The 67,602-nt window shown below is 37.0% G+C and overlaps 2 protein-coding genes across 2 annotated transcripts; one reads left to right on the top strand and one right to left on the bottom strand.

Moving 5' to 3' along the window:
* Window positions 1–672: 672 nt before the first annotated feature.
* On the bottom strand, window positions 673–24,569 carry LOC105444289. Its single transcript, XM_030995247.1, has 7 exons — window positions 24,247–24,569; window positions 23,681–23,807; window positions 17,565–17,623; window positions 17,034–17,130; window positions 13,196–13,266; window positions 12,451–12,564; window positions 673–784 (listed from the first exon to the last, which is right to left on the bottom strand). The coding sequence occupies exons 1-5, from the start codon at window positions 24,339–24,341 to the stop codon at window positions 13,201–13,203; spliced, it is 444 nt and encodes a 147-aa protein (XP_030851107.1). The 5' UTR covers window positions 24,342–24,569; the 3' UTR covers window positions 673–784; window positions 12,451–12,564; window positions 13,196–13,200.
* Window positions 24,570–39,864: 15,295 nt separating this feature from the next.
* Window positions 39,865–49,049, top strand: LOC589920 (ribonuclease Oy). The gene is made up of 8 exons (XM_030994733.1): window positions 39,865–40,200; window positions 40,781–40,844; window positions 42,716–42,771; window positions 43,865–43,934; window positions 44,534–44,601; window positions 45,503–45,616; window positions 47,090–47,207; window positions 47,978–49,049. Exons 1-8 carry the CDS (start codon window positions 40,106–40,108, stop codon window positions 48,206–48,208), a joined length of 816 nt encoding a protein of 271 aa, XP_030850593.1. The 5' UTR covers window positions 39,865–40,105; the 3' UTR covers window positions 48,209–49,049.
* The last annotated feature ends 18,553 nt before the right edge of the window (window positions 49,050–67,602 follow it).

A 67,602-nucleotide genomic window follows, 5' to 3' on the forward strand; every position in this document is an offset into this window, starting at 1 on the left:
TATTTCGTCATACGGGGGACTACTTGATATGTTTGGATAGAGGAAGAGAAATTAAGAGAGATATTCTTTCATGAAAGGAGTCATGAGGTGGACCGATGAACCAGGTTATGAATGCGAAGAGAGATCGAGGATGGACTTTCCGAACAGGTTGACTGCTCGTCACCAAGACTTAAGTGATAAACTACCTCTCTCTCACTCTCTTTTCCATCCTCTTTCAAACCCAACAGTCCTTTTCAGAACTACCCACCTGGTGTTGAAATCGCAAACTTTTGAATTTATTTTTTACTTCTGGAATTACGAGGGAACATTGTATGTGTAAAACTTGCATGGAGCGAAACACACAATTATCGCTCCAGACCGAAATCGAATAATTCATCTCTGGAGTGTATTTTTTGTTAAACGCCTGCCGAAGCTTTACCGATTTTTTGCAGTAAGATAACTTCGGTAAGATACCAATTTTTGCTCACAAGATTCTCTTCGCTTCCGTGCTGACGAGGCACGCGTTCGCACCACTCACCAAAAAAGGTTACGAGCAACCTTCGACGCCTTTTTATGTGTTTTTACAGTAGTGTAAATGGTAGACCGAAAAAAAAAAATCGACGTTTTTTCAAAATGTGTTTGTGGTGTTAATGGGCCAAATGTGTTCTTGCTATACATCATACTTACTACACAGTAGACATTAGGGTCGACGCGAAGTCCCTTCTTTAGGGCTGAAGTGATCCAGGACAATGGATAGTAGTGGGCGGTAGTGGGCTTTACGGGTTTTACGCCATTTGCCAAGATTCTGTCAAACACGTGGAAATGCGGTAATGATAAATAATAACTATTTTTGTGACATATGTACTAGACTGAGTAACACATACAGACAGTTTCAATTTATTCCTCATACAAACTCAAATCTAAAACGATGTTTTCCGTCATTTATTTTATAATGTTTCAAATCATTCTGGCTAGATAAATACGTATCGTTATTTCTTAGACTTATAATGTTTTTTTGATTTTTGAGCCAATGACAATTGTAAAGCTCGAACCCCCCCCCCCCCCCGAAAAAAATAAAGAATAAATAAATAAATGAATAAATGAATAGGCCTAAATAAATAAAAAATAAATAAATAAATAAATAAATAAATAAATAAAAATTGAAGAAAACAAAAATGAAAACAAAAATTGCCAGATTTATTCCCTTAAGGGCTTAAAGGTACTATGTCCCATTTGCAGGCCAAACACAAATGAAAAGCTTAAATTCCAGAGGCATTTGAAACACAATACTAATTTAGAACTTCCATCAAAAGAAAAAGGGCTTGAAAATGGCTTTTAGTGGGAAAATAACGAGCATTATTTGTCGAATTGACTTAAGTGATTGCAATCACCTAAGTAATAGTCTGATTTTCAGACACTTTTACCGAATGATCGTACGATTTGTGCTGCACAAAGGTTTAATCACTTTAACTTTGGCCATTACAAGTAGTGGGTTATTGATGTAGACAAATACTTGTGTATATGTTACAGCTCATTTTATGTACGTTATTACCAAAGAAAAAAAAGTCGTCAGTAATGCCTAGGTCACATTTGCTCTACGGCTAGGAAACGGCGGCCATACGCACCCGAAATCGAGAGATACTTGCGGCAGCCGCCTCAGGGTCACCCTATATCCTTATATATAGGGCGTATCCCTATCTTTACAGGCCGTCCGTCATCACTTTAAAGGAAATCGCAGATTTTCCGACTCCACAAATTCAAAAGACGCCGTGCGGTTACCCTAACATATGTGACCGCTACCCTATTTGACCGTGGGGATGCTGCTATAATTGCTATATCGGTCGTAGATATTTTAGACCGCACGGCCGCCGCGGCAAATGTGACCTAGGCATAAGTCACTCGATAGTGTCTGACTGTGCAGTATAGAAGGTAAACGGGTTTCCTTGCATAATTTGAATACCAGGACACTGCTAATGTTTAAATTTCACAGATAGGACATACATCCCATTAGACAGAACACTAAAAAGTAACCTCTTTTTGGAGTGTATTTTAAGTGATTTGAAAGTATAGTGCCTTTTGAACTAGATTTAAACGTTATCGACACGTGCCTTCATTTAAACAAAAAAGGTACTCCTGTTCACGTTTTCATCTAACCTAAAAACCACCAATTTATCACGCGACTGGAGTAACGTGATTCCACTTACCTCTGTAAATCAAGTGTTTATGACCAAATAACCACTTGACCAAGCAACGAGTTTTTTGTCCGTTGACCGATGGTGGTGATAAATACGTAATTATTTGGTCTTGTAAGCACCTTTATCGATTGGTTTCACAAGTTATCCAAGGTTGATGGTAATAATCACGTTACTTATACTGGCTAATCGTCTTATTGTTCTGTCCGTGAATCTCTGGTTATATTAAATTAGTAATTCTGAGGTGTCTTACACACCTCTTTAAATGGTTTCAAAGTAACCATAAATTTCTTGGTTATGATCACGTGGCTCAAGCTGATTACTAACCTAAGCTGTGAATACCTGATATTTAGGTGTGAAAATAAGTAATTATTAGGTGTCTTAAAACACCTTTTTAAATGGTAGTCAAAGTTGCCACCAGTTCCGCGGTGATGATCTTGTGACTCAATCGGATTACTAATCTAAGCTAAGCATACGTGACTTTTACGTGTAAAAAATTAGTCATTATTAGGTGTCTTAAAACACCTATTTAAATGGTAGTCAAAGTTGCCATTAGTTCCGCGGTGATGATCTCTTGACTCAAACGGATTATTAATCTAAGCTGGGCATACGTGACTTTTAGGTGTGAAAAATTGTAATTATTAGGTGTCTTAAAACACCTTTTTAAATGGTTTCAAAGTTACCATAACTTTCTTGGTGATGATCACGTAGTTAAAACTGATTACTAATCTAAGCTGTGAATCCGTGATATTTAGGTGTGAAAAATTAGTAATTATTAGGTGTCTTCAAACACCTATTTAAATGGCAGTCAAAGTTGTCAGCAGTTCCGCGGTGATGATCTCGTGACTCAAACGGATTATTAATCTAAGCTGGGCATACGTGACTTTTAGGGGTGAAAAATTAGTCATTATTAGGTGTCTTAAAACACCTATTTAAATGGTAGTCAAAGTTGCCAACAGTTCCGCGGTGATGATCTCGTGACTCAAACGGATTATTAACATAAGCTGGGTATTCCGTGTTTTCCAGGTGTGAACATGAGTTATTCTTGGGTGTCTTGATAGTTTCACAGTTACCATTTAAGTTCCGTGGTGATAATCCCGTGACTGTTGGCATATTTCTATGTTCACCAGTTGATAACTGACTGTTGGCATATTTCCATTTGCACCAGCTGACACCAATTAATTTGCATATTGAATATGGGGTGCGTGCAGATCTATGTTTTTTAAACAATTTATCTGAATTTACAGCGTATTTCTTAATTACTGATGATTTAGTTATATGCAATTAATTTCGAAAATGCTACAAATATAAATTACCAGTTATTAGGACATTTCGCTACTTCGTATAAATTACATTTAGTTAAACATGATTAAGGGAAACATTAACTATGAACTAAAATAATTTCTATAAAATACAAGTATATGAACAAATTTCGATTAATTGAATTATGTAAGTCTACTTATTACCAATGCCTTTACATTGGAAATACAGACGTACCAGTATTGAAGTGTTGTTGCTGTAAAACTGGTTGGAAGTTTTACCAAATGGTTCTAATGGCTCAGCTAGACCAGTTGAATTCTAACTGGCCTGGATCAACTGGATCATTTAGCCCATTTCAATTTCCAGGGTTACCAGTTGGCATTAACTGGTTCATCAACTGGACCAGTTGCAACTAGCTTTCTCTTCTTGGATGTTTGCACCCACCCCCCCCCCCCACCCCCTCCAATTCCAAACTGCTTCCGGCGCGCCTGAACGTAATTATGGAAGATCCAAGACACGATGTTCAGAAGGGGTCTATTCGCTATTCATAAGGACCGCTATTCATAAGGTCCGCTATTCGTAAGGACCGCTATTCATAACGTGTAAATTCCCGTACTTCCGGGTCCGCTATTCATAATGGCAAAAGAGGGTCACTATTCATAATGAAATAAGGTTCGTTAATCATAAGGACCGCTATTCATAACGTGAGATGAGGGTCGCTATTCATAATTCATATTAAGGGTCATTAATCATAAGGACCGCTATTCATAATATGAAATCAGGGTCGCTATTCATAATACGACGAGAAGGTCGCTATTCATAATACGAAATAAGGTTCATTACTTATAAGGGTCGCTATTCATAACACGGGAAGAGGGTCGCTATTCATAATAGGAAATGAGGGTCGCTATTCATAATAGGAGAAGAGGGTCGCTATTCATAATAGGAGAAGAGGGTCGCTATTCATAATAGGAGAAGAGGGTCGCTATTCATAATAGGTAATGAGGGTCGCTATTCATAATAGGAGAAGAGGGTCGCTATTCATAATAGGAAATGAGGGTCGCTATTCATAATAGGAGAAGAGGGTCGCTATTCATAATAGGAGAAGAGGGTCGCTATTCATAATAGGAGAAGAGGGTCGCTATTCATAACAGGAAATGAGGGTCGCTATTCATAATAGGAGAAGAGGGTTGCTATTCATAATAGGAGAAGAGGGTCGCTATTCATAAAAGGAGGAGAGGGTCGCTATTCATAATACGAAATGAGGTTCGCTATTCATAATAGGAGAAGAGGGTCGCTATTCATAATAGGAGAAGAGGGTCGCTATTCATAATAGGAAATGAGGGTCGCTATTCATAATAGGAGAAGAGGGTTGCTTTTCATAATAGGAGAAGAGGGTCGCTATTCATAAAAGGAGAAGAGGGTCGCTATTCATAATAGGAGAAGAGGGTCGCTATTAATAATACGAAATGAGGTTCGCTATTCATAATAGGAGAAGAGGGTTGCTATTCATAATAGAAGAAGAGGGTCGCTATTCATAATAGGAGAAGAGGGTCGCTATTCATAATAGGAGAAGAGGGTCGCTTTTCATAATAGGAAATGAGGGTCGCTATTCATAATAGGAGAAGAGGGTTGCTTTTCATAATAGGAGAAGAGGGTCGCTATTCATAATAGGAAATGAGGGTCGCTATTCATAATAGGAGTAAGGGGTCGCTATTCATAATACGAAATGAGGTTCGCTATTCATAATAGGAGAAGAGGGTCGCTATTCATAATAGGAGAAGAGGGTCGCTATTCATAATAGGAAATGAGGGTCGCTATTCATAATAGGAGAAGAGGGTTGCTATTCATAATAGGAGAAGAGGGTCGCTATTCATAAAAGGAGAAGAGGGTCGCTATTCATAATACGAAATGAGGTTCGCTATTCATAATAGGAGAAGAGGGTCGCTATTCATAATAGGAGAAGAGGGTCGCTATTCATAATAGGAAATGAGGGTCGCTATTCATAATAGGAGAAGAGGGTTGCTTTTCATAATAGGAGAAGAGGGTCGCTATTCATAAAAGGAGAAGAGGGTCGCTATTCATAATAGGAAATGAGGGTCGCTATTCATAATAGGAGAAGAGGGTTGCTATTCATAATAGGAGAAGAGGGTCGCTATTCATAATAGGAGAAGAGGGTTGCTTTTCATAATAGGAGAAGAGGGTCGCTATTCATAATAGGAGAAGATGGTCGCTATTCATAATAGGAAATGAGGGTCGCTATTCATAATAGGAGAAGAGGGTTGCTATTCATAATAGGAGAAGAGGGTCGCTATTCATAAAAGGAGAAGAGGGTCGCTATTCATAATACGAAATGAGGTTCGCTATTCATAATAGGAGAAGAGGGTCGCTATTCATAATAGGAGAAGAGGGTCGCTATTCATAATAGGAAATGAGGGTCGCTATTCATAATAGGAGAAGAGGGTTGCTTTTCATAATAGGAGAAGAGGGTCGCTATTCATAAAAGGAGAAGAGGGTCGCTATTCATAATAGGAGAAGAGGGTCGCTATTCATAATACGAAATGAGGTTCGCTATTCATAATAGGAAATGAGGGTCGCTAATCATAATAGAAGAAGAGGGTCGCTATTCATAATAGGAGAAGAGGGTCGCTATTCATAATAGGAGAAGAGGGTCGCTATTCATAATAGGAGAAGAGGGTCGCTATACATAATAGGAGAAGAGGGTCGCTCTTCATAATAGGAGAAGAGGGTCGCTATTCATAATATGAAATGAGGGTCGCTATTTAAAATAGGAGTAAGGGGTCGCTATTCATATCATATATTCATTTCTCTTCAAATCCTCTTCTTTCTCTAATAATTTAATGAAACATCAAAGCTTCCACGTTTTGCGCGGGAGGGGGGAAACTGAATTCAGACAAGGATTAAGAGTCGAGAATGGAACAACGAATCATCTTCTTTCTCTAATAATTGCATTAAACAATGAAAGGTCAAAGCTTACGCGCTTTGCGCAAGAGGGGGAATAGAATTCAGACAATTATTAAGAGTCGAGAACGGTACAACAAATCGTAATTTTTCTCTAATAATTAACGAAAGGTAAAAGCGAGGGGGAAAACTGAATTCAGACAAGGATTAAGAGTCGAGAATGGTACAATAAATCGTCTTCTTTTTCTAATAATTAATGAAAGTTCAAAGCTTTCGCGCGTAATGGGTAGGGGAGGGGAGGGGGGGGGGGACAGCAAGCTGCCCGAATATGAATTTTTGATATCTTTTCTCGTTTATCTAGGTGATAAATAACACTTTCACAAAAAACATATAATGCTCAAATTTTTGCTCGCTCGTTTCGCTCACAAGCAGAATTGTGAACTAGAAAATAATCGGGCAAGAGACTTTAGCCCCCCCCCCCCCCCCCCCCCCCCAGATGAAAATGTCAAAAAAATGTATATCTTAAAAACGGGAAATGTTGATATCGGACAAGAGACGTGAAGTGAGCTTGCACCCCTTTCCAAAATTGTTCCTGCTTCTAGGTACCCGTATCGTGCTTCTAATATGACCTTGTCAGTATTGGTATGTTGAGTTGAAAAAACGGTCTGCGCATTTTTCAAATTTCAGTCCCCCCCCCCCCCCATTGGAAAATTCTGGATCCGCGCCGGGGCGTACTGATGGGGGGGGGGGGGGGCTCGGGGGATCGGTAGATACTGGGCTTAGGTCCAATTGTCAGGTCCAATTCCGCTCAGTAATTTGTAGGTCCATAAGTCGTAATAAAAATTACTTTCTACAAAAACATTATTGTCGTATAAACAATTACTAGTTTCTTAAATAGCAAGCTAAAATGGATAATGGGCCTGCTTGGCGTACTTAATATCTCAGTGGCGTAGCCTGGATAAGATCAGTCGGGGGCAGGGTGATGGGGCAAGATTTCCAACAAGGAGGAAAATTTACGATAGGATTACATTTGTGTTATGTTTTACTTTTTTTTCGTCACCACATGAGCGGGGGTTGGCTCTATATAATTATCAAAGATAACAGATAAAATATAGTTACTTTAAAAAGAGACAACTATTCAGGGCTATATATCGCCCCCCCCCCCCTACAGGACCAGGAACGTAGCCGAGGGGGCGGGGGCGTATTATGAATAGCGAACCTCATTTCGTATCATGAATAGCGACCGTCTACTCCTATTATGAATAGCGACCCTCATTTCTTATTATGAATAGCGACCCTCATTTCGTATTATGAATGGCAACCCTCATTTCATATTATGAATAGCGACCCTTATTTCTTATTATGAATAGCGACCCCCTACTCCTATTATGAATAGCGACACTCTTCTTCTATTATGAATAGCGACCCTCTTCTCCTTTTATGAATAGCGACCCTATTCTCCTATTATGAATAGCGACCCTCTTCTTCTATTATGAATAGCGACCCTCTTCTCCTATTATGAATAGCGACCCTCATTTCTTATTATGAATAGCGACCCTCTACTCCTATTATGAATAGCGACCCTTATTTCTTATTATGAATAGCGACCCCCTACTCCTATTATGAATAGCGACCCTCTTCTCCTATTATGAATAGCGACCCTCTTCTTCTATTATGAATAGGGACCCTCATTTCTTTTTATGAATAGCGACCCTCTACTCCTATTATGAATAGCGACCCTCTTCTTCTTTTATGAATAGCGACCCTCTTCTTCCATTATGAATAGCGACCCTCATTTCTTATTATGAATAGCGACCCTCTACTCCTATTATGAATAGCGACCCTCTTCTTCTATTATGAATAGCGACCCTCATTTCTTTTTATGAATAGCGACCCTCTACTCCTATTATGAATAGCGACCCTCTTCTTCTATTATGAATAGCGACCCTCTTCTTCCATTATGAATAGCGACCCTCATTTCTTATTATGAATAGCGACCCTCTACTCTTATTATGAATAGCGACCCTCTTCTTCTATTATGAATAGCGACCCTCTTCTTCCATTATGAATAGCGACCCTCATTTCTTATTATGAATAGCAACCCTCTACTCCTATTATGAATAGCGACCCTCTTCTTCTATTATGAATAGCGACCCCCTTCTTCTATTATGAATAGCGACCCTCATTTCTTATTATGAATAGCGACCCTCTTCTCCTATCATGAATAGCGACCCTCTTCTTCTATTATGAATAGCGACCCTCTTCTCCTTTTATGAATAGCGACCCTCATTTCTTATTATGAATAATGACCCTTATGAATAATAACCCTTATGAATAACGACCCTCATTTTGCATTATGAATAGCGACCCTCATTTTGTATTATGAATAGCGACCCTCATTTCGTATTATGAATAGCGACCCTCTTTCTGTGTTATGAATACCGACCCTTTTGTAATATTATGAATAGGGACCCTTATGAATAACGACCCCGTTTTCCTATTATGAATAGCGACCCTCTTCTAATATTATGAATACCGACCCTCTTCTTTGATTATGAATAGCGGTCCTTATGAATAATGACCCTTATGAATAATGACCCTCTACTCCTATTATGAATAGCGACCCTCTTCTTCTATTATGAATAGCGACCCTCTTCTTCCATTATGAATAGCGACCCTCATTTCTTATTATGAATAGCGACCCTCTACTCCTATTATGAATAGCGACCCTCTTCTTCTATTATGAATAGCGACCCTCATTTCTTTTTATGAATAGCGACCCTCTACTCCTATTATGAATAGCGACCCTCTTCTTCTATTATGAATAGCGACCCTCTTCTTCCATTATGAATAGCGACCCTCATTTCTTATTATGAATAGCGACCCTCTACTCTTATTATGAATAGCGACCCTCTTCTTCTATTATGAATAGCGACCCTCTTCTTCCATTATGAATAGCGACCCTCATTTCTTATTATGAATAGCAACCCTCTACTCCTATTATGAATAGCGACCCTCTTCTTCTATTATGAATAGCGACCCCCTTCTTCTATTATGAATAGCGACCCTCATTTCTTATTATGAATAGCGACCCTCTTCTCCTATCATGAATAGCGACCCTCTTCTTCTATTATGAATAGCGACCCTCTTCTCCTTTTATGAATAGCGACCCTCATTTCTTATTATGAATAATGACCCTTATGAATAATAACCCTTATGAATAACGACCCTCATTTTGCATTATGAATAGCGACCCTCATTTTGTATTATGAATAGCGACCCTCATTTCGTATTATGAATAGCGACCCTCTTTCTGTGTTATGAATACCGACCCTTTTGTAATATTATGAATAGGGACCCTTATGAATAACGACCCCGTTTTCCTATTATGAATAGCGACCCTCTTCTAATATTATGAATACCGACCCTCTTCTTTGATTATGAATAGCGGTCCTTATGAATAATGACCCTTATGAATAATGACCCTTTTCTCCAATTATGAAAAGCGGACCTTATGAATAGCGGTCCTTATGAATAATGGACCTTATGAATAGCGGACCTTATGAATAGCGGTCCTTATGAATAGCGACATTGATGAGAACGTCATTATTTTGGTTCATTTATTGTGTAACATTTGCGTAATTATTGGGTTGAACGCGGGTCAGAGTAACATATTTCCTCTTCGAAGTAAATTTCACGTGAATGAAGAACATGATTCATCTCAAGTCAGCCTCGTAATATTCACGTGAATTTCACGCAGATATTTTGAATAAAACTATCACTAACGCTTCACGTGTTTCTGTGACGCGATAATTTCGTTTATGAAGATGTAATTTCATAACCAAACAAACATGGGAGTATTAGGTTTACAAACCATGGTCTCCAAGGTAGAGATAATCACGTTATTATAATGGTGATATTGCAGTGACAATTGCGTAATTTAGAGTACGTGTGTTTTAAGTTACCTAGTGCAATAAACGTATTAACACATTTACGTAAATGTCAGGTGTTTGAAGAACGTAACTCTCCTCAAGTCGATACCTTGATATTGACGTGATTTTCACATGATTTTGTTTATTGGGATGCCATATTCGTAATTCCTGCAAAGTTCTACAGAATTCGAATTTAATGTTGGCTGCAAAAAGGACATAGACAAATCCACTCTAAAAATAATTTGTTTTTAATAGATGCAGAGAAACAGAGCAACGAAAAAAAAGAGTAAAAACGGTAACTAATAAGGAAGTTATGAAAAACTATGGAACTTAGAAAATCACTTCACAAATTGCCAATTTGGTTATCAGTCTGTGACGTCATTGCCTCATTATTTATCAATTGCTTAAAATATTTTTTATCCCATTAGTTTCTTTTTTTACCCCCCAAAAACTTGATTTCCCCATGCCTTTGCCCATGTTATATTATTTGTATCATATTGCGTGAAAGACATTACACAAAATCTTTTATGAACTTTAAAGAAAAGGTTGAGTTCTGGGAATGAGGTGACCAATTATTTATGAGCGTTATCATTGTTATTATGCAAGTGGGGAAGAACATCAGATAACACAAATGTTACCTTGAAAGCATAGCTATTCATATGCATACAGTGTGTGCGGGCAAGCACTGAATCCAATGACCGGGGTAATAGTATGTAAAGCGCTTAGAGACATTTGTATTAGGCGCTATATAAAAATTAAATATTATTATTATTATTATGATATGCCTTAATATTCTATATATGACATGTAACAGAATAAAAGTCAGAACGGATTTGTATGCCACAATATTCGTGTAGTCTCATATACATAATTTATGTGTACAGTGCTTGTAACTTTACCAAGACTGGGCCAAATTTCTTATCATTTTGATGATTCCAGAACCTTGCAGTACACACCAATACGTATATGCTAGATGATCAACCTTTTCTGATCGATTCCACACCGTTTCTTTCACAATGCAATCGCATGACCAGAATTCAACTTTATCTTCAAAGAAATGATAATATTTTCTGAATATTGTATATTAACAATCATAGTGATTTTGTATATAAATAGTTTATCGAAATTCACATTTTTATGATTTAACTGACAAAATAATTACTCTATAGTAGTGCATCCACACAAAAACAAATTACTATCAATATACCTTGGATGCTGGTGTGAGGGAATGAGATTTTTAGGGGGGAAATTAGAAATTAATATTATCAACATAATTATAAAGAAAAAAAACAGTGGATAGTCAGGCAATGACGTCACAGACTCATGAGTGGGTTGCTAATTAGTCTTGTGAATTTCAAAGTTTTTCATGTCATTAAAAATGTAAGACGTTGTTATTAGTTATCCGATTTTGCTTCAACTTTGGTCTGTCTGATTTTTTGCATCTACTGAATGTAAATTTGTTTTAAAGTGGACTTGCCCTTTAACATCAATTTATTAAGTGACACTATAGGTTGCTGTGAACATCACGATTACTATTTTGTGTGTGTGTGTGTGTGTGTGTGTGTGTGTGTTAGGGGGAGGGGGGTATACCGCGTCATATCTGAACGTGCCTTTTTTTTTGGCGGTTTACCGCGTTAAAATAAAGCTTGAGGAAGGATGCCAGTAAAAGCTCATTATGACGGGGTAAACCCCAGCGGTTTTTCTGTGTAATGGCCTAAGCGTATTAAATACGAACGCTTCGCATTTTCTGTATCTTTTCCCTAACTCACAGATAATAAGTGAGTTCGCGTAGGATGTTCTTACTGTGTGTACTTACCTATTCCATCTTTACATGGCTTTTAATGAATACGTTATAAACAAAAAGAAGATGCAGAAAAAGAAGAAGTGGAAGAAGAAGGAGCCAAAGAAGAAGAAGAAGGAGAAGAACAAAAAAGGAAAAAAAAGAAGAAGAAGAGGAGGAGGAAGAAGAAGATGATGAAGCAAAAGAAAAGGAAGAAGAAGGAGAAGAAGAAGAAGATAAGAAGTACGAGGAGAAGAACAAAAAGAAGAAAAAGAAGGAAAAGATTAAGAAAAAGAAGAAAAAAGAGTGAAAAAAGAAGAAAATATGATGAGGGAGATAAAGAAAGTAAACGACGAAGAAGAAGAATGTGGTAAAAGCCATATACTTTTTGATATCGTATTTGTCATAGAGATCCATGGTACCCCGGAAGTAGTTGAGTTGAGAGTTAAACTTTTTCAAATCACTGGCACATGTGCCGTGCTTTTCATATTCATGTTCCCTGGATCGAAAGCAATCAAATAAACAAACAACCAATCAATCAATCAAACTAAACAACAGAATGATCAAACACGTATATATATTTCGGATTTTTTATGGTATTCATGTGACAAATAAGCATGATATTTTTTAATGTTACATTTGAATTTTGGGTGGTGATGTGTTGCAAAGTCACAACGAAATTAACCACAAGATATACAGCGGCATTCTGTGCAGGCCCTGCAGAGTAAATCATGGTGAGGAGTATGAAGAAAATAAACGATGTCATATAAACCCCGCTAACAGAACTTCAGCCAGACCTATGAGTGGGACTTGAAATTCGTAATGCGTTACAGAGTGTCTGAAATAAGAGGCTATGCCGACTACACGGTCTAGTGCACATCGTACGCTCTGTACTTTAGCTGTTCATGACACAACCAGAGACTGGCTGGGCTAGGCTCTGAATCGTCAAGTAAGAGTCTGTGCATACAGTCTAGTAAAAGCTTACCTGGTAAAATTGTGATGGCCGAAATTTATTTGTGTTTACCAGAGGTTTTAAAACTTTTGCTCCCCCCCCCCCCTCCCTCCACCAAGAATCCTAGATCTTCCAATGTCTAGCACCATGTAATTCAAAGACAGGACTAGATACATACCAGAACTAGTCATTGGTTCCACCAGTTTCGATGTTCGGCCATTTCTCGTTCAACTTTGCTCGTATAGTAGACTAGGGTAAAAATGGGGATAAAACAGATATGATTAAGTGTGTGGGCTTATTAGATTAGTTATTAGATTGCGGAGTGAAAGAATCTACAGAAGTCAATAGAAAAGGTTCTTTATGCAGTACATACTATTGCGTTTTTTAGGGCTTTGGAATCATTACAAAACAAACAGAGTAACCAACAAACAACAAAAACCCATACGTAGATGGTTTTTGTAACATGCATCCAACAAGCTTTGCAGTTATTTTTGATGAAAAATCTGACCAGCAACAAAAATCAAAAACAACAACAACAACAACAACACAATATCATCAACTCGAAATCGGAGAGGGGAACACAATTTTGGACTTGAATACCAAAGGTATTTCACTTGCGTTTTAAAAGGGCGCACGGGCAGGATACGCCCCCACCCCACTCTAAATTCGCCCCTGATGGTAATTGAGAACATAATTATATATTATACTAATAGTCTCGGGTCAAGACATGGTTTGACCAGAAAAAATTGCATCAAACGGTTTTCATCGGTTTCTATTAGTATTCGACCTCAGGACGTCCAGAAAGCTGTTATTTTCAAGATGGCGTCTAAGATGGCCGCCGATACCTAAAAAAAAGACCATATATCACTTATTATCCATCCGAGAGACATAATTGGGTTGCCAATGCTATGGTTAACGGGGTCAGAGAATCCATTAGGATACGTTAGAACGTCAAGCAGTGGTTCAGGATACCACGAAATCCAATAAGGCGCCCAAAGGGCCACAAAACCATCAACAGTTCTCAGTGGAGGGCGCACAAAAGAAAAGGGTAAAGTCAACTATTAACAGGTCCTTTTATCGACACTGGAGGAGGGGGGTGGGAGTGACAAAGAAAAAGTAACAACTTAATAATGATATCTAGACACACATTCATGATACCTACCCACCATACAACTAAACATGTTCAAAACCTTGTGTTGTTCATATGTTATCTTAAAGCGAATTCACCATGCAGATCTCCACGTATCTTCATTTTGATGAGGAATGTACTTGAGTAAGGATAAATCATCTTTCGCTTCACTATCAAGTGACTCGTTATATGGATTGTGGCATACATCAAGTTGGCAAGGTCCACACACACTGTTATATGGCAGTCCGTTACCTCTGCAGGTACAGCGAGGTGCGCTACAAGCAGTTCAGCAATTGCAATGAATCAACTTCAGAAGATTACTAGGTGCATACTCAATATTGAACATCAGTGGAACCAGGTGATTGTCCTCTACTTTTCCAGCTCCAGTCTGTGACGTCCGTGTCTTCTTCGCTCTCAATCCATGCCATGATGTTCTGCAGGAGAGGAATTGGGTGAAGGCTGGCGTAAGAAGGAGTCGCATTGGCAACTTTCTTGACGAACAAGTTGTATCGTATTGATGCAAGTGAGTCATTACAGCGGCAACCAAACATGACAGACATTGCTTTTATACCGAGTTCCTCGACCAGTTTCGTTGGCTGGCTTGGAAGAAGGAAAGTACAAGTGCAGGATTCTTAAGTGGGGTTGCCTTTCACAAGCTTCTGGAAGACTACTTTTTTCCGATTACAAATATCCTGGAAGTCTAATCGCAACCAGTGTAGACATGTCGAAAACGTAACTGTGAGCATAGATCTTTACCCAGGTCCACTTTCAACTGCTCAATGTTATACACCTTCGGAGCCTTGGCTGTATTGTCAGACCGGAATTATAGTTCCCTGCTTTCTACATCCGCGTAATGCAAGACCAATGTGTCAGTGTGTTCTACAATCAGAATAGTAGACTGACGACGAGAAGAATTCACTGCAGCTTTTGCAATATGTACATCTCAATCCACGAATGCATTGGTGACGGCGCAAATACTCTTCCTCATTTCCCCACTAATGAGATTTATGAGTCCCTGCTTATTGCAGTCTGGTGATAAAAACTCATCCTCTTGCCTGAGAATACTGTGTCTGCATTGAATCTGACAACAGGATGGGCATTCTGCCCACGTCGCTGGTGTGTATTGTTATTAATTGATGGCCCTCCACCATAGCCGTCAAAAACTACAATTGCAGAACCATAGTGGGGGGGGGGGGTGTGCTATTCTGCATAGCTGTCTCCTGTCTTCCATGGTCTCCGATGCACAAAGGAACCACCATCAAGAAAGTACTGCTCTGTGTTCTTTCACAGCTTTACTCAAGTTGCTTGACTTTACTTGCATGATAGGTGATAGCATGAGCCAGTGGCGTACACAGGATTTTTTTAAGGGGGAGGGGGGGGGGGGTAAGAGCACATATAATCTTTTTTTTCGGTCCAGTTTTTTAGGAAAAATTTCGCAGCGACTCAGCCAGCCGTTAAATAAGCGGGGGGGGGGGATGGGTTACCACCCAAAACCACCCCCTGTGTACGTGCCTCATCACCTCTGCTAGTTCAAGTTCCCTTGTGTTTTAAACTACCAGGAACCATTGAAACAGCAAAGCAGCATTTATGGTTTGTTCAGTTAAAATGTTTACTTTCGAAATCTCTCCCAGAGTTTTAATTGTCTTTCCTTTTAAACGAGACTGATTGTGAAAACAGCATACATTGGAAAGCCTCTTAGCTAATTATCGATGCACCCCCAGCATAGCCCACTGAAAGAGATTGACTTGCGCTTAGGTTGCTTCCAGGCGTTCATGGTTTTGCTGGAAGCAATCGGTACCCTGATGAAATTAGGAACTGGACTTCGCAAATCCTTGGAACAGATAGCAGGGAACTATACTTACACTTTTACAATGCAGCCAACTGAGCCAAGGCTCCGAAGGTGTAGAACTGTAATCAGTTGAAGTGGACCTGGGTACGGGATCTATGCTCACAACTACTTTTTCTGCATGCCTACAGCGATTACGATTCGCTTCTTGGATATTCGGAATCGGAAAGAAAGCAGTCTTCCAGAAGATTGTGAAATGCAACCTCTCTTTGGAATCCTGTGCTACCAAGTCCTTTTACCTAGTCAGCCAAAGGAACTAATAGAGGAACTTGGTAATATTAATGTGTGTTTATTGTCTAGATATTATTATTAAGTTGTTACTTTGTCTTTGTCACCCCCCCCCCCCCCATCCCCCGTGTCAACAATGACCTGTCAATAGTTGAATTGACCCTCTTTTTTTGGGGGGGGGGTGAATTTGGATCTGTGACACCTTAAGGGTGAGAGAGATACATTATAAGTTCATTTCTTGTTCATAAGTGCGCCCTCTATTGGGATTTTTTAGTGGTTTTGTGGCCCTTTGGACGCCATATTGGATTTCGTGACGTTCTAAATTATCCTAATGGATTCTCTGACCCCGTAAACCCTAGCATTGTCACCCCAATTATGATGGATAATAAGTGAGTTATGGCCATTGTTACGTTATGGCGGCCATTTTGGACGCCATCTTGGATTTTGGGGTTTCGTAGACCATCCCAAATCATTCTTACTTGTCTCAACTTATTCTCTGACCTCCCCCCCTCCCCCCCTCCCCCCCCCCCAAAAAAAAAAAAAAAAAAACCATGAGATATAGACACCAAAATTATGTCGCTCTGATGGATAATAAGTGATTTATGGGCATTTTTAGTTATCGGCGACCATCTTGGACGCCATCTTGAAAATAACAGCTTTCCGAACATTCGATTTTTGTATACTTTTAGTATGTTATTCCTGAGGTCGAATAGTACTAGAAACCGTTGTAAAACCTTTTGTTGCAATTTTTTGGGGTTGGGGTGCTTTTTACTGTGTATTGACCTCACTATAAGGCGATCTCATCAAACTTACAGAGAGAGCATTCCTGTCGTAGGTTCCATTACAGTTTATTGGAGGAGAGCTCGTGGAAGAGTGTTTTGGAATATTACTCAAGTTGCTCTTGAAAGGCCTGAAATAAAATACAAATAAAAAATAAATACACAAAAAGATGAATAATTGTTTATATACTTTATATTCATGTATGTGGTTATCTATCTATTTAAAATATATAGATATCCACCTTCATAGATACATAAGTATATACAAAATAAGTAAAAAAAAGTAAATCAATGAATAAATAGATTAATGAAAGAATAAAGAAACAAATAATGAATAATATGTTAGAGTAGAGTTTACATTGTTCTTGAAAGGCCTAAAACGTAATACAAAGAAGTTAATAAATACATAATAGATTAATAGCGGAATAAAACATAGATATATAAATAAATGAATAAGTAAGTAAATGAATGAATTGATAAATAAATAAAAGAATACAAGAAATACGGGAGTAGATTTCACTTTAAAAAAACTATTGAAATGATTATATGTCAAGGTCGAACTCACCAGAGACCATGTATTGTCCATATCTGCTTAGCTGTACTTGGGATGGTACATGCGTTCCTCTGAAAACAATCAGGAAGATGAAATATTGGATGGAAATCTTTAGATTTAGATCGAAGTATTGGTAATGATAATGATAGTGATAATGATAATAATAATATTAACAAGAATGATGATAAAAATTATGATAATAATTATGTTAATAATAATAATATTAAAAAGAATGATGACAATAATAATAATAAAAGGTTTAGTAAAAAATGACAATGACACTACTACTACTACTACTACTACTACTACTACTACTACCACCAATACTACTACCACCACCACTACTACTACATACGGAACATCTATTTGTTAACAAACAAAATCGTTAACGTACACGATTTGTTTTCATTTCACCTAGGCATGTTCATGTTTAAAATTAAACTCCAATCAGGTTCCCAGCGCTCTTACAAAATTACATACAACTAGTGCCAATATACACCTACCCTACTAGACGCCGTAACCAATATCATCTTCCTCCATTAAACCCGTCTTCATACACAACAAAATGTATATACTGGACCAATGTACTGGAAAAAACTCGAAGCCTTCCTAAAACAACACACACGTATCTTTTGTCTCAAGGAATACCTTAAGCTCACTCTTTTGAATTCACACTGAGCTCCAGCTATGCAATCCTGAGTCGTCAGCCTGCGCAAACAACTTAAAGGTAATACAAAGTTTTGGGAAATAATGAGAATTGGGTGGATAGTGATTCTTTACAATTTCGATATATTTGGATGCCCCTGTGGATGTATTATAAGCAATAGAAAATATAGCCCCTAAAACACTTCTGCTTTCGAGAAAAATTCAATATAAAATTTACTGGTGCTCCCGGTAAATTTTGATAAGTTTTAAAACGCGCCTACGGCCGTACAATGGTAGCTGCGACCATGAAGATCTCAGAATATGTAGTTATGATATGCTAATCGGTCGATTTTAGTCAATAAATATTGTTTTATAGCTTAATTAATACCTTGACCTTGAGAGGGAGCTATACAACATAAAGAGTTTATTATTTACAATTTTTCATAACTTTCGACTCGATTTCAAACGCAACAACGATCACTGAATATTGTAGGACCGCATATGCTTCCAATATGTTCATTTGAACCAAATTCATGACCCCATACCAAAACATTGTATTACCTTTAACTGTGCACAAACAAACTTTATTATTCCAATGCATCAAGAAGCACGGGTTTGCTTTTCCTGCTCATGCCTTCTGATTTCGTATTTCGTATTTATTGATTCAACCATACAATAACATCAAATGAAAACAATAACAGTATATCAATTTCAAACAATAAATACAATTATGGATAGGAACTCCGAAAAGCAAAATGCTTGTAATCGGTATCCCGAAAGAAGAAAAATGAAAAACAATTAATTATTCAAAATAAACAAACAAGACTATATACATTATCACACAGAGAGACATACACACACACACACACACACACACACCACCACCACCACCACAGATACACTCACATACACATTCCTGAAACTTTAATTTCAAAATATAAAATGGGGGGGGGGGGTCACATATACATTATATATCATATGCATGCATAATATCCATAACATTTCATTAAAAGTAGCCTAATAATATTGACTCGGACAATAATTTAAATTTCTGAGAGGGATAGTTGAGTTCTTGTTTCAGATCGCAAATGCTTTCAAAGTGCAAGGTTATTGCTCTTATTCTTATTTATGACATTTCTAGTGCCCTTTTAGGACCTATAATTGCTATGAAGGTAATTTTAGACCCCCAAATGTGTGAAATTTAGCCAGTACGATCATACCAATTCAGCTCTACTTTTAAAAAAAATACGGTGACCGTTAATTAATTATTTAATTAATAATAACAATACATGGGCCGGCTGGTTGTGCGTTTATAAACAACACGAAAAGCCAACAAAAAGCCAACATCGGCAATGGCTGAAATAAAACGTATAAGGCGCCATTTCGTTTTGTCAATGGCTGATTCAAATTATCTAATATTTGTGATGGTACACAAATATAGGAAATGGTTATATTTATGGATATTTCAGCCGTCTCTGAACCGATTTTGATCAAACAAAAAAGATTTTGTTGTTTAAATTGTATGTTTTTCAAATTTGACACTCAGTTTTCATTATATCACAACAAAATTGTTTTGTGTAGCGCCCTCTGCAACATAACTCAACTATCCCTTTAAGTGATCTGTTTGATTTTATGTCTTGTGGGATTTTATTCCATTCTTTTAATCCCTTACTGATAAGGGATCGAAGACCAACTGTAGTTACTTTGATGGGTGTTGTATTGGTGGTAATCGGAATCGAATATTAAGTGCTTATCTTTAGATTAGGGAATTATGTTATTTAATGACGAGTATATAAATATTAGTGTATTAACCAATTGATAAATAGGTAAAATGTTCAAACATTTGAATAATGACGCAGATGATGAGCGAAAATCTGAATTGTTATTATTCGAACAACTTTCTTTTAAAATAGTTTAATCTTTGACAAATGGGTCTTATATGTATTACCCAGATATAACTGTAGTAAGTAAGGTGATATAATATAAGAGTATTATATAATATGAGCAAAATATTTTTAGGTCATATATACTTAAACCTAGATAATATTCCAACATTCTTTGATATTGTTTTACAAAGTTGATATATATGTGTTTTCCAGTTTTAATATTCATCAAAAATTACACCATGAAATTTCGCAACACTTAGTCTTTTTATTGTTATGTTTGCTTTATGTACATCATCTAGGTTATTAGGAATCCTCCTGTTACTTGTTCTAATATATTGTAAATGTTTTTTGAAATATTTAAGGATAGTTTTTTACATTGAAACAAACTATTTATCTTTTTTTAACTCAATATTTATGGATTCAATAACATGTGTTATAACATGTTGTGAGCTTTGAAATCGGCAGCCTAGCATAGCCGGGTAATGTTGGGGCACCTTGAGGACCTTGCAAGGTCGATACATGCGCTATATAAGATTCCAATATTATTATTATTATTATTATTATTATTATTATTATTATTATTATTATTATTATTATTATTATTATTATTATTATTATTATTATTATTATCTATGAGAAATAACTGCACAGGTATCATCAGCAAACAATGACAACTTTATTATTTTGGATGAGTTTATAATATCATTAATATAAACAAGGAATAGCAGGGGGCCTATCACTGATCCCTGGGGGTCACCTCAGCTATCCAACTGCGTTGATGATTTGACACCATTGATAACCACACATTGTGTTCTATTAGTCAAATAATTTTCAAACCGATTAAATGCATTGCCTCTTACAACATAGAAATAAAGTTTCTGTAAAAGTATGTGGTGATCAATGGTGTCATCTGCTTAAGACAGGTTCATTAGTATGCCCACACAATACTTTTTATGTTCAATATTCTCTAAAATATGTTGAAATAAATTTAAAATTGCAAGATTAGTTGAATGTTGTTTTCTAAAGCCATATTGTTCACTTATCAAAACATTACGTAGTTGTAGAAATGAATAAAGTCTCTTATGAATGAGTTTTTCCATTAACTTCACAAAGATTGATATTACTGCTATATGTCTGTAATTAGTCATTTCATTTTTATTACCTTATTTAGATATAAGAATAATTTTAGATACTTTCAAGTTATCAGGTATGACTCCACAATAAAGAGACTTATTAAAGATATTAATTAATGGTTCTATAAAGAGATTAATTCAGTTTTTTACAACACGGGGTGATATTTCATCAGAGCTGCATAACGTTGATGAATTTAAAGTAGAACATATTTTAAAAACTTTATAGACCGAAATTGGATATAAAAACATTGGATTTAGAAATGAACTGAATACGCAGGTTGTATTCTGAGAGATATCTCTACCAAAAGAAGCAAAGTATGAATTGAATTCATTCGCAATGTCAGGAACTACATCACATTTTTTATCCTTGTTAAACATTATATAAGGGATGCCACTTAACTTTCTGTTCCTGAGTAAATTATTTAGTTGGTTCCATGTTTTCGTAATATCTCCTTTAATGGTATAGAACTTTAATAAGTAACTAATAAATAGTCTTTTGTGGCAACACGTAATACATCAGTTAATTTATTCTTATGTTTGGTCAACTTCATTTTATTTTTGAAGCGAATTTTCAAGTGATTTGTATATATTATATTCTTGTTATTAATAGATCGCAACAAGCCCTTTGATACCTAGGGTTTTTAAAATCTTTGTTTATGTGTTTTCATTTCTACTTCCGGAAAAGATTCAGACAATTTTTGAGACATATTTCATAACATGTATTGACATCATTAATTTTATATAAAACACTCCAGTCCATATCTTTAAATTTCCTCTTGAATGCGTTAACATTACCATCATTAATCAATGTCTTTTTGAGAGTTGTGTTCGGACATATATATTGCACAAATGGGAAAATGATCAAAAATATCATCTAAAAATTAAAGCTTTTTATCACACCATCATCATGAGAGTTAGAACAAACATTATCATTGAGAGTAGCTGATGTAGTAAATATTCTTGTAGGTTTAGTTATTAAAGGGTAAAAGCTATGACTGTACATAAGATTCAGAAAAACATTAGTATTTTCATTTGTTTCAGCATTCAACAGGTTCAAATTAAAGTCACCCTTGATAAAAAAAAAATCGAGGTCATATCCGTAAATTAAAGTCACAATGTTCTTGCATTTTATCATCATAACGTGTTAAATTTACATTTGACGCTTTGTAGACACAACCAACTTTTTATTCTTACATTTCAGTTCAATGAATAGAGAATCACATATATCAAAAAAGTTAGATATATCTTGACATATTTCAAAATCAAAATCATATTAACATAAATAACACCTCCTCCACCAATTCCTTTACATCTATTTACATGCACTAAATTATAACCAGGAATATTAAACATATCTATGATTGTACTGGACTGAAACCAAGTTTCAGAGGTACCAATGACACTGAATTTATGTTGTAATGATCAAAGTAAAAAAGACAAATTATCAAAGTTTCTTATCAAGCTTCTGGCATTAATATGAAGCAAAGAAAACAAATCAGCTGCATTATAATTAAACATATTATTGAACTCGTCAGCAAAAATATAAATACTTTTACTCTTTCCATACTATATTATTGTTCTTATCATTAGACACATTGTCAAAATCTAAATGGGTTTAATATATTTGAATTTATCGTAATCAACATCCTTGTTTAATCTGAAGAAAGATAGTAATTGGAATTCAAATTCATCATCAAATTTGTAATGATTAAAAGGCAACGCATTTATACAGTCATCACATAAATTACTTTGCGTACATTGTCCTAGGCATTCACAACAAATATCACACTTCATCAACATTTACACAACAACTAAATACCATAAATGATAACATACAGGGGAAACTTGAACCAAGTATGCCATAGATATAGAGTTAGAACCACTGGTAAGTGGTATAGGAAGTACATGCATAAACATTAAATGTAAATGTTTTTGGTACATGAACATATCTTTATCAATGGATGTTAATGCTAAAAAAAATCAAAGTTTGATTGACAGCTGTCCATATTATATAGATATAAGTCAGTGTTTATGTCCTTGCGTTGATTAGCTACATGTATACTATACATTATTAGCTTAGTGTGTATAGGTCAGACAGACGCTTGGTTGTTTTTATTTAATCGGCCATCATCCTTTTTTATCATAGCAAAACACGGCCTTCTGTGGTCCTAGACATGCAGTGCTACAATACCTGAAGGAGGGGGGGGGGGTAGGTTGCCACAAGCCCGGCTATATTTTATCAATTTGTTTATGTTAGAATATTTTATGCAAACAAAATAAAAAAAATGAAATTTGTTCTGATTTATCAAGTTTTGCATTAAGTTACATACATACTAATGATTTTATATAAGCCCCTTTTCAATCGTTTTCTCAAAAATTGTGATTGAGATTTTCATTCATTCTAATTTTGATGGTTGAATGACGAATGATAAAATAGAAATATATATAAAAAGTTTAGACTCACCTTCTTACAAAGTGAAGGCCCCCATTCATAAACCAATGTCAGCTTGTCATAATTAGCTGTGTAAGCGGGAGCTCCTTTCTTGAAACATGAAGTGATCCACTGATGGCATCCTCTCCACAAATTCGAACTACCATGGCAACGTCACAACAGCCAATCAAATCAAGGTTTCCAGGAAAGTTACCATTCATGGCAAAGTTACCATCAATGGTAAGTTTTTATGCAACAGTTCCCAGGGAGAGGGAGAGAAAGAGAGAGAGAGAGAGAGAGGGAGGGAGAAAAACGGGGTAAATTTGTCGAACTTCCAATATATTTTTGGATATCTCTTTTGATTTTCCGCTATCTGCACTTACAATTATTACATTAAAAAAAATCTCCTTTCAGTTATTAGCTTACCGTGAATTTTAATAATTCTTCTTCACGCAATCTCAATTATAAATGTCGTCTATTTAATTAATACAGTCAATTCTCATCTCCTACAAACGGTTTACGCAAAATAATTTAGAAACAATTTGATAAACTTGAATTTAAAAAAAGGAAACAAAAATGATACACATAATTATATTTACCAAAGTCCGCACAAACTCTCTCCAATGTAACTGCCTTCGCTGGTGTGCACGTAAGATATCGCAACCAGAAGAAGCAAAATAGACAAGCGCGCCATAATCAGTCAAACAATCTCTTGAAATTGTGCTGTCGATTACTTTTCGATACTGGTCTTGACTCTTTTTTGAAGATGTCGTCTGCGCTAGGTAGTCCCTCTGCAATGGCCCTTGACTCGAGCACCTAATGATGGTGAGGGCTCTTTATTCTGCTATTTATTTAAAAATATTGTCTACGGTGGTTATCATAACAGTATACTTGAGCTTTTTGGTAATGGTCATACGATCAATCTTTTTTTAAATTGTTGTATCGTGATGATTTGGAAACTAAGAGGCCAACATCCGCCTGCAAGATTGTGCCATATTGCAGGGCGAGAAAGACATGATAGATAAGAAATAGAGAGAGAGAGAGAGAGAGGGAGAGAGAGAGGGGAGGGGAGGGGAGAGGGAAGGGGGAGGGGAGAGAGATGGAGAGGGCGAGAAAGATGGAGAGAAATATATAATAAAATTATATAACAAAACAGACAAAGGAAAGACAGAGAGAAGGGATAGAGGCACAAAGACAGAGACAGCAAGCCGAAGAGGATCATAATTCTAAGATTTGAAATTACCGCTGGTATATACAAGAGTTATGAGATTTGATAGTGTGAACTCTGAATTTTAGCATTGGATTAAGGCTAGTGCCACATACAAAATCTGCAACTCTTCATATATGCATAATCATGATAATGGTACATTAAAGGGACTAGGTAACTTTGTCTCAGATTCTGAAATTAAATCCTGGTGCAATGATAGTTATAAACCTGTAGGTGAGTCAGGAATCCAATGAATTTAACAAGCCGATCCCCTGTCTGATTTATTGTCAAGGTATTTATGATTTAAAATCGAAATCAAATTTTGCGTTTTCCTAACGGTTTTCTTCAGTCTATTGGGGAAAATGGGTATGGTATTAAAAGCCGGTCACGTACAGATCTTTTACATTTTTGAGACAATTCAGGATCATTTTGAAGCGCAATTTTTTAGGGCTTCAATATCACACCATATCACAGACATTGACAACACGTAGGGTCGTGCATCTCAAATTTAACATTGTTAAAGGATACCTTTAAGCACCAATTATTGCATTTTCTATTTTACGGACAATCTAAGAATCTTTCTAAGAAAGATGAAAGCATTACATGTGAAAAGTGATACAATGTTCCTGTTCTACCAATGTGTCATACAGTCAGTCATCTGTTTCTGCTGTCTAGCCTGGTTTAACAGCCTTAGTGGGAAAAACAGAGCAAAGTTGAATAGGATAGTAAAACATGCCAGCAGAGTAATTGGGGTCTCTGTGAAAGAGCTGGAAGATGTTGCAGAAAGGGCATTATTGGCTAAGCTGCAAGTGATTGTGAAGGATTCTAATCACCCTCTGCATAATGAAGTGGTTTTCAATAGATCAGGAAGAATTAGGTTACCAAGAATAAGAACTGATAGGTTCGGCAGGTCCTTTCTCCCAAGTGCAATGAAAGTGTTTAACAACAATTTCTGTAGATGAATGACCCTGTACACTCCCGAGTACGATCCCCTACCCTCTCATTCTATCTCTCTCTCTCTCTCTCTCTCTCTCTCTCTATCCTACATATATCTCTCCCTCTCTCTCTCTCTCTCTCTTCATATCCTGGAAGTACAGGGGGTGAAGATGGGTCAGCTTGTATAAGGTCAAGGGGGAGGGGGTCTTCCCTGCTGTTATGGTTGGGTGGTTGGTAGTGTGTAAGTGACATGTGGACTCATCAATTCAGTTCAATTTATTTCAACAATATTTTCAATATCTCACACTTCACTTTTCCTCCTTTTCCTTTCTTCCCTCTCTTTCCTTTTCTCCATTTTTCTTTCTTCTTCTTCTTTCCTTCTTGTCTCTCTTTTAGCCTCTTCTATCTGGCATCAATTTTCTTCTTTCAACTGTACAGTGTATCCACCATCTATATGTACTGTACATGTACTAGCATACAGTTGTATTTGTATTTCTTGGCATGCATAGCAGTGTTTCATAAATGTAACAGTACTAAGCACAGGTGCAATATAAATAATGTCTATTATTACAAAGCAATGTTTTGAATGAAACTGTATATGCATCATCTCACACTGAACTGTTCCTCTCTTTTACTCTCTCTCTCTCTCTTTCCCTTTCCCTTTCTCCATTTCTCTCTCCCTTTCTCTCTCTCTCGTTCTCTCTCTTGTCTTTCCTCTTTGCCATCCAGTATGATGTACGTTTAGTTTATGTCTGCTACTCAAAATCAAAATAAACAGTTTTTATCTGAAATTTTTAACAATTGATGCATAATTTATTTTTAGATCTTTGCTGTGACTTGTTATATTTATATGTTATATGACATTGATTGTTGTCATGTACATTTTCTGCTATTTATTTAAGTTAGTATTGTCTGTTGGGAGCCAGGGGAGTACAAATAATCAAATAATTCCCCTGGCTCTCAACAGAGAGGTTAAATTATATTACATTGTAATGCTATTTATGTTATTTGTAATTACTGTCTATGATATGTTAATGTATTGTTATATTTATACAAATGTGAGCTGTAAAACGATTTTTATGCCTTCATTTTATTTTGTGCATGACAATAAAGAAATTCAATCTCTCTCACCGTACAACCGACGATCCGATAAGCTTTTGCTTTATTACCGGCGTCCATTTCATCACACTCCTAGCAAGTATGACGTCATATCAATACTGCTGTCTAATTGGCTAAAAAGGTAGATTGAGCCTGGAATCCAATGCTCACAAGAGATCCCAATCCCACCGCACACTATACGATCCGACTACGATTCGATTTCGGGAGAATTTGAAATAACATTTGATATTAACATTCAAACATGTAAGATCTTTATGACCAAGGATAGGAGTATTCATATTGAATAAAATAACAAATGTCAAAGGGTTCATGCTTCCATAATTTAACGCACTCAAATTCCAATTTTTGGTATTTTTATCACTATTTAGAACCTAAATCAGGACAATAATGTTGGTTGCGATTTCCATATTGTCTGCGACTGGTCTGCGATTGGTCTGCGATTGGTCTGCGACTTACAGACTAACAAGAGTTGTGACGTCACATCCCCTTTCACGAAGTCGCAGGGTACATGAACAGACATAAAATGTGTTTGGAATCAAGTTCTGAGTGTGAGAGATGCAAAAAAGGTTTTCATCCTGAGCACTTTCGAAATTTATAAAAAGAGAGCGGTTTGATCGTACTTTTCCCAACTTTGATAGCTAACTACCTAGAGGAAACCAGAAAATCATAGAGGTAGACTTGTGAAAACTGGAATGAATTAGACCCCAAAAACGGGAAATTTATGAAGTTTGTCAGATTTGTAATCACTATACAGGGCGTATCATAATAAAGGATATTGAAGTTTAATGACGATTTATATGATCACTACTGATTTTATAATCAAGCATTTTATGTCTGTTGTAAAGGACAGAATGTCCTCTTTTTAATGACACCCCGATCATACTACTACTGTCACAGTTGACTGAATAACAAAGCATTGCTGTCCACCATGTGAAAGGTGCACTGTGACAAGTTAGCATTCACAGATAAATTCTAAAGATTAGTGCTTGTGTCAGCCCCGACATATCGAAATGATGAACAATGAGTGGATTATGTGTCTAAGAAGGAAATGTTATCAAACTTGGCACAGTGCACCTTTCACATGGTGGACAGCAATGCTTTGTTATTCAGTCAACTGTGACAGTAGTAGTATGATCGAGGTGTCATTAAAAAGAGGACATTCTGTCCTTTACAACAGACATAAAAAGCTTGATTATGAAATCAGTAGTGATCATATAAATCGTCATTAAACTTCAATATCCTTTATTATGATACGCCCTGTAGGTATGGGCTGAATCGATAACATCTCTGCGATGTAAAGGCGGACAACTTTCCCATTTGTTCCAACATACAACATGGAGGTAATTGTCCTGGATGTCATGGTTCTGGAGGGAATTGTCCTGAAGGAAATTGTCCTGGAGGTATTTGTCATGAAGGAAGTTGCCGTGGAGTTAATTGTCCTAGGAGTAATAGTCCTGGAGGTAATTTTTATGGAGGTAATTTCCCTATAATTAATTGTACTCGACGTAATTGTTCTTGGGGTAGTCGTATTTGGCGCTTATTCCCCGGGGTAATTGTATTGTCCAGTAGATAGTTGTCCGGATACGGATTCAGTATTATCTGTGTCCAAAAAACAAGCCTACATGTATTACAAGTCTATAAGAAATGGTGATCGGAATAAAATATTTCACTGACACTACCAATCTTTATTCTCCACTGGCTTTACTCATATGATAATTTGTGCTAGCAGTGGCAGCGGCAATACATCATAGAGATGGAAAGAGAGTGAAAGAGAGATGGGAGGGAGGAGAAAGGGAGGGAGAGGTAGATCACGAGGTACAGGGGTCAGTTCTAAATAGGTAGAGGAAACAAAGGATCGATAAATGGTTCTATATATCTATATAGATAAAAAATAACTCTATCTATCGAGAATAAATCATATTGTCACATCTATTTCAGGATGAGAGGTAAACAAGTTTATTCCAACGTTATATTTAACTGTATATAACTGTATATTTGCAATTGTATCAATTCAAATTTCAAAATAATATATATACCTGTATTTTTAAAATTTGCAATCCAACAATACAATTCTGTTAATCACATCTAGTTTGTTGCCGAATTCTTCCTCTTTTTTTAACAGCTATTTTTTTTTTTGTAAATTAAATTTTCAATAATAATTATATATCTTAATATGGATCTTGAAGCAAATACATGTGTATTAACCATGTTTTGCCTAAATATGTAAAGCTTTTTATATTTAAATATCTATAATGAATATATCAATGACATTGTGGTTTGTGCTTTAGGATTTATTGTTTAATTTTGTAGTCGGTTTAAGCTGGTCTCGAAAATTATGCTGCATTTACATTGTACGGTATTATATTTGTATTATAGTTTATTACACTTTATCCGATTATATATCTAGTTCTCCATTTCAGCCTATTTATCTGTCCTACTCTTTATCTGTCCCTTTTATTGTCTAGTCTCTTTGCCAGCTTGTCTTTCTCATTTCTCTATGCCCTCTCTTTCTCTCCCCCTCTCTGTTATTATCTTACCAGTCCTTCTAATCTTCTGTTACATTTGTCTTATTGCCTTCTGCTACGCGATCGTTCTCCTTCAATTATCCTTTAGTCATCCGTTTCAATCTCTTCTCTTGTTTCTCTTCTTTTCTTTGATCATATCCTTGATTATTTATTGTGAATCGCCATTTATATGTATATGTTATGATTTTGAATGTATCTTTGTAAATTCAATTTGTTTCAGCCTCTGGCTGCTATTCGAATGTTTTTTAATCAATAAACCATATCAAATCAAAATCAAATCAATACTACGATTAAAACTATCAACTTACCAAGAAATGATTCTTGCTGGCTGTAATATGTCGTCAAACAATATTGAGTGATTGATTTCGAGAATGAAACGGATTTCATATTTTCTGTGTTTGTCACGAGAAGAACGAATTGTAAAAAATATTTAGTATCACGTGGCAGGTACTGATGAGTTTTCTTTTTACGTCCTGTTGCACATCTACAAAAGGTATTAAAAGTGATATCGTACATGTCTGCAAATAATGAATTTGATTTGAAAAGTGCAGGTACATTAACATCCTGTTTTCAGATTTGCGTTTGATTTCGTCGATAGATTTACCATATATCTTACATTAAAATAGGATCATGAATGATGAAGCTTGTAAAACAATCTTCCAGCTTGAATCGTCATAGACATCCGTTATCTCCCGGCAGTGCTTGTCGCAGTAGCTTTTGGAAAGGAATTTTCTACTAGTGTACACTAGTGTTACTGTTAGTGGCCCATGGGTGATATGCTCTTCCTGGCTATTTGGGAATGTGTCAGTTTGCAACAGAAATGAAGAAACCCGCATTTCGTTGAAAATCATGTGATATCACGAACATTGGAAACGTTGGAATAAGTTTGTCCTTTGCCTTTTAATCAAAGCAATATGGTGTATTCATGATAGATATCTTCCCCGCACTTTATTGATCAATCTAAATAGTCAAAGGATTGATCTATAATGTTATGAGAAGTCACGAACTTTATCTATCAAGCATGAATCATATTGTCACAGCTATTTCAGGGTGAGAGATAACAAAATGTATTCATATTTAACTGTATATTTTCAATACTACGGATACAAATATAAACGTACCAAAAAATGATTCTTGCTGGCTGTATGCCGTGCAAACAATATAGAGTGATTGATTTCATAAATGAAACGGATTTCATGTTTTCTTTCTTTGTTATGAGAAAGGCGAATTGTTAGAATGTATAGTATCACGCGACATTTTAATTATTGATGAATTTTTCTTTTTACGTCCTGTTGCATGTATCACATCTACAAAAGGTATTGAAAATTATATCCTACATGTCTGCAAATATCGATTTGAAACTTCTGGTACATATACATTCATTTTTTAAACATATATCTTACATTAAAATAGGATCATGAATGATGAAACTTGTAAAACAATCTTTCAGCTTGACCCTTCATAGATATCTATGTCTTCAAACATATTCAATAACTGTCATTAGAAATTGCCCTCCTTCCTATTTGTCTTGTCATTTAGAATTAAGTAGACGGTGGCTGCGACCTTGTGTACAATAAACTAATATAGATGGAGACTATGTGGTTTATTGGATAAATAAACGCACAATTAACAACGAGTTCAATATTAGGATTCGAACCCCTGCCACAGCTCGAATGTCCCGGCAAGACATTAATCTATATTTGCCAGCCTCCACCTACGCCCTTAAGTCATAATTGACAGTACTGACAACCTCACAAAAGGGCACTAATATAGCACATTTACAGTTACGAAGACATTGCTTAGCCACTGAATCATGACTGTACGCAGGGGAGGGGGGGGGGGGGGGCTAGGGTAGGGGGCAGCTCCAACAAATCCCAAAAAAGAAAGATGCGATGAATTTTCAAAAATTCATCGCATATTCCTCCGACCCCCAACAGAAACAGTTCCTCTGTAGGGCCATGCATTATGGTTCAAGGCATGGCCACACAGAGGATTTATTTTGCGTCGCTAGTCCAGAATCTGGCCGGTTCTTTATTATTTATTTTTTTTCAATGATATTTTATTTTCTCAATTGCTTTTCACAAACAATAACAAAATAACAATAACAAACAATAATAAAATCAATACATAAAATAATCTGCATGTTAATATTATTATATAGAATATGATTTTACATTCACATCTAAATAATACAAATGAACTTTTACTATTTACATCAAATAAAGCATGAAACATGTATGCATGAAGTAGGCATGACCATAAAAAGACATTAAAAAAAACTCACACACACACGCACACACACACACACACACGCGCACACACACCCACACAAACACCCACTGAAAACATGCCTACATTTTGTAAGGATCTCGACCATTATATCAGCTATGTCCATTTCATTGCTTCTATTCGCCTTCCTTATATTATTTATTCTGCACGAAGCTATTCTAAATTGTCCCACTTTCTAAAATGATATGTGAGTGTAACTCGGTCCCAAGCTAATTTCTTCTCCTCCTTTCTATTTTCTAATAATCTTTTCTTAATCTCCAAATAAGTTGGTGGTTTTTGTCTATTTTTACTATCTATAAATATCATATATTTGATCAAAATTATGATATGATTTAATGACTGTTCCTTCCCTATGTTTAACTCAACTATCTCTGCAGGGATTTCTTACACACTTGATTCAAGCCTCCGAAGATGGCGTTATCGACGAACTCACAATTATGCTCACCAGCCCAGCCTGAGTTTTTCGCCGGGCATCCTAATTTAATGATCACGCCATCTTCGGCAGGTATCAAGTTAGAAGGGCGAGGTAGCGTTGATGTGGTGGTGATCAAAATTAAATAGGCGAGATTCTGGATTAGGGCGTCACTAGAGAGGAGAGAGGAGGCTTTGAGCCCCCCCCCCCCCCATACAAGCGTTCTTTTCTTCAAACGGTCTGAAAATAATTTTAAAATTCAGCTATTTTAAAATTCTTTTCCTTTATTTGATAAAGTTATTCCATCCCTTTCTTCCTACTCTTGTCGGTACATGTTGAAGTCCGAGAATCATTGCTACAATACAAGCATCTGCCTATTTTGTCATAAAATCTGAGATTTGACAGACTTATCCCTCTACCCCTCACAATTAATGATCTGATGACGCCCCTGTCCTCATGTTCAAAATATTAAAATTTCAAAGTAAAATAATAAGAAACAAACCGAATGGAATGTGAACAAAGGTTGTTCTTGACAACCTAAAAGCTTGGCCGAGGCTTGCCTGACATACACTGTCGCTCATAAAGGTGGAATATTGTTTTATTATCCCAATTTATGGAATTATTTTTAAAATAATTTAAATTAATAGATCTAGATAATAGTATACATTCTCAGATTGTATTGAATAATAATTGGCCAATATGTGTTTTTGCGTGACTGCTGAAGCATGTGTATGCTACTATGCTTATCAACTAGGGGACCTATGCCCTTAAGTCATAAATGACAGTAATGAGGATTAATGCCCCACAAAAGGGCACTAATATAGCACATCGACACGGTTTTGATCCTGGGACCTCATAGTTACGAGGCCATTGCTGTGTCACTGAACCATGACTGTACGCAGCGGGGGCTAGGGTAGGGGGCAGTTTCCATAAATAAAATAAAAAACAGAAAATGCAATAAATTTTCAGTAATTTATTGCATTTTACCCCGGTCCCCAAAATAAAAAAAATCTTCTGTGTGCCCATGCCTTGAGCCATAATACATGGCCGTCCAGAGGATTTTTTATGTTGGGGACCGGGGTAAAATGCAGTAAATTATTGCAAATTTATTGCTTTTTCTGTTTTTTATTGTATTTATGGAAACTGCCCCCTACCCTAGACCCCGCTGCGTACAGTCATGGTTCAGTGACAAAACAATGGCCTCGTAACTGTGAGGCCCCAGGATTAAAACCGTGTCGATGTGCTATATTAGTGCCCTTTTGTGGGGCATTAATCCTCATTACTGTCATTTATGACTTGAGGGCGTAGGTCCCCTAGTTAATAAGCATGGTAGCATACACATGCTTTAGCAGTCCCGCAAAACACACATTGGAAAATTATTATTCAATAAAATCTGAGAATGTATACTATTATATAAATCTATTATTTTTAAATAATTTTTAAAATAATTCCATAAATTGGGGTAAAACTAAAATATTCCACCTTTATGAGCGACAGTGTATCAACAATTAATGTACTGCATTCCAATTATTGGAGTTCATTCATTATTAACATGTTAATGAAATAACATGTCTATAGGTCCCTAGGAAAGAAACATACATAAATTTGAGTGTGTTAGTAATCCGGTCTATTGTCTTCTGATCGCAAAGACAACGCACATGTGTATATAATAACATTTTAAATGTTATAAAGTCGTTCAAAATGGGTGAACTGAAAGTTCGATAGTCATTAAAATCAGGAGGAGCACGGAGAGTGCCAAAATAAAATAGTGCTTACTGGTAACATGACAGTGGCGGATCAAGGAGGGCCCGGGGTCGCCCCCCCCCCAAAAAAAAAACAACAACAACAACAACAACAACAACAAATCCTGGATCCGCTTCTGTTACATGATACTATTGCCAATCCAACCGTAATGATGATCTTGCTCGTCGAGGCCATTTTCAATGTTTTCAAAGTAGCGAGTAAACTTGTAAATGATTTTAGAGATAATGCATACAGTTAAAATTAATTCAAATGGTGAAGCGTGGATCCCCACTTTGAGAGGGGTCTGAGAGGAAATAGTCCCTAATAGAAGCCGCCCGGCCCCCACTCAATGTAATAGGGTACGCATATACGTGTTCCCAGCACCCCCCCCCCCCCCCTTCCAGCATAAGTCCGTGTGTGTAAAGTCAATACGCGTAGATCTTTTTCTTTTGTTATACGTGCCTTTTCAGCACCCCCCCCCCCCCTTCAGCATAATTCCGGTGTGTAAAGTCAATACGGGTAGATCTTTTTCTTTCTTACGAGCCAGAGATTTTGGGAACACGCATGCAGTCCCTCCGTTCCCGGAGGAGGGGGGGGGGTGGGGGCGGGAGAAGCCGATCTCACCCGATTAATGAAATGCGAATTAACCGGGGACGAGTTAAGATTCCTTTTAAATCATCAAGTAATAATTCAGCGCCAATACACCTCCAATTATTATGACGGCTCACCGGTTAACGTTATTAACTACTTAGTTAAGACATTAAAACATGCCCCCTCCTCTATTTTAGCAAATTTCCACCGATCAGATGCACTGTTACAAAGAAAATTGATTGAGAAATAAGTGAGCCTTCAGAAGAATGGTTCGTGCATATGAAATGAGCGATGTACACGAGTTGCTCCTTTATACTATGAAGAAGCACTGTCATTTATAACAAGTTGCATTTACAATGAATGATGAGTTATTTCTTCCAATCGATTTCAAAGCCGAACCGTAAAACAGTTTTGATATTAATGACAACCGACTGATAACTTTTTACAGGATGCGCATTTTTTAGTGTAAATACATAAATACATACATCTAAAGTGTGCAGATGCGGCTGCTGTATATGGCGATTCTATTTAAAAGAATATGTTTATTACACAGCGCCATCTCATCATTCTCATCGTCAACTTGCAACTTGTGACTGAATATCTAATTCCCACTTTCTGAAATGGGGATATAACATTGCTTAAGATGTTATTATTGTTGATGTTGTTGTTGGTGATGGTGGGGTGGTGTGGATTTGTTGTTTTAGTATTTCTACTATTATACTTAAAGGTAATACAAAGTGTCGGTGTGTGTTCATGAATTAGGTTCAAATGAACATATTTGAAGAATATGCGATCCTATAATATTCAATGATCGTTGTCGCGGTTGAAATCGAGTCTTAAGTTACTCTTTATGTTGTGTAGCTCCCTCTCATGGTCAAGATATTAATTAAGCTATAAAACAATGTTTCTTGACTAAAATCGACCGATTAGCTATTCCCGTTTGGAAACTATAAATCACAACTACATATTCTGAGATTTTCATGGTCGCAGCTACCATTATTCGGTCGTAGGTGCTATTTGAATTGTTTAGATTAAACTTTTCTCAAAAGCAGAATCGTTTTCTGGGCTAAACTTTCTAGTACTTATAATACATCCACAGGGGCATCCAAATATATCAAAATTGTAAAGAATCACTATCCACCCAATTTTTCAAAATTTCCCAAAACGTTGTATTACGTTTAACTCTTGGTACAAGGTTCAAGTTAGACCAATATAATGAGGATAGGTTATGGTGATGTATTCCTTTTCAATTGTAAACATGATCACAAAAGACTTTCTAGAAATAAACCTTGGTAATTTCAACCTCGTCCATTCCTTTTTTAAATGTACGACCTTGTTTACAATTAGATATTATGTAATCCGAACATGATATTAACATGCAATACAATAGAGTATTCAAATTGTCCTTGAAGTAGATTTCTTGAAAGTCTTAGAGATAGTGTTTGAAATATAATTTGAATATTATGGTAAAGCCCCCATCACACTAAATTAGTTCTCACTACGTTTTGGAAAATGTTGCCAAACGTGCTCACACCGTGTGCAAACAGAGTTGAACGTAGTGGGAACTGTTTACAATCTGTTGAAGAACTTCATGAACGGGCTCGGACTGGCTAGGACGGGAGGGTGCCCTCGAAGTTGAGCCTGCTCACAATTTTCCCCGTCGGGGAAAAAGGGCCAAGAGTGCAGCGTTTAGACTAATAAAAATGCAAAAATCTTCTCGCTCGGTCGCTCACCTCCCTCGCATAATATCGTTCAAAATGTACAAGTAAATATTGTAGAAAATCTGTATTCCGTTGGTATCACGTAAGCATAGTTTACACTGTATGTTTACAAAATTAAGAGTTATAGAGATAGATCAGTGCTACTAAAATGAATATTCCGCTTGCTCTTTTCAGTAAGGAGTCACTACAACATAGTCTATATATTTGCCAGGCTGATATTTGCCATTTCAACTCCCATAGCGATATCAATATACACGTAAAGACAGATGCCTATAGAGTGGGAAATAGAAACTGATATTTACAACCCTTTGGACTGCACACTTATTACTGGCAAACTAAAAGTGAAGTGTGAAAAAAGGTGTATTGCTTGGCTATATCACATAGTTTTGCTAAGGAATGTAATTTTTTAATACAACAAAACTTCAAAAACGTGTAAGGGGGTAGTCACTGCCGTCACTTTCGCCCCTCTCGTTCACTATGCCTCGTCCCTCGCACTGGCGTACTGATGGGGGGGGGGGGGCTTGGGGGCAGTTGCCCGCCCCCTCCCCCCCCCCCCCCAAAAAAAAAAAATCAAACAAATTTCTCACTTTTTTGAAAAAGTATGTTGAAGAGAAATAGAAAGAAAGAAAGAAAGAACAAGAATAATGACCTGCCAGTGTCAGAAATGAGGGATCAAAATATGCCCATCTGACCGTAATTAAATACCTAAAACCCCTGAGCTTGCGGGGGTTCTGCCCCTGGACCCCACAAGGGGCCATAAGGCGGCCCCTGGATGCTCATTTCGCCACTGGTCCTTTGCATTTAAATCATGAATTATGATGGAATGAACGGGCTAACCTTGACTAACTTTGCTATTTGTTGACTCCATTATTTGATACTGAATGAATAGTTATTGTCATTCCGAAATTCAATTAATATATTTAACATTTTTATATGGAATAATAGCAACGAATACAGATATATTAAGGATTTTCATCTTGCACTATATCAGAGTAAATCAGAAAGAAATTGGAAATGTTGGTAATACAGATCTGAATCAATGAATAAATAAATTAAACATTTTAATTAATAAAGGGAGGAAGGAAGGAGTGAGGAAAGAAAGGAAGGAAGGAATGAAGTAACTGCTGAACGAATGAATGAATGGATAGATGGATAGCTTGACTATTTTGCTTTAAGCATAACAAGCGGGTACCCGTACACTTACATGACAGTAGACCGCCGGAAAGACGCCAAGCCCTTTATACAGTGCTACATTGACGTGGGATAATGTATACACGTCATAGATAGAGGGCACAACTCCGTCGTGTTGTAACAGAGTTTGGCCAACCCGGTTCGAGTTGGACACAATATGGCGACTACTGCTTTGTTGGGCAAGCACAAAACAAACGAATATGCGCCATGTTGTGACCCAGTGAACCCACGTTGGCAAAATTATGTGTATATATGGCTCTGGCTGTGTAGGATTCTACACATAGAAAAAATGGAATAAGTCATAATCATCTATTACTTGATATTCAGTAACTAAATTATTCAATTTAAAAGCCTGTCACTTTTAAAAAGCTTTTCATTTATTTTTATATTTATGTTGAAAGAATGTTATAATAATCTTTAAATGATTTTTTCCAGACAGTTCGTCCTAACTTATAATTTAACCCAACAAATAGAAAGTTGGTACTCTAGGTCCAGTTTCATGTATTGTGTAATGTTTTTTGGCGTAAATGTGAGTTCATTGACAGGAAATCCATACAACCTTGTGCCCTTACGGTTCGTCTACTGTCTCATTTTACAAATAAATACCCACCTCAGCCATACGGTCCTTCCTCGTCAGCTCATGTTTGAAAAACTTTCTCTGAGACTGAATGATTGATCTCACGTAACGTAATTTCTTATCAAGGGTACAGTGGGAAACGGAAGAGTCCCCCCCCCCCCCCCCCCCCGACCACAACACAATGAAGTATCTGCATCCATCATCCACGATTTTGTTTATAATTATGACTGTGATACTCTTTTTTTCACTAGTATTTTCAATTAATTCGTTGATCTCTAAACTACCTCTCCTGTCTTAATTCTAAAGTGCAATCTAACTTTGTATAAAGGTAGACAAATAAGAAACACAGAATGGCGGAAGTTTGATAATAAATCGAACCAATAATTAGAAAGTTATGAATGTTTTGAATATTTGATCACTATGTCTATGCAAATCTCATATTGACAGTTTGGTCAGTGGATTGTGACGTAGTCGCGGATAAGTCTCCCGTTTGTCGGGGACAAAAATATCATTTATTTCTGTTTTTTCTCCTAAATGCCTCCTTTCTTGGGACACTACTCAAAAAATATTATGGATATCAGATTATTATAGGTCCTCTAAAGAGATTAGATCCTTCTGGGTCCTACATTTTTGAAAAATTCAAATTTTAGTCGTTTTGTTTTGGAACAAATGGGAAAGTTGTCCGCCTCCACATCACAGAGGCATTACCGATTCAGTTCATGGCTATAGTGCTAACACATTTTACACAATTGTTAACTTTCCAGTTGGGGGCCGATTTCATTCAAATTTTCACAAGTCTATTTCTCAGATTTTCTGCTTTCCTCTATGTAGGTAGTTTGCTATTAAAGTTTGGAAAAGCACGATCAAACCGCTCTCTTTTATAAATTGGAAAGTGGACGGGATGAAAACCTTTTTGGCATCTGTCACTCTCAGTCTCAGTACCTGATATAATTATACCAAACACATTTATATATCTATTCATGTCCCCTGCGAACTGCGTGAAAGGGTATGTGACGTCACAAGTCTTGTCAGTCTGTGAGTCGCAGACCAATCGCAGACCAGTCGAAGACAATAATAGAAATAGCAACCAACATCATTGTCCCGATTTAAGTGCTAAATAATGATACGAATACAAACAACAGAAATGTTAGTGCATTTAATTATTCTAATAAGATTAATCGGCTTTAAATCGTAGACAATCGCAATACTGGTCTGGCATCACTACGATTCTGAGCCGATTTAGCTTTTCCTCCTCCATGGAAGCATGAAACTCCTGACATTTTTTATGTGATTAATCCTATGAATACTCATAAGATCTTAAAGCCCCACTGTCCTACTTGTAGCTACTTGCTCCCTCTATATAGAAAACTTCCCCCAATCGGTGCCTGTTGGTCCCCCATGATCCTCTTTTTATTATGTTAGTTGAAAGCTCAGTTAATGAGATAGCCACCTGTCAGTGACCTCGCTGTGTGGTCTAATCCCTTCTGGCCCAGTAGTATTGACGGTCTTTAAGATGTTCATATCAAATTTTATTTCAAATTCTCTCGAAATCGAATCGTAGTCGGATCATATAGTGTGCGGTGGGATTAGGATCAGTCGTGAGAATTGGATCCCAGACTCAATCTAACTTCCAGCCAATCAGACAGCAGTATTGATATGACGTCATATTTGCTAGGAGTGCGATGAAATGGACGCCTGTAATAGAGCAAAAGCTTTTCGGATCGCCGTTTGTACGGTGGAAGAGATTGTCCGTAACATAGAGAATACAATACTATTATCATGATTATGACAATATGGAGAGTTGCACTCTTAGCTATATGTCTTTTTCGCCCGGAAATATGACATAATCTTGCTGGTGGATGCTGGCCTCTTAATTTTCAAATCATCACAATACGGCATTCTATAAACAAAATAAAGAATAACAAGATTGATCGTTTGACCAGTACCTAAGGCTCAAGTATACTGTTATGATGACCATCATTCTCAAATAAATAGCAGAATAAAGAGCCCTCATCATCATTAGGTGCTCGAGTCAAGGGCCATTGCAGAGGGACTACCTATAGCAGACGACATCTTCAAAAGAGGCGATCAAGACCAGTATCGAAAAGTTATCGACAGCACAATTTCAAGAGATTCTCGGACTGATTATGGCGCGCTTTTCTATTTTGCTTCTTCTGGTTGCGATAGCTTACGTGCACACCAGCGAAGGCAGATCCTTCGAAGAATTTTTACGCCAAGTTTGGTAATATATGTATATAATTTTCTTTACCTTTTTTTCTTCTCCGTATTTGATGGCTTGATATTTGACATTTCATGGTTATCAAATGTCTCTAAATAGTTTTTAAGTAAACGAGGGGTACGAGATTATATTGACGGTATTGATAAAATGGACGACATGAATAACAGGGAATTGCGTGAAAAAGAATTATTATTATAATTAACGGTAAATTTATGAATGTTTAATTTATGAATGTTTAAATTTAACTGATAACAAGTGCAGAACGCAAAAAATCAAATGAAATATCAAGAAAGATAATGGAACTACTACAACTTTACCCCCCCCCCCTCCTCTCTCTCTCTTTCTCTCTTTCTCTCTCTCTATCTCTGTCCTTCCCTCCCTTCTCTCCCTTCCCCCTCCCTCTCTCTCACTTCACCTCTCTCTCTCTCTCTCTCTATCTCTGTCCCTCCCTCCCTCCCTCTCTCACTTCATCTCTCTCTCTATCTCTCTCTCACACACACATATACACACACACACTCTCCCTCTCTCTCTCTCTCTCTCTCTCTCTCTCTCTCTCTCTCTCTCTCTCTCTCCTGATCAACAGGGAAGAAGCTGATTTTGACAAGCTGACATTGGTTTACCAATGGGGGCCTTCCTTTTGTGAGAACGTGAGTCTAAACTGTTTATATATTTTCTATTTCATTACTCGTCATTCAACCATCAAAATGAGAATGAATGATAATCTTTAATTTTTGAGGAAATGAGCGAAAAGGGGCTAACATAAATGAATTTGTATGTATGTAACTCCGTGCAATCCTTCATATAAGAACAAATTTAATTTTCTTCTTCATAAAACATTATAACATAAAAGAATTGATGAAATATAGCCGGGCTTCTAACACCCCCTTCCGCAGTTATTACAGCGCTGTTCGTCTGGAGGTAGGATAAGTTTTTCAATACCTAATACATTTTAGATCATGTTTGCCGCTTGGAATATTTTTCATAACTTTATTAAAAATGCTATTGCTTAAACTACAATGACCAAACCTGTAAATATGTCCTCTGGTGAAAGGGAAACAAGAACAAGTAATTGTGTAGAAACCTGCAGAGTTGTGCTATGATTTTACGGAAACAAGCCTATACATCTTTGGTTAGACCAAGGCCGCAACATATTGGGACCCTACCACCAGAGGGAATTGTTTTTTTCTTCTAAGTTTCGTGTTTAGATTTTCAAATACGTTGAATGATAAAGATTTTTTTTTTAAATAGAGGAGGTGATGTAGACATTACAGTGACGTTCGAAACAATTGGCCAGATACCTAACGGTTTACAAAGAATCTATGTAGAAGTAGAAGTAGAGGAATTGAAGAGTAAGATAAATAGAGGAGGTGATGTAGACATTACAGTGACGTTCGAAACAATTGGCCAGATACCTAACGGTTTACAAAGAATCTATGTAGAAGTAGAAGTAGAGGAATTGAAGAGTAAGCAGACTTTGTCGTATTTTGGATTCGCCGATGTAAATTTGAGTGATAGAAACATGTCTAATAAAGTTAAATTGAGGTTTTACAAATTAGTATAAGGGATTTCCTTGAATGCCTTATCGTCGTAGCCTGGTTATTGCAGGGCCTTAAGGAACAACTGTAGAAATAGAAGAAGTAGTAGTAGTAGTAGTAGTAGTAGTAGTAGTAGTAGTAGTAGTAGTAGTAGTAGTATTAGAAGTAGTAGTAGTAATAGTAGTGGTGGTGGTGGTGGTGTTAGTAGTAGTAGTAGTAGTAGTAGTAGTAGTAGTAGTAGTAGTAGTAGCATTAGTAATAGTAGTAATAGTAGTAGCACTAGTAGTAGTAGTAGTAGTAGTAGTAGTAGTAGTAGTAGTAGTAGTAATAGTAGTAGTAGTAGTAGTAGTAGTAGTAGTAGTAGTAGTAGTAGTAGTAGTAGTAATGGTATACCTATAGTCGTAGTGGTAGCAGTAGTTTCATTATTATCTTTGTTGATAGTAGTAGTAGTAGAAGTTTCAATATTATCTTTTTTGATAGTTGTAGTACTGGTAGAATTAATAGTAGTAATAGTAGTAGTGGTAGTAGTGTCATTGATATTTGTATAACTATTATGATTATCATTATAACCATTCTTGTTATAATTATTATTATCATTATTATTACCATTGTAACTATAACTACTATAATAATAATAGCTAGTTCTTATAAAGCGCTTTTCAGGACCGAAGCGCTTTACAGATATATGTATTATTACCCCGGTCATTGGATTCAGGCTTACCTGCACACAATGTATGCACATTCCCCACTCCCTCGGGAGCATTCCAGCCAGGCGTCATGTTTACAAGCGCACACTTGCTAATCTAAGTACAGTAGCTTTCGCATCCTACCGGGTACCCATTTAACACCTGGGTGGAGAGTGGCAAATGTAGATCAATGTCTTGCCAAAGGACATAAGTGCCGCGGTGGGACTTGAACCGCGGACCTTGTGATCTAAATCTAAAGATTTCCATCCAATATGTTATCTTCCTGATTATTTTCAGGGGAGATGTACCATCCCAAATACAGCTAAGAAGATATGGACAATACACGGTCTTTGGTAAGTTCGACCCTGAAATATGATTATTTAAGTGTAGGCCACTCCAGTATCTTATTTAGAAAAGTATATCTTTATTCATTTATTTATTTATTAACTTGATAATAAACCAATCTTATATCGCGCATATCACAAAAAAGGAATTTAAGTCCCTATGCGCTCAGAAGAAGAAAAAAAGGGTAATAGCAGACATAAGGTAATAGAAGAGAAAGAATAACTGCTTTGTCATAACATCGTACTATTTTAACAACCGAAAAAAGGACGTGTCTTTGAGAGACTTTTGAAAGTTTCTAGTGTATCAAGCTGCTTAAGATGACTAGGTCGTTTATTTCATAACTCTGCAGTTGCCAGTTGAAAGGATCTCGCACCATATTAATTTGTTGATATTGAGGGAGGAATTAACGAGGATTTTCACTGAGAACGAAGGTTTCTTGCCGGGCAATATTTTGTTATCAATTGTTGTAAGTAATCATTGCCTAATCCTTGCATGAACACCAATGTCAAAATCTTAAAATCAATTCGTTGTTTTACTGGAAGCCAGTGCAGTTTTTCTAATACTAGGCTAATGTGATCATGAAGTCGAGTGCGAGTAACCAACCTTGCCGCAGAGTTTTGGATATTTTGCAACTTCTGAATTTTATTATCAGGAAGACCATAATTATTATGAGGTACCATTACAGATTAATTGTTTAGTTATTAATCTATTTATGTAATCATTTATTTAGTTGTATAGTTGTATTTTGTTTCAGGCCTTTCAAGAACAATTTTAACTCTACTCCAGCATATATTTTTTTAATAAATATTTTATTTTTGTATTCATTTATTTATTCATTGACTTATTTACTTATTCATGTATTTATGTATTTATTCATGTATAGGTCTATTTTTTTAGTTATCTATCTATTTAATTATCTCTCTATTTATGAATGTATTTATCAATTTGTATTTTATATTTTAAGAGCAACGTGAAAACTACGTCATTGTCGTATTTATTGTCTTTTTATTTACTCATTTACTTTTTTATTTATCTATTTATGTATTAATTTATTTACTCATCTTTTTGTGTATTTATCTATTTATTTACATTTTATTTCAGGCCTTTCAAGAGCAACGTGAAATCTTCTCCAATAGACTGTCCAGGAACCTACGACAGTAGTGCTATCTCTGTAAGTCAAATGACATCGCCTTAGTATAATATATAATTATGTTCTCAGTTATCGTCAGCGGATTTAGGGTGGGACCTGGATAACTCTCCCATTTGCAGTTTACACAAATACCATTAGTTTCTTTTTTTCTCGTAAGTTCCTTCTCCCTTGGGGCACTATTCAAAATATATTATAGATAGCATATTATTATAGGTCCTCTAAAAGGAATAGACCCTCCTTAGCAATAAACTTTCGTAAATGTCAATTTTAGTCATTTAACATGTTGAAACAGATGGGAAAGTAGTCCGGCACTACATCAAATGGACAATACTGCTTCAGCCAAATGGAAGTGCCCATACGTATAGTGATTACAAATTTCAAAAATTCATAACTTTCTTTAATTTTGTCAGATTTAATTGAAACTTCATTAGTTCGCTTTTGCCTTGTTTTAGAGTGGTTGTCTATTTTGGTTGGATTCCCCTTTAAAATGCACACTAGTATGTACTGCATAATGAACCTTTTCTGCTGACGTCTATAGTTTCTTTTACACCGCAATCTAATACAAAATTTAATAGGTCCACACAGTTAACCTTATATGTTTATCCCAATTTTCATACTAGTCTATACAAACCACGTTGAACGAGAAATGGCCGAGCTATAAGACTGGTGGAACCAATGACGAGTTATGGTATGTATCTAGTCCTGACTTTGAATAAGATGGTGCTAGAAATTGGCAGGTGCAGGATTCTCGGGGGAGGGGGCAAAAGTCTTGAACATTCTTTGATAAACACAAACAAATTCGGCCATCGCAACTTTACCGGGTGCGCTTTTAGTAGACTAGAGCATTGTCTTGTCCCTTTCTCGTCTCTGTTGGCTTCCGGCCCTCTTACCCCCCCCCCCCCCCCTGTTTTGTAGTTCCTTTTGTAGTTACAGACTTTTTAATCTAATTACTCATTATAGTATTCCTAAGTTTCATTTGAGGTGTTTACACTTGTACAAGCATTGCTTTTTAATGGACCCCTCTGTTTCCAACATAATTCTACATTTGTTTTATATGCTTATAATTTAATCATGAATAAATTGAAATTGAAATCGAAATTGAAATTAAATTGATTCCATAAAGTCTTGAGCAGAGCCTAGCCCCGTCGGCTAAAGAACAGAGCATATGGAGTGCACTAGACCGGGAAGTCGGCATAGTCTCTTAGTTCAGATACTCTGTAACGCAAAACGAATTTCAAGTCCCACCCTTAGGTCTCGCTTGAGTTCTGTAAGCGGGGTTTCTATGGCATCGTTTCTTCATACTCCTCAACCATTCACCATGATTTACCCTGCAGGGCCTGCACAGTATACCGCTGTATATCTGGTGGGTAATTAAGTTGTGATCAGCCAACGCATAACCACCCAAAGGTCCCATGTAACATTAATACATATCATGCTTATTTGGCATATGAATAACAATCCGACTTACATACGCGTTTATCATTCTGTTTGTTATTTTGTTTGTTTGATTGTTTTTAGTTGCTTAATATGTTGATTGATTGATTATTTGTTTGTTTATTTGTTTGTTTATTTGTTTGTTTTTAATCCAGGAAACATGAGTATATAAAGCACGGTACATGTGCCAGTGATTTGACAACGTTTAATTCTCAACTCAAGTACTTCCAAGGAACCACGGACCTCTATGACAAATATGATATAAAAAAGTATGTATAATGGCTTTTACCACATTCTTCTTCTTTTCCTCCTTCTTCTTCCTATTCTACCTTCTTCATCTCCCACATCATCATTTTCTTCTTTTCTCACTCTTTTTTCTACATTTTCTCAATCTTTACCTTCTCCTTTCCTTTCTCACCTCATCTTTCATTCCCTTCTTCTTCCTCTTCTCTTCTATTGTTTTATCTTCTTCCTTCTCCTCCTCCTCTTCTTCTTCTTCTGTGTGTCTTCTCTTTCTTCTTCTCCTCCATTTTATCCACCTCTCCTTCTCCCTTTTATCCACCTCTCCTTTTCTTCACCATCATCTTCTTTTTTGTCTTCATCTTCTCTTTGCTTATGACGTGTACATAATAGGCAAGCAGGGATGGAATAGGTAGTTTCACTCACCAAGGATGTGTACGCGAACTTACTTATTATCTGTGAGATACAGAAAATGTGCAGCGTATGTATTAGGCTTACGTCATTACACAAAAAGACCCACAGGGGTTTACCCCGTCATATTTTATATGAATGAGGTTTTACTGGCGTCCTTCCTCAAGCTTCATTTTAACCCGGTAAACCGCCTCAAAAAAGGCGCGTTTAGATTTTAAAGACGCGGTACACCCCCCCCCCCCCCCTCACCCTCCCTCCCCCCCCCCCAAAAAAAAAAAAAAATGTGTCACACGTATTCACTCATCTCTGTGTTATAAGATAGGAAATGACAAGCTATTACACTTGACATCATCACACAAATAATCGCGGTTTGGCCGCATCATGAGCAATGCTTAAACCGCTACATGAAAAGAGTACTGGGCCTCACGCAGAACGTGAGGACGCTGAGGGCGGGCCTTTGTTGCAGGCACCCCCGTTTCATGTACCCCCAACTTATCATTCGTTTACTCTCAAATAATCACTGGCTAGCATTTGGAATGTCTTTCACAATATAATTGTTTGGTTTAAGATTTACAGAAAAATGTTCACCACGTTCGCAACAACCTATATTGGTCCTAAATAAATTACTATTAATGAGGGAATAAATATGGCAAATTTTACTTATTTTGTTACAATTTTGTCTTTCTTTAATTAATCTATTTATTCTTTTTTGGGGGAGGGGGGTCCAATGCTATACAATGGTCATTGGCTCAAAAATCAAATTAGCATTGTTAGGCTAACAAAATACGTATTTTTCTAACCAGAATGATTTGAAACATTATGAATTAAATGACTGTAAACATCGTTTTAGATTTGAGATTGTATTAAGAATAGATTGATACTGTCTGTATGTTGTCTGTTCCTTGAACATATGTTCGTAATATTATATGATGTAGTTTTGTGTGTTAATGGCCCAATTTTACAAGCTATGCGTCGAAATTTAGTCAGTCGTTATCCTAATGTGAATTGCATAATTTAAGTCCTTTAACTGTTTTTCATAATCATTGATTTGAATAAAGAGAATTATTACCTCATCTCCTCGTGTTTGACAGAATCTTGGCAGACGGCGACAATGCTGTAGCGCCCTCTAACAACCTCAAATATCCATTGGCCTACATCACTTCAGCCCTGAAGAAGGGCCTTGGCGTCGACCCTAATGTCTTCTGTGTAGTAAGTATGATTTATATCAAGGACACATCCTAAACACATTTTTAAAAATCGTCGTTTAAAAATAATAAAAAATTAATCGTCGGTGTCCTACATTAATTAGCACGGACGCGAGGAGAGTCACATGAGCAAAAGTCGGTGTCTTACTTGCCGACGTTTGCCGCTACACTGCAACAAATCAGTTAAATTTCGGCAGGCGTTTGAAGTTGCAGTGTAAATGCAGCTATTCGTGGGCAATTTGACACCTTTCGGGTAATTTTCCGACAACAGATTTTATCAGTCACTAAGATTGGACATCACAGCAGGTCTTACGTAATGTGCGCACCCCCCCCCCCCCCCCCCCCAGTTCACTTCTGAAGACTCTCCTCACAACGTGAAGTGATCGTCATAAATTTGACACCTAAAAAATGGCTGAAGGGTTTTTATAGCAAGTTCCACGTCTGGAGCGACATGTGTTTCGCTGCGTGCGGGATTTGTACACACAATGATTAGTAAGTTCCCTCGTAATTCCACCATCATATGGTGGAATTACGAGATAACTTACTAATGCCCGATGTATGCTAACTATGAAAACAGACCAAAAAATAAATTCAAACGTATGACGAAACCGAAATAATACCTCTACATCTCTCTCTCTCTCTCTCTCTCTCTCTTTACTCTCTATTCTGGCGTATTAACTACACTGCCCGCAGGAAGAGCATGTGACTACCTTGGGTAAATAAGACCAAATTATTATAATTAATGAATTGGTTTATTATTAAAATCATCTACAGGAGAAGAAGACTGTACAGTACCTCTTTGAAGTTCGCCTGTGTTTCGACAAGACTCTCAAGCCAATCACTTGTGGGAGTGCACTGGTAGGAGGGGTCAATGCAACCCCCTCAAAAAGGTTGTTTACCCCCCTTTCGACAGCTACATCACCACTAAATCCCTGCAGGGAGCATCCGACGATCTCGCCTTCCAATTCCTGCTCGACGTCGTTGAGATGGGTGCGAGGGAGATGATGATGACGGAGGAAGAAGAAGATGACGGCAGGCCTTTGTTGGAGACCCTCTTCAATGACATGTGGGAAAAGGAAGAATAAGACGCGGGCTGTCTTTGGAAACTCAGTAACTTCTGTTACATCTATTACTATGGGGAATAACTCTTAAAGCTAATTTTGAGCTCTAGTATGGCACTAAGTCTTTTGGCAAGAAATTAATCTACATTTAACCCTCTCCACCCAGGTAGAAAATCGATACATGGTAGGAATTTATCCCTTGTGTGTGCTTTGAGCGCCTTTCGACTATTAAAGCTAAGGCCAGGATAATAATATATGTATTACTTTGTAGGCGTCTTGAACGGTCGGCTCACTATACCATCTGACTACGATCCGAATTTGGCCATAGCATTTGATATGAACATCCAAACATTTAAAATCGTAATGATAGATGATTTGAATAGTCATATGATTAATACAATCACAGATTCATTGGATCTCACGCTTCCTTGGAGGAAGAATAGCTAAATCGTCTCAGAATTATAGTGACGTCATACCAGTAGTACGATTGTGTATGATTCGATTCGGCTTTTATTCTGAATAGAAAGCTTTAATGCACTAACATTCCGGTTGTTAGCATTCTTATCATTACTTAGAGCCTACATCAGGAAGATGTTGTCTGTTCAGATTTATATATCTAGTATAATTGCAATTTTTTCGAAAATTGGATCGAAGGAAGATCAGATAGTGCGCGGTGGGCTTTTAGCGTAATATGCGCATTATTAATGTAGCTATTGTCATTTTCTTTTACTAACTCAGTTTCATACTGTTTACCACCTAAGATTGAAGCTTTTTTTAGTTAGACGTTCATACATTATTAGTGTAGCGTATTAACTTTTCATGAAACACGTTATCAAATAAAGTCTGTTCCTACTTCAACTTACATTGTTTTCATACTGTCTTCGCGTGACTGTAATGATGGATGGAATAGATAGAGGGCACTGTGGATACAATCATTCCTAACAGAATGAATGAATGAATGAAATAATTCTTAACGAGGGGCTTCACAAAGATTGTAGTACGAAAGTTACATATTAGGTTGGTACAAATCTGATGGTGTCCAATTGGTTTCATTAGATCACACGCACTGCCTCTTCAAATATTCAGTTCAAATTCATTTTTAATTTGGTTGAATTACGAAAATGACCTATTCAGTAAAGTCACGCTCGGCCCTGTTTGTTTATTCCGAGAGAAACTGTTACTAAATGTATTTAGGCAAATCCACGCAAAGGTAGTAATCCGCGTCAGAACGAAGATAAAATGCATGTAATCATAATACCGAAGTGTTGGCTCAGTCAGTAGAGCGTCCGCCTCACAAACCGGGAGGTCGTGGGTTCGAACCCTGGCCGCGTCATACCAAAAGACGTTAAAAGATGGGAGTTGTTGCTACCTTGTTTGGCGTTCAACAGTAAGGGATAGAGCAACGTCGATCTGGCGCTGATCAGTGGCTGCTGGGCTCACGATCAATCGGGCAAAAAGAATTTCCGTTTCGGTTTAATAAAATTTGGAGTACACTATAAGGCTATTATTATTATTATTATTATTATTATAAGGAACGACTGTTCTACAAGGCAGCTATCAAAGTGATAGTGCAAAGACATGGTGATTGATTGAATGATTGATTAATTGATGAATTGTTACAGTCGAACCTGCCTTAGTGACCACCTGTTTACAAAGACCACCTGTCTACAAGGACCACATTTGTTGTTTCCCTTTAAAATGGTTTCTCATTGAAACATGTACTAAATGAACCTGTCTACAAAGACCACTTTTGTGTGTCCCTTGAGCGGTCGCTATAGACAGGTTTGACTGTACATTGATTAGTGGATTGATTGATTGATAGATGGTTTCATTGACTGGTTGATTAGTTGATTGAATGATTGATTAATTTATTGAATAATTGTTTCTTTGGTTGGTCGGTTGACTAGATTAATTGATCGATTGGTTGATTGTTTCTTTAGTTGGTTGGATGGTTGTTTGGTTGGTCAATTGATTGATTGATTGATTGATTGGCTTTTCTTTCCGAATGGCAATTGAATAAGGTATTCCTCAGCTTGTGTAAGCCTGCAGTTGACTAAGACTCGAGCTCTATGTGGGATAGAGACGGCTTGCTACAGTAGGTGTGCAGGGGTATAGGTCGAAGAACATGAGGGTGATTATTATTGTTCCGATTTTTTCGGTGCTGTCTTTTGCTCTTTTTTTGTTATTATCCTCAAAGATTGAGGCACCTTGGTAAACTGTTCAAAGCCAAGCTTGGTATTGAAACTAAAACAATAAAAACATATGTTTCAAACCTTTTTATAGTTTTCTTTTAAACATATGAATAAGAATTGGCAACGTAACAAAAATTGTCAAAACATGACATCAGCGGAATTCTTGTATTGCTAGAAGAAAATAATAATCTTTTACATATCTACTCCAGAAATGCTCATTCAGTGCACGTGTAACCAGGGTAGTATCATATGAACAGGGCCTATTGCTAATCAATCACTTTCTCATCAATCTATCGCTCTCTTTCTCTCTCTCTCTCTCTCTCTCTCTCTCTCGCTTACTGTTGTTCTTTGTTGTCTAAGAAAATAGACTGTATTGAATAAACTCAGAAGGCCTATTCATGCCTATAAAGCTGTCACTCAAAGACTAACTTCAAGAGTGATTGATAGTCTTGGATGCCCTTACATTTTCACCATGCCCTCAAATAAAAGGTAAAACCAAATGTCCACATAACTATTCTTTGCTGAATTCCAGGGCCAGCACTGACTAAACGGATACTTCTCGGAGCAGACGACATCTTTCAGAGACATGCATAGCCGGCCAGGACTGTTTATCGAAGGGATATCGACAGCACACTTTGTCAATTTCAACTTTGTTTAAAGACTTGACAGATAAGAGGAGGGATTTGTGTTTTTGATATAAATATTTCAAAGACAGTATTTAAGAAGAGAATAATGAGGTCGAAAATTACAGAGGAGGGGTGTAGAAAGATGAGAGACAAAAATAAGGAGAGAGAGTGTGTGTGGAAAAAAACAAAAAGTAAGAACAATTATGTTTTTCGAATCCACATTGAATCAATAAATAAATATATAGTCGGAAAAGGATTTATTTTATCTTCCCCCAATCAGTTACTGTTCAGTAATTTTTACACCAACTGCAATCATTTCACACACTTGTTCATGACACTCATGATTGGTTCACTCTGTCCTGACGTGTATCTGTAACCCGCCAATCACAAAAGCACATTTACCTTTGTTTGGTCACGTGTTTCGTGTATACTAATCGCGGTATTTTAGAGTCTGTTCTTTGGGGTTTTTTCCTGGCGTAACATGATTTATATGAATTTATATACAAACTTTATTTTTTTTAAATCCTAAAAATGATAGATTTATTGTGTGGTTGAGGGAATACTAATTTAGACATGCCAGATATTGATTCACATGCTTCATTTTGTTTGGGGCTGTGGTCATACTGATATAACATTTGTGAAACGAAATAGCTCTGATAAGATCTGGAGTTGATGAATAGAAAAACGTTAATTATTGATTCGATGTGGATTTGAAAAACATTATTTTCCTTACTCGTTGACTTTCCCACACAGTCTCTCTCTCTCTCTCTCTCTCTCTCTCTCTCTCTCTCTCTCTCTGTCTCTCATTGTCCTACACCTCTTCCCTCACACATATACGAACATTATCAAAACCCTCCTCTTTAATTTCTCGACTTTATTGTTCTCTTTTTGAGGTGTCTCAAACTCCCTTTTCTTTTATTCAAATACAGTTTTTTATTAAAAATACTAAAATCACAAATCCTAAAATCCTTTAAACTACTTAATTCTAAAAATAACTTCGCTTTCTCTAATTTCAAAGCTCCTTTACAATTATACCTTCTATATTTTCTCTCTCTCTCTCTCTCTCCCTCTCTTCCCTATCTTTTCCCCTCCCCCTCTCCCCCTCTCTTTTCTCTCTTTCTCTCCCCTTCTCTCTTTCTCTTTCTCCCTCCCTCTCTCTTCCCACTCTCTTTCTCTCTCCCCCCCCCCCCTCTTTCTCCCTCTCTCTTTCTCTCTCTCTCTCTCGATCTCTTCCTCTCTCTCTCTCTCTCTCTCTCTTTTCCTCTTTCTCTCTCTCTCTCTCTTTCCCTCTCTCTCCCCTTTCTCACTCTATCGCTTTTTCTCACTCTATCGCTCTTCCCCCTCTCTCTTATATTAGTGTGTATGGTGTGCTCCTCCCGACATGCGTGGAAGAGGAGGACTAACCAGCCATCATTGCTAGTGTGGAGAGTAGATGAATTAGAGACACAAACCACGAGACAAGCAAATCGATAGCTACAATCGTGATAAGTTTACAAAGCTGAACCTTTAATTATCAATTTTAAAATCTCGTATATTGACACAGCAAAAAAAAAATTTTTCACTTCAATGATCAAAGTTAATGATTATACTAACTTTGTCAATTTGTGTAGGGATAAAAACTTCGGTAACAATTTTAACAAAATAAATCTTTCTATGTTTGATGCCCCCCCCCCCCCTCAGTTTTCATAGGAATAGAAACCCGGTTAGAACTTTTGCGTATTAGGCCAACAACAACAAAACATGTTTAGCGTCCTGCCTTTTTGACAAATAAGAAGAAGGAGGCCCCCTTCTTTTCGAAATGGCCGCTCGGTACATTTTTACTGACAGTTGGGCTATTTTTCAAGATGGCCGCCTGCGTTTTTTTTTTTTTTTTCTTTTTTTCTTTTAATCAGAAACAGATTATCAAGTATTGTCGACGAGGTCTTCAAACGATCTAAGAAAAAGTAAAATTGCTACATGATAGCTTTAACTCTTTTTAGACTGTACATCGAAACCCTAGACTGCTTTATTTCCGGAATATAATATATAAAATGAAAGTGTGACAAGTTGTATGTGACAGTATACTGCTTGCTCCATTAGTTGACGGAACCCTGTTATGAGCTGAACATCAAGCTCAACAGCTTTCGTCACGTTAACACACGGCGATTATTTAGGCCTATCATGTATTTTATTCAAATATAGATATCAAACGTCAATTTGTTATTATGAGTGATGCATTTACCTATGATTCTATAAAAAGGAAGTAACTCTGAAATAAAAAAGGATAAAATCAATTGTAAACCAAAGATAACTTAAATGGAACAAAGTTTACACAAAATAACAAAACGCGTTTACCTCATTGTTCTGTACTTTGACTGCGCAAAATATATCCTGCGGTAATTCCTCCGCTTTAAAACAGTATTTCTTTTTTTGACAAAAATAATTTTAAAAATATATTTCATAGAGATAGATTGTCAACAGCTCGTGCTGAAAAACAAACGAACAAAAAACGGAAAATCAAATGCAAATACAAAACTGCACCTCTGTACACTGAGACAAATCGGATGTGCCGTCGATTAAAGAAATGCACTTTACCAAAAATGTTAGTAAAATTTCACTGGCACAGAATTAAACAAGCTCAATCGTAATTTAGTCCGAAAAAGAGATGGATTGGTGTCTATGTACCCCTATCAGAAACCATGAAACCAGATAGCATAGTTGCAGTATAACATCTTGACAATGAGCGTGGACTTGTATTATATTTCATATTTCATATCTCAGGGTCATAAATAATCAAAATAATCTTATATTTTTAAAAGCGAAGCTACTTTTTTACATGAAAACAACACATATATTCAATAGAAAACTACTGTGGTCTTAACAATTTAACACAAATAAAAATGAAACTCATGATCGTAGCCTACTTTGTTACATGAAGAACAACAATTATGTTCAATAGAAAATTATTGTAGTTTTAATAATTAACACAAAGATGAAATTCAGGTCGTGATATATGTACAGGTTATATACACTATACAATGCTAATTCAAAAGGCGTGAAATGGAACATGTTGAATTGGTTCGTAGTCTTGACATGTTGTTATTCCTTTTATATAAATTTAACGTAATATGTACATGTAAAATCGAAATTCAGAAGAGATACAAAAAATATCATTGGCAAGAGGAAATGGTATTAGATAACAACGATAAAATATTTACGTGTGATGTTTCTAGATGCTCCAAAATAAAATTGATATGCGCTCCTGTCCACTCTATATACAATCAGGGATATAAGTGTAAAATATAAAACGATCATACAAAATGTTTACATTTCAAGCACAGGTATGTAACTATAATCCCCCATCAAACCAAAATAGTTCTCACTACGTTTTCTAAAATGTTTCCAAACGTGCTCAAACTGTGTACGAACGGAGTTGAACGTAATAGCAACTGTTTGCGACCTGTTAAAGAACTTTATGGACGGGCTCGGACTGGACTAATGTCTCTAATACGATCCTAGTTCGTTCATTAACAGTCCACAATACGTCCAACTCGTCTGTATCCGTCCACAGTCAGTTCATATCAAGTTCAGATCGGATAAATTTGCAAGCAGTCCAAACCATTTTTACTAGTTCGGAACTTGTTCTGACTAGTTTATAACCCAACCATCCCGTTCAGAGACAGTTCAACTCGTCCTCATCTTGTTCTTAGTGCGTTCGAACGCGCTTCTATCGTGTTTTGCAATCCCGTCCTGGTTCGAGGGCTATACAAACCCAGCGCGTTCTTCCTCATTGATGCTCCACCACATCACGTGATAACACGTTCCTAGTAGGATCGAAGTACGGCAATTCCGTTCGTAGTACGTCCATCTCGTTTTAAGTACGTTGTCACTCCGTCCAATTGCGGGACTTTTGAACAGGCTCAAAGTTCTAGACCACCCTTCCCGTCCAAGCCAGTCCGAGCCCGTCCATGAAGTCCTTCAAAAATAGTAAATAGTTGCTAATACGTTCACTCCGTTCACACACAGTTTGAGCCCGTTCGGCAACATTTTCGAGAACGTAGTGAGACCTAGTTTGGTGCGATAGGTGCTTGACTTGAACGTATTGATCTGCAAAGCCTAACGCGTTGAAGTTGAACGGGAATGAGGAATGGCGAGAACGCTCTTGGTTTGTATAACTCCCTAGTCAGGACAGGATTGCACACGCTCTAGGAGCGCGTTCGAACGCACTCAGAACGAGATGAGGAAGAATTGAACTGCCTCTGAACGGGGTGGTCGGGTTAAAAACTAGTTACAACAAGTGGCGAACTAGTTAGAATGGGTTTGGACGTATTGGGAACAAAGTAGAACTAGTTAATAATGGGTTTAAAATGACTTCGAACTGGTTTGGACTGCCTTATCTATAGCCGATCTGAACTTAATATGAACTGGCTGTGGACGGGGAACAAACGATATGGGCGTATTTTTTACACATTCTGCCCCGACCACAACCCGTTTTACGATTTTCTAGGACGGTTCCAGAACGTGGTGAGAACTAGTTTGGTGTGATGGGGGCTTAAGGGACTGGAAGTTCACCGGCGACAAAGTTTGAAATGTAAAAATATAAATATGTCGACTGCTATGAGAGGCCTGGTTGTTTTATAGGCTCAAGGGGACGTTGCATCCTGATATGACCCCGAAGCGCGCCTGGGATGGCGACACGCCGAGGGGTCATGGCAGGATGCAACTTCCCCGAGAACCAACAGCCAGGCCTCAAATATTAAAGCAGTCGATGTGTCTTTTATACACCGAATTGACACAAAAATCTACCAAGAATTCTGACCTTATCCTTTTCTTGAGTAAAGATTGGTTAAAACATCACCGAAAATCTGAGACACTGACTGTTAATCTTCGCTGGAAAGATGACTGAATGTTACAATCATATGGGAATCGCAGACAAAAATCACTGTACGGTATCCACGCTCGCACAAATTAAGTTTTAACACATAAACCAATTGTGATCGCATCAACATTTATTTATGCGGCGCGTTAACCGAGGAGAGCGGCAACTTCTAAAAGACTTTTAACCGGTAGGCGGGGCATGGCTAAAATCACGACTCCAACCTCGACCAAGCAAATGGCTAGAATTCTAAAGGGAGGTATATGACATCCTGTAATATTACTGTCTTCCATAAGAAGATAGAATAAACTTGTCTCTGTTTTGTATTTGTTACATTCTGGAATCGATTTGAAATGTAGGTCGAATGACATCTAGAGTCAGGATGTATAACGCCCGTTCCGTAGTTGCGGTCAATCATGTAAGCTTGTTAACTGATCATTACCATTTACCCGTACTTCAATTCTGTACTTCTGCTTTCGAAGGCGTTTCTTCCTATGTTTGACTTTCCAAACACCCACTATAATGATAATGAAAATGGCAAAACTGGCAACTAAGATGCCAATCGCAACATACAAGCCCGTAACTACATTCTGGCAAGATTCATTTTCGTTATCACTTGAAGTTGTTGGTGATATCGAACTGGAGACGGCAGAGGACATTTCCGTGATACTTGCAGGTTCTTGAGATGACGTTGGGCTTTGTGTGCCGCCTTGAGCATCGGGGCAAGGGTCTGTGTTGTTTGAGATGCTTCTTACCGGGTCCCAATCCCAATCATTGCAAGAACATTTGTCTTTGGTTTGTTTGATGAAGCAAGAACAGCAGAATATGCGGTGGTCTTCTAGTCTTGCCAGTATAACCTGACGTACAAATCTGCCATGTGTTTCAGGTGTGGTCAAGTGAGGCAACCGCATACCGTTTTGATAACATACGATCTTGCCCAGGAGACTTCCTTCAGGAGCTGTACATTGTATGGCGATCCATTCCCCTGCAATGTACTCTCTGGATGATCCGCAAGAGGCTTTTCCAGGAGGGTAAGCAACACGTAAACCGATTCTTTGGTAGCCTGGGAGAATGTCACTTTTATGGTAAGCAAAGAGAATGAATGTACCTTCATTGGCTCTCAAGACAGGATTGATCGTCAGGTGTAAGTAACAAAGGTTGTCTTCCTTCTCAAGGACTATGCTAAGATTTGGATACGATGGGATTAACTCTGGATTTGCAGTACTGTAAAATGGAGCCCCATTTCCGTGTTGCAGGGTAACTCTTGTACTCTCACACGGATAAGGGAAATTAAGTTCGGCCACATCCCCCTCTATGGCTGTTGAAATTTGACAATCAGATGTAGCTAATGTCATTAATGTAACAAAAACCATCAAAGACATCATTAAAAATCTAGGTCAACAATGGTAGAATCAAATGTACCCAATGGACCGAAAACATTTCACAAACATGCCAGATAATTTCTGTTCACTTTGTTCGGTCAACTGGATTGTAGTTGTGTCATTCAACGCCATTCACCGTCTTAAAAAACACTGCTGGGTTCAGGATTGTGATCAATCTAGCCAAAATAGACAAGGCGGTTATTTGCTATGATTTAATGAAATTGGGATTTCAAATTCTTCAGTCTAACACAGGTGCTTGACGCAGTTGTTCCTTCAGAAGGATCATTCTTTGAAGGTACTGCTGCTAAGACAGCTCTTGCTCCGATGAGGTCTTAGGTTAAAAGTGATTTCAACCAATGTTTGAAAGACACTTAATCCACGAAAAATGTAACGGAGAAGCTTTATCCTACGTTGCCCAAGTGCTGTTGATTGTCTCACCGTACATGGACACCCATATCATCGGATTCTGTTACAGGAGAACAAAGAGTTCGGTTTTGAGGTGGCGAGTATAATATGGTACGATCGATAGACTAAAAGTGATCAAAGATAATAATGTAAATAGGAAAAAAACACAGAAAGAAACCTATATTCAACCCAAATCTCACATGTATTGCAAGGTATGCTAGGTTCAATGATAAAAAAAGTGAGAACTGATTTAGCGACCACATGTATAGAAAGACCGCCTGGCTGTCTATAAAGACTGCATTTTCAATATCCCTTGAACAGTATTTCTCATTGAAATGTGTACTTTTTTTAAACATAAAGACCACCTGCCTATAAAGACCACTTTCTTGTCTCCCTTGAGCGGTCTTTACATACAGGTTTCACTGTAGTGGCCCACTCAATGCCCTTTATTTGATAGGTTAACCAAACAGCAATGGTCACACAGGGCTCAAAATATTTCTTTTTATTTCGCTAGATTATATAAAATCATCGTTGTAGTCTGATTTTTTCGATTTTTCCAATGATTATCCACATATTTTAATATTAGGTATTTGTTGATGTTTTATTTCAAATTATGTTTTTGATTAGTTAAAATCATAGACACAGTATACAAATGATGCACAGGTTTGAGTGCGTCGGTAGGGATTGTGTGCACAAGGTACCTTTGAATGGTTTTAGACCAAATTCAAAGGTACCGCGTGCACACAATTCCACCGACCCACGAATTAAACCTGTGCATCATCTGTTTTATAAAATGGGGCCCCTAAAAATTGTCAAAATACAAAATGTTGTTATTTTACAGATTTACCGGATGCATGGCAAAAATCAATTTTTAGAATTTCTCAATTTTGTACTATATTCAATTGGTTTTCGACATTCGGACATCCTATGGGAACTCAGTGTTATAGTGCTCTCAGTATACAAATAATACACAGCTGTGAGTGCGTTATGGTCGATGCAGCGCATGAGGGTATACACTATGGTGCAATAAAATTCACGAGGCGTAGCCGAGTTAATTTTGTGCCATTGTGAATACCTGAATAGCGCTGCATCGACCATAACGTCAAGAACGAAACACCTGTGTATTATTCGTTTTATAAAATGGGTCTTCTATCAAATCTCTTCAGAAAGCAGTTGAAAGTTTCGACATTCGGACATTATTTTTTATGCTCTTTCGGAAAATAGAGTAAAAATTTTAGAAATTCCAAAAATTGATTTTTTATTTTTTGATGACGTCACACTTTACCAATCTATAACATATCACACAATGATTTGACAGAATTCAATAAAAGAGAAATTTAACATCAAACTTACCATGGTAACCGTGTCGGATAGTGACATCAGAAGTGCTATGCTTCGTGAAGGAATAGATCGTATCATCATCTGAGCTTATCTGTCATTAGGGAGCGTCAGGAGTGTTAAGTCTGACAGATATGAGCGTTATACAAGAACCCAATATTAATTGTTATAGCGTTGGCATTACCAAACCGGTTTTCTTAATTCAGTCCAGTTCTTGTTTTCTTGGTTGCAACGTGATGATCTCAAATAATAGAACAAGATAAAGAAAAGAAAAAGAGAAAAAGAGAAAGAGAGAGACAATGGGAAATAAGGAGGGAAAACTCATCGATAGGCTTGATGTCAGAGCTCAAACATTGATTTCAGCGATTTAAATCATGGATCTATCTCCGAGTCGGTCCATTGTTAAATGTTCCGTTTATCTTGTTCTTAAAATGAATAACAAAACAGGCTCACCGGGGGGGCGAATTTTTTTTTCCCAAACAGGTTTACCTATGAGAGTAAAATCCTGCCTCCTGATTGTTTCAGAGGTATACGCGTCATGAATATTCACGAGCTGAGTTCACAGCACTGTGGCTGAGCTGCAGTACCAGTATATGTATTACGCATGCGCGTGGACTTCAGTTTTGCTGGCCATTTAGGTGTACAAAATGTATATGAGCTAGCTGTGGTGCGAGGGGATTTTTATTGGGGGAAGGGGGGGGGGTCTGTTTGTTTGTGAACATTTCTGGTTATTCTGGTGCTTGGTTTATATAGTTTTACACTGCGGATTTTTTTTCTCAAAGAGTTCACTTACAGTACACACACTAATATTCCAATTTCACACATAGGCTATACATACAAACACTATCTTTCTCTCTCTCTCTCTTTCTCTCTCTCTCTCTCTCTCTCTCTCTATAAACACACACCCACCCACCCTCATGTATTTACAACACATAAGCAACAAATGCACACACTAGCTGTCAAGAATACACAATAGACACACACAAGGGGTATGAATTATCTTATCAGGATGGTCCGACATGAGATGGTTGGATGTGGGTCAAAGCCACTGTGTTGCTCTGAGCATGATATGTTGACAAACATTTAATATTATCACCCGTAACTGAAACCAACACACAATTAATATCACGGTATTAGTCTCTTTTTTGTTCCACCAAGCTAATTTTTGCACCTTGCACAAATGCACTTCTCAACACGAAATATTTCACTAAATTTGTTTTGTTATTTTCACTCAAAATTAATTCAGCCATGCTCACTTTTAATCACTTCACTTATATCTTATTTAACATTGAATACAATGCAGTTGCATGGGTTGTTCTTTTATTTTGTTAACTCAGCAGATGCCACGGTCATGTTCAAGCATTTACGCTTAAGACATGTGGTCTCCTGCTTTTTCCTTTTGTATGAAACTTTTATTTTAACTAGAAACAAATTTTGTCAAACTTACATGTTATTCATTATATTTATTTGTATGTTTCTTTGTATTGATATGAAAAAGTGGAAATAAAACAAAACAAACAAACATATCAGTGGTTCTGGTTCCTTTGTGACAGATGAACCTGGCCAAAGAAAACAAAGGACATAAAGTAATATATACAGGCTCTACACATGTCAAAGACAAGCTTTTATTATTGATATGCATACCAAAATTGCAGAGAGTTGTAGGCCTACTTGTAGACTCCGCCATAATAATAATAGTAATAGCTCATGTAAAAGTTATAACTTAGAGCCAATCACTGCGCATGCATATCCATGCATGCAGTGTATAGCCTACGTAGTACTATAGCTGCGCTGCATCAACGAACTCAAACTTGGATTTCGATGAGCATGCGTAATACTACTAGTATCTTTCAGCTCAGTCATGAATATTCATGATGCGTATACCTCTGAACCAATCAGGAGGCAGGATTTTACTCTCATAGGTAAACCTGTTTGGGAAAAAAAAAATCGCCCACGGGCCACCCACTGAGTAATAGGGACTTTCATATTCGCACGAAGACAATGGGGATTGCTACGATCGACGTCCTTTTAATGCACTGCCTTGAATGGAAGTAACAGTATCAGTCCACGCAAATCTAAAAGTCCCTATTATTCCTTGTTACACCGACGAACCAAACAATAGACCATACAAAACATTTCATTTCTCTCTAATAAGGGAGTTTACAGATAGCACATGGTACAAATGACCCCAAATATCCACAGATCTTTTATACATGGAGAAGTTCCACTTTGAGCATCTTAAGCAGGGCTCCCACTTAGCCGAGTTCTATTAGCGAGTTATGGCAAGTTGTCTCAAAGAGGCACTCGCAAAAACTCGCGAATAATTCGGTATGGCTTAGCGTACTCTTTACAACATTCTACGACTCTCCTCGAAATCGCGAGCAGTTCCAAAATTTGGAACATGTTCTAAAAATTTCCCCGATTCGTTGCAATTCGAGGTGAACTCGCCTTCACTCGTAATATACACGCATTACTTGTAACAAGCTCGCGTTGCACTCTTCATAACTCGTAGCAACTAGCCACCTTAATTGTGAAGAGTGCAGCGCGAGCTTGCTACGACTAATGCGAGTATATTACGAGTGTAAGCGAGTTCACCTCGAGTAACAAGGAATTCACCTCGAGTAACAACGAATCAGTTAAAAGTTTGAACATGTTCAAAATTTTCGCTGATTCGTTGTAGCTCGAGGTGAACTTGCTTAATACTCGTAGCAACTCGCCACTTTATGAAGAGTGCAGCGCGAGCTTGCTACAAGACAATGCGTGTACATTACGAGTGTAGGCGAGTTCACCTCGAATTGCGACGAATCGGGGAATTTTTGTGAACATGTTCCAAACTTTGGAACTGCTCGCGAATTCGAGGAGAGTCGTGGAATGTTGTAAAGAGTTACGCTAAGCCATACCGAATTATTCGCGAGTTATTGCGAGTGCCTCTTTGAGGCAACTCACCACAACTCCCCATAACTCGCTAATACAACTCGGCTAAGTGGGAGCCCTGCTTAAGAATAATAACTGCCAAAGTCCTCGATGTGCTTCATGAATACCTTTTGTTTGCCCTCTTGAAAAGAATACTTCCACCTGCGTATCTTAGAATGTGCCCATGTGCAGATTGTATCTGTAAACTCCCTTATGGGCAAGTAATGTTGGGTTGAGAGTCGGTTTGGCGGTGTGACTTGGGTTTGTACTTTACCACTCTGAAGGTAGAGTTTAGTAATCAGCTGGATTAATATGACATTATATCTTTGTCACATTTTAACAGGGACTGCCCCCAAAATAGTCCGATCACACGCATGCTTTACAGTTGTTGCGTGTCAATTACATATCAACCAAAGAAACATCTTACAACTTATGGCATGGTCAACAAGACAGTATTTCCCATTGGTCAGAGACTCAGAGAGGTAATATCAGTTAAGTCCAATATAAAAACTTGATGAAAGGAAATAGTCCCCCAGCCAAAGCCCATGGTATTCGTTCATTAAGTTCACCAATGATCTGATAAAATGAGGAGCATCAAATGATATTGAAGATATTTTTTGTTACTAGTGCATAGACAACCCCCTCCGTTAGAACCAGGAAATGAGAAGGGGCGGTTTAGGGGGGGGGGGGGGGGGGGGCTAGAATTGGAGCTTTGCTGGGATGGAGCAAATCTCCCCCCCTACTTTGTGGTTTGAAGACCGGCTTAAAATTCCTGAGAAAATGTTGTTTTACTTCTCCCCCCCCCCTTCCACCCACACACACATACACACTGAACATTTCTCTCTCCCCTTTCCTTTTCTCTTTGTGTACACTCCCACTTTTCTCTTTCCATCTCTCTCCCATCTTTCTCTTTCCTTTTCTCTCCCCTCTCTTACTTCCTCTCTCTCCCTTTCTCTTTCCTTCTTTCTCCCCTCTCTCTCTCTCTCTTTCTCTCTCCCCTCTCTCTCTCTCTCCCCCTCTATCTCTCCCCTCTCTCTCTCTCTCTCTCCCCCTCTCTCTCTCTCTCTCTCCCCTCTCTCTCTCTCTCTCTCTCTCTCCCATCTTTCTCCTTTTCTCTCTCTTCCCTCTCTCTCTCTCTCTCTCCCTCTCTTTCTCTTATTCTCCCTACATCTCTTTCTTTCTTGGTCTCTCTATATTTCCGTCTGTCTCTCTCACTCATATATATATATATATATATATATATATATATATATATAATGATCGGATTATGTTATTACCTATGTCAATGTAATTTTTGCACGTTTCAATAGGTGATGCCCAAGTCTAAGGCAGTTACTTTAGGTTCATCTAAACAAAATTGATTTCGATCAAAAATATGTTATGTATAAAAACAAAAAAGAGGACCGAAGATTACACGTTCGATGCCAAAATGGAGCAGTTCTGTTTTTTCGGATTCTTTATTTCCGAACCATTATGATAAGTATATTGTCATAATCATTGCCCTCCAGAAATGTTGCAGCAGCATCATTCTTTCATGTGGAAAGAAATTGAATAAATTTACGGAATCATTTATACTCTCGGTACTTTTGTCATGCTAGATATATTTTAACATATCACGCTATGATTTGACAGAATGTATTAAAAGAGAAGTTTAAAAACAAATTTACCATGGTAATCGTTTCGGTTAGTGACATCAGAAGTGACATGCTTCGTGAAGGAATAGTACGTTTGTAGCCTAATTTGAACTTATCTGTAAAAGTGTTTACATCACTTAACCCATTGAATCTTGGAACCTGGTGGGCCCTGACGTAAGCCTATGGGAATTAAACAATTCAGTAGTCAACAGGCTTTCTCATTCAGTCGGTTTTTTTTTCGATTTTTTTTTTTTTTTTTTTTTTTGGGGGGGGGGGGTGGTCTATTATTGAGCTTTCATAATCTCAAGTAATATGATAATAAATAAAGGAGAGAGAGAGAGAGAGAAAGAGAGAATGGAAAAAAGTAGGGAAATCCCTTATCAATAGGCAAGATTTCGTCGCCAATGATTGGTTTTGGCGTTACTAACACATGAATAACAAAACTGGGTTACCATGCAGGGTTCGGGGTTCATCCCACCCGCTGAGTATTATTCCTAGTTACATCGATGAACCAGACAATAAGACCGACAACAGACCGACATAATATTACATTTTCCTCACATGGGCAAGTTATATTCCGTTGGGAGCCGGTTTGGTGGTGTCAATAGGTAGGATCGATTGATTTGCTGAATCAATATAACAATATTATATTTTTCTCTAGATCTTAGCTGTGATTTTGAGAGGAAGAAAAAGGTCACTCGCATGCTATACAGTCATTGTGTGTCAATTACATGACCCAACCAATGAATTATCTCACGACTTATGGTATGGATAACAAGACAGTATTTGTCATTAGTCAGAGATGTCGTACCAGTAAAGTCCAATATAACCACACGATAAATGGAAAAAGTCCCCCCAACCCCGCAACCAAAGTCCATGGTATTGGTTCATTAGATTTACTATTGATTTAATAAAATTATGAACATAAATTTATGTTGAAGATATTTGTGTACTAGTGCATAGGCAACCCCTCCGTGAGAACCAAGAAAAGAGAAGGGGCGGGTGGGGCTATAATTTGTATATTCCTGGGAGGGAAAAATCCCCCCTCCTTGCGGTTTGAAGACCGTCTAAAATTCGTGAGAAAATGTTGTTTTATTCCTCCTTCCCCCCCCCCCCGCACACACACATACACACTGAACATTTCTCTCCCTCTCTCCCTTTCTCTTTGTGGACACTCCTACCATTCTCTTTCCATCTCTCTCCCATTTTTCTCTTTCTTTTTCTCTCCCTTCTCTTGTTTCCTCTCTCTCCCCTTTCTCTCTTTTTTTCATTCTCCTACCCTCTCTTTCTTTCTTGGTCTCTCTTTATTTCCGTCTCTGTCTCTCTTTCTCACTCCCCCCTTTCTCTCGTCATCTCTCATCGCCTCTTTCTCCCTTTCTCAATGTATGACTTCATCTGTCCCCCTCCCCCTTTTACCTTCGTAAGGAAGGAACATGCAATGATAAGTACAAGAATGAGAAAGTTCACAAGTGAATTTTTTTCCAGCATTACTTGTCCTTTTATTAAAAGAAGGTTAGATACTGCTGTTTAAAAACACAGGTAATCACAATAAAAATCCAGGTCAATACAATATTACAATATTACAAATTAATATTGCAATACCTTTATCATTCCCGTTCATTTATAAATGGAAACGTATGATAAAATAATTTACAGTGTTATAAAATCCCGTCATGTCTGAAATCAGTTATCATCTGGTAAACAATTAGCTTTAAGGAACCATGCAATGTTCAATTGTCCGTTTCCCAAAATACGTAACGAAGAAGAACTCATTAACAATAATTATTGACAGGCATGTTAAAACATTTGTGATAAAATCTCTCGATACAATACGTCATTAAAATCTTCTTCTTTTTTTGACGCTGCGATAGATTAAAGTAATTCTTACAATTACACTTAGAAAAGTAACAAAAAAATAACAAACAACAGGAAACTATACATTAAGTGAAATATTTACAAGAAATGTAACAGAATAATTAATTAATTATTTAATTAAAAATAACAAAATATGGGCCGGCAGGTTGCGCGTAATATAACCAACACGAAAATGCCAACACAAAAGCCAACATCGGTATTTAGTTGGCTGAAATACGACGTAAAAGGCGTTACTTTGTTTTTTTCAAAGGTGTTTTCAAATTGTTCAAAATATCTAATATTTCTAATACTACCACAAGTATTAGAAATCGTTATATTTCAGCCATCTCTGTACCGATTTTGATCAAACACAGATGATTTTGTCATTTAAATATTATGCTCTTTCAAATTTGACACTCAGTTTTTCATTATCTCATAAAAAAATCAATTTGTGTAGCGCCCTCTGCAACAGAACTCAACTATCCCGATACATAAAATAATAGCTAAAATGCCATTTCAACATTGAACGCTTTTAAAACTAACGCGTGACATTAAAACATAATAATGACTTACACCATTCTAAAGATAATACCTTGCTCTTTATCATGTGCCATATGCCGACAGTATTTCTTTTAAATAATGATAAATTAATGATAAATTACAATTGGTAATTATAATTTTCAGTATGTTGTATGTCATGTATTTCAGCAATATAATTATGATGATTGGCATAGCGGGTTCCTCCATTCATTCGTATTTTGATATTGCGTGTACTTTTATCCTTCCTCTTACTCTCTCATCCCTTTTCTCTATTCGAACTCGCTACTTTTCAAATTGCCTTTTCTCTTCTTCAGTTCTGGTCTTTCCCCTCTATTTTTATTTCACTCCCATTCCCTCTCTCTCAGCTCTATGTCTGTCTCTCTCTCTGTCTCTTTCTCTTTCTCTCTCTTTGCTCTCTCTGCCTCTTCCTCTCTTCTTCCTCTCCACCTCTTTCTTCTCTGAGGATGTTTTACAGTACAACATTCTCTAATTCTCTGCTATTCTTACTGTGACCAATAATACCTAAGGAATTCCATTGTTTTTATGTATGTTTATATATTATACTGTACTCATATCACACTTAACACACTGCCAAGACTCCAATTTTAATACTTTTTAATACTTTTTAATACTCACTATACCTTCTGAATGGAATTTGTATTGCATTTTATCACAATTTTCCAATGTTACAGTTCATTTAATTGAACTCACGTATCTGTATACACTTTATTTGTTTTGATGTAAACATTTATTCATTTTCGTTAGCAATATTTCATATCTTGTATTTTTTTTTAAATCCTTTTTATTTGTTTCTACTTTAATGTTTTGATTTAAACATTTATTCATTGTTATATATTTGTTCTCATTTGATATGTTATCTTTATATGTATATGTACACATGTTTTTGAATGCTTTTCATATTGATGTAAACTTGCATTTTTAGTCCTTGGACTTTTTGACAAGTCATGAATAAAACCTTATTTGAATCTAGAATCTTGAATCTTGACAGTTTTTGTCTGGGTCTTACTGACTTAGATTGAATTTATGGCTCACACCGGCATATCGGAGGGCTTATCCACTCAATACATACACAAATGGCTAAAATGCGTTTGTTTTTAATTTTAATTTGAATGCTTTGAAACCGATCGTATGACATTACAACTAAATAATAATCTACACCACTTTAAAACTGTTAAGTTGCTTTTTACTGTCATATATTTCACATACCGACAGTTTTTGTCTAGCCCTTACTGTTTCAGATTGAAGCACATTATTTTAACTTGGAAGTGGAAAAAATACGTTTTTAAATTTGAAGGCTTTTAAAACTATCGTATGACATTAGGCCTATAGCTAAATAATGTCCTACACCATTTAAAACTGAGACCTTGCTCTTTACCTATAATATAGTTATGTCACATGCCGACAGTTTTCGTCTAGATCTTAGTGTTTCAGATTGAAGTTGAGACTCATACTGGCATATCGTAGGGCTCATTCGCACAATACATTCGATAAAGGCCAAAATGCGTTTTTAAATTCGAAGGCTTTAAAAACTACCTTTACAATCGTATGGAATTACAGCTAAATAATGTCTTACAGAAG

This window comes from Strongylocentrotus purpuratus, unplaced genomic scaffold, assembly GCF_000002235.5.
Source record: "Strongylocentrotus purpuratus isolate Spur 01 unplaced genomic scaffold, Spur_5.0 spur5_scaffold_21, whole genome shotgun sequence".
Lineage (NCBI taxonomy): Eukaryota > Metazoa > Echinodermata > Echinoidea > Camarodonta > Strongylocentrotidae > Strongylocentrotus > Strongylocentrotus purpuratus.

Bases quoted from the DNA above. Each gene is read 5' to 3' on its own strand.
- LOC589920 (XM_030994733.1), top strand. From the start codon at position 40,106: ATGGCGCGCTTTTCTATTTTGCTTCTTCTGGTTGCGATAGCTTACGTG. The intron at 42,772-43,864 runs GTAAGTTCGACC...ATTTTATTTCAG, and splicing joins TGGACAATACACGGTCTTTG to GCCTTTCAAGAGCAACGTGA. The intron at 47,208-47,977 runs GTAAGTATGATT...AATCATCTACAG, and splicing joins ACCCTAATGTCTTCTGTGTA to GAGAAGAAGACTGTACAGTA.
- LOC105444289 (XM_030995247.1), bottom strand. From the start codon at position 24,341: ATGGCGCGCTTGTCTATTTTGCTTCTTCTGGTTGCGATATCTTACGTG. The intron at 23,808-24,246 runs GTAAATATAATT...TTGCCATGGTAG, and splicing joins GAGAGTTTGTGCGGACTTTG to TTCGAATTTGTGGAGAGGAT. The intron at 17,624-23,680 runs GTGAGTCTAAAC...GATTGTTTTCAG, and splicing joins GGCCTTCACTTTGTAAGAAG to AGGAACGCATGTACCATCCC.